The following is a 72,089-nucleotide window of genomic DNA, read 5'->3' as shown; positions in this document are numbered from 1 at the left end:
TTCTCCCACATCGAATTTCTTACGCAGGGCAGGTCCAGCTCCCCTTCCCAGAGCCCTCCTCGAGCTATGTGCAGCTTCGGGGCTTCAGAGTCCCCACCAAGTCCCAGAACCCCTGCGCTGCTGGGGGTCCTCCCTGTCCTGGCCCCCGTACCGGCCAATCATGGGATCTCCCCACGTGGCTGCTCACAGACTGCAGGCGACACGCGCCCCTGCACTCCTTTGAACATGTAGGTCCCGCGTCTTTTAGTCCTTTGTTAAAAATGCTTTTCCTTTTTAATTCTTCTATACTTTTTGTGTTTGAAGTCCTTTTCCTGTTAATGACCTCACCGTAGATGTTTCCCTTAATTGAAGACAGAACAACAAAGCCTCGCACACCGCCAGCCTGCATCTCATGCCCGTGAGTTTCTTATTAAAGTCTCACGCGATGCACAAACAGCTGTTTTCAGGGCGCTTTTTACTTTAGCTCCTGACACAAAGCAAGTATAATGGCAAATCACTATTAAGCACCGCAGCAGGGAGAACTAACTGCTTTCAAAAATAATCACTCCTGATGGGGTTCCAAACAATATATATGTATATTTAGGGGAAAAAAAATCCACCAGGAACATTCCTTTCTGACCAGTTGGTGAGACGGACCCAGCATAATGGCTTTCGCCCTGTGCACGGCTCCACATGACTTTGCCCTCAATCGGCTACTGCACCAGCCCAGGCAAGAAAACAAATGCTCCTTTCAGAAGGCCGGGTCGGAGGGCAGAAGGTGCACTGGTAATTGGAAGCCTCTCCAGGCAGAAGCTTCACTGGGAGCTGGCTGTGGGCTGGCTGGGGGCCGGCTGACGCTGCAGACAAGGACAGGTTTGTCTCACAAGCGACCCTCTCCCCGTGCTCTGCTGGAGAACCCTGCACAGTCAGCTATCCAGGCGCATCTTTGATCTCTCTCTCTCTCACTTCAAAGGGCGTTTTGTTCCTTCCCTCCTAAAGTCTTAGTAATATTTTCTAGGAAAGACCCAGGATGGAGGCACATTTCACTTCGGGGTGAATCAAATCAATCTACCACCTGGACAAGAGCCTTTCCTCCTGAAGCCAAGCCTGCCTTTGTGGAGCACAGGCTCTGGTTCCAGGCCCACAAAACTGTGGCCGCCTGTGAGTTGGGAGCAAGATATTCTTCTAGGTAGTAACGGGAGTAATAAAAGAGTATTGTTGAGTTACCATATTAGACAAAAGTGACATCATAGTGTATAGCACGTCTAGAATAACATTAAAAAATCGGCAAGGCACAGCCAGGCAGGTATGATTTTAAGAAAGGTAAAAACACACTAGGCCAGTCGCGGTGGCTCACGCCTGTAATCCCAGCACTTTGGGAGGTCGAGGCGGGCGGATCACGAAGTCAGGAGATGGAGACCAACCTGGCTAACACGGTGAAACCCCGTCTCTACTAAAAATACAACAAATTAACCAGGCGTGGTGGTGGGCGCCTGTAGTCCCAGCTACTCAGGAGGCTGAGGCAGGAGAATCGCGTGAACCCGGGAGGAGGAGCTTGCAGTGAGCCGAGATCGCGCCACTGCACTCCAGCCTGAGCCAGACTCTGCCTCAAAAAAAAAAAAAACCACCATGAGTAAAGTTGAAGAAAAAATTGAACCGTGGGAGCCATGTTCATTGTGGATGCCAGGAAACTGCCTTTCCTCTCCCTGGAAGAGCTGCAAGAAGGAGGTGAAACTCCAGTTTCATTCTGCGAGCACTGGTGGAGGTGCGTGGAAGGGGCTGAATTGAATGGAGAAAGCCGTGAGGAGGACCAGGTCTCCACAGGAGTCTCCTGTTCCTCTATTAGACACCAGCAGGGCAAGGAGCCTGTCATGCAGAGCCCTTGGTTCCTAGCTTGTGTGTGTGTGCTGGTGGGGCGGGGGGCTGGGGTTAACCATTGCAAAGCATTACAAGAAATGGCACCTTGCAGTGGTGTTGAAAATCACATTTGTGGATTTACACTCCCTTTGTGGACAAGGATAGCAAAATTCCCAGAGGCCAAAATAGGAAACATTTCATTTTAGCTTTTAAATTTACCTTTTTTTTTTTTTTTCTGGAGTAGCTCAGGATATAGAACAATAGAAAACCATGCCTTTGTTTCCTTGTTTTTCTGAAAGTTCACTGATAACAGACACATTTAATCCATTAAAACTCCGGGTCTCAGCCCATTCCTGGCTAAGCAGAGCCACCTGTAATGTTCATTAACTTTGCATAATTATCTTGCTGCTCCCTTGGCCTGTGGGGATGTTCTACTCTTCCTGGCCGCACCCCTGGGCCAGGCTTTGTCATCCTGTAAGAGCCTCTGCAGCCTGCAGCTCTGGGAGGTCCCACCCCTTTCCCTTCCCTCTTGCTTCCCTGCTGGGACCTCCCTTAAATTCAACGCCTTGCACCCAACACATCCTCTCATGTGTCTAAGTGTGCATGTGTCTCCACCGAAAGGCTGTGTCTTCTTTATCTTTCTGTTCTTCACACCTGGCATGGCAGTACCGGAGGCACACGCTATGAACCCAGGTAAATATCCGGGCACTGATGGGGAACTCTGCGTAAAGCCTGCTGTCTACTTGGCTGGAGAGGACATGGACAAGGTATCTCATGCTGGAACCTCATGCAGACTCCAGAATCTGTGGCTCACAATCTGGGAAGCACTGATCAGGATGGGTCTAGGAAAGCATGGGAAGTAAGAAAAAGAGTATTGCTGCATTTTTATATTAGACAAAGGTGATGTCATAGCCTACAGCACGTCTAGAATAACATTAAAATAATCAGCAATGCACAGCCAGGCAGGTATGATTTTAAGAGAGGTAAAATCACCCATGAGGAAAGATTGAGAAAAAGTTAAACCATAGGAGAGGCGGGTCCATCGTGCATGCCAGGAAAGAGCTGCATAAAGGAGGTAAAAATAAAAAAATACAGAGCTTAAACAGAGGCTTCATGGAGGCTGAAGACGCCCCACCCCAGCCTGAAAACACTAGCAAAGAATTTAGAGATTGTATTAGTCTGTACGAAACACCACTTTTGATTTTGTCTCCTGCTTGGAGTTGACTTTTCAAGCAGAAAGGAAACTTTGCAATCACATGGCTCAAATCACTTTACAGTTGGCCCAGGGTTTACCTTGTGTATTAGTCCATTTTCATACTGCTGTGAAGACATACCCAAGACTGGGTAATTTATAAAGAAAAAGAGGTTTAATGGACTCAGTTTCATGTGGCTGGGGAGGCCTCATAATCATGGTGGAAGGCAAAAGGCACATCTTACGTGGCAGCAGACAAGAGAGAATGAGAGCCAAGGGAAACAGGAAACCCCTTATAAAACCATCAGATCTCATGAGACTTATTCATTGTCTTGAGAACAGCATGGGAAAGACCTGCCCCCTGATTCAATTACCTCCCACTTGGTCCCTCCCATGACACGTGGAGATTATAGGGAGCTACAATTCAAGATGAGATTTGGGTGGGGACACAGCCAACCCATATCAGAGGTTCCTCCATCATTTAGGTTAGGAAACTGGCTTTCTAAACCTGCATCTGGGATAGCCGCAGAGCCCTGGAAGCTGCCATACAGCTCAGACAGGAAGCTCATGCACAGAGGGACTCATAGCTCACTCACAGCTGCTGAGGGCTTGCTGTCGGCTGGGAAGGTGCTTGATGTACTATTTTATGTAACTTTTAAACAACCTTATGAGACAAGTGTTATTATTCTACCCATTTTATATATGTGGAAACTGCAACTCAGAGGAGCTGAGTGACTTAAGTTCTAACAGTGGGACCAGAACTCTAACGGGTGTTTATCCTTAAAACTCCATCACCCTCCATAGAGGGAAGCACATGATCCTGTGAGAGCTTCCAACGTCATACCCCGGTGCTCCTAAGATCACTTTGTGGATCTCTCATCCATGCCTTCACACCAGGCAGTAACTTCAAAACACGCCTAAGTCACAGCAGAGAGGCAGCACCATTTTCCCTTTCGTCACCTCTAGCAATCAGTATCCTCAGTGCAGGGGAAGACAGCTGGGGGAGAAGACAGGCCCCATCAGAGCCTGCCTCAGCCGTGGTGTGGGAGGTGGGCCTGGAGCAGTCATTGAGTCCTGCTTCCCAAACATGAGAAGAATAGCTGAGAATTATCTGCATGGGCCCTTAAGAGCTAGCATCTTGGGGCGGGGCATGGTAGCTCACGCCTGTAATCCCAGCACTTTGGGAGGCTGAGGTGGGTGGATCACGAGGTCAGAAGATCGAGACCATCCTGGCTAACATGGTGAAACCCCATCACTACTAAAAAACAAACAAAAAAAATACAAAAAATTAGCTGGATGTGGTGGTGCACACCTGTAGTCCCAGCTACTCAGGAGGCTGAGGCAGGAGAATAGCGTGAATCCGGGAGCTAGAGCTTACAGTGAGCTGAGATCGCACCACTGCACTCCAGCCTGGGTGACAGAGTGAGACTCCATCTCAAAAAAAAAAAAAAGAGCTAGCATCTTACAATCTTTTTTTTGTCTTTCTGAGCAATTGAGAAAAATGGTGGAATTGGCTCTATTTTTAATCTTAATTTTGAAAAAAAAAAAAAAAAACACTAAACAGAGCCCAGAGCTGACTGTGCTAAGTGTTCACAGGAAGGTATCTCCAGGCATTGTGCTGCATGTGTCACGGACATATGCCATGTGTCCTGTGGGGTGCGCCTTCCTGTGAAGGTCCAAGGGCAGAAGAACACAGGGTCCCCCTGGACTTATCACTGACACCTGGGCTAGGAGAACGACCTTGAGGCATTTACAGTTTTGGCCATTTTCCAGAAACATGCCCAAAATCTCCATGGCAGATGCTTTTTCGATTCTTCTTCTCGACAGCTTTCACTAAAGCAACGATCCCCCATTTGTGATTTTTCCATCATTAAATGAAGACATATGGCCGTTCTACCTGCTGCACTTCTGTGTAGGTGCCTCGTGCACTGATAGCTGTGTTCGGATCTTCATCTCTTAGCCCTGCCTGGTTTTTAAAATGTCGTAGCTACATTATTCATGTCTACATTATTTTTCTTACTTGCCTTTTCTAATGTAATCCTACAGATGTGTTCTGCCCTTTTGCAAACAAGATTAGGCACATTCAGTTTTCTATTGATCCTGTGTCAGGCTAAGAAAATTAGAAAACACCCTCTCATTCTAAGAATAATTTTGCATAAACAGGCAAGTATTTCAGGCAAGTCCATCTTTGGACCTGGTCTACGGTGTTTGTTCCAATGCAGAATCTTAGTTTCAATCCATTTTCTTCATTCAGTATGCAAGGAGATGACCCGGAGGTGATTGTGCTGTTTCCTGTGGCTCCTTGCATGGATTCATTTGCCTTCAATTGCTCATGTCAGTGCTCTATTGCATTCACCTCTTCACTGCCCAGTTCTCAAAGTCTGGCAGCCCTCAGGCTTGGGCTGAGATGCGCAGGTACCTGGGACAGCTCAACACTGACCTAGAAGTGGCTTCCTGTCCTCTCCCGTCTTGTATAAAACTCACTGCCCCTAGCTGCCTCCAAACTATTCAAAATCCCTTCCAATACTTTGGTTGGTCTAAAGCCACTTATTAAGAGGAATTGCTTCTTGCATATAAAACTTAGGACTCAGTACACCTGTTGTACGGAAGAACAAGGGCAACCCTGGCATCCGTATGCCCAACCAGCATTGAAGGTTATAAGCAACCCTGCTTCAACAGCCCTGTATTTGTTTCCCATTGCTAATATAACAAAAACTTAATGGGTTCCAGCAACAGGAATTTATCAACCTATAGTTCTGGAAGTCAGAAGCATGAAATGGGTCTCATGGGCTAAAAGGAGGATGCCAGCAAGGTGCATTTCTTTGGAAGGCTCCAGGGGAGAATCTGGTTTTTGCCTTTTCCAGTTTCTAGGCACTGCCTGCCTTCCTTGGCTTATGACTCTGAAGGGGAGAAAAATTATACAGTTTAATTTTCTCAACCCTCATTCATAAGGTCTCAGTTGGGACACCTCTGTAACAAAAGGCAGGTTAACAGGGAAGAAAAGGCACACACGTCTCATAGCATGCAGATATGATAGTTGTACACAAAGTAGGAAATGCAAAGGAGGGCCCAGATGGCTGAAGCCTTTACACCATCCTGAAGTTACAGGAAGAAGCAAGGCTTGGTGCGAGGGGAAACAGGCTGTGGGAGGGCGGGAGGAGGAGAGGTGTGGCCAGCAAGGTTGTATGTGACACAGACAAAACCTCACAGGAAGAAGCAGCTCTTGGGAAGAATAGATGGTGTCCTAGGGTAGAAGTCCCTCTGTCACACCATTAAGAGTGTTAGACCTGTGGTCTCCTTTCCTGTAGTTAATCCTTCCCAGATCTGGGGAATGGGTGCCTCAGAGAAAGCCTGTGTGCATTCGGTGTTTATGTCTCTGATGTAGGCAAAACATTTTCCCTACAGATGCAAATCTCCCCACACAAGACAGCTTGTCAGAGCTGCTTTTGTTTCATGCAGCCCTTCAGAATAGCTGTATCAAAATACGCCCAAGAAGTCTATTTCAGGGTGAAACATTCTGGGTTTCCATTAACTCCATCGTTCCATCTTCAGAGCTAGCAGCAATGCCCAGCCAGTCCCTCTCATGCCGGCTTCTTTATGTTTCTCTCTCTTTCACCTGCCTGCTGCAATTTAAAGGACCACTGTGATTCCTTGGGGCTCACTGGGGAAATCCAAGATAATCTCCCCACCTCACAATCTTTAATTTAAACACAGCTGCAGAGTCCCTTTTGCCATAAAGCAACACATTAATAAGTTCCAGAGATTGGGGCGTGGACATCTTAGTGGGGTGATTATTCAGCCAACCACAGTCTGTCCTCCGATGCCCAAAGATTCAAAATGCATTCACCCCCCCATGCAAAATGCATTCAGCCATCTCAAGGTCCCCAAGTGTCTCCACCCAATACACTGTCTACTCAAGTCCAAAATCTCATCTGAGTCTTATGAGTTCAAAAATCCCAGATCTCATCATCTAAACCAGGTATGGGTGAGATGCTGGGCACAATCCATCCCAGGTCAAAATGTCTCTCATCTGGGAGCTTGTGAGAATTGCATTTCTCACAAAATGCAATAGTAAGACTATCCAAGTTCTTCCCATTCAAAAAATGCAGACAGGAAAGAATAAAAGGAGTTCTCACCCATCCTAAGCAATTTCAGAATCCAACCATGCAAACTCCATTAGGTTTCAAGGCCTGAGAATAATGCACTGTGGCTTGAGTCTCTGCCTCCTGCCGAGCCCTCAGCTCTGCCCTCACAGGCATCCTTCCATTTTTCCAAAGGTTGGCGTGGGTTTGCGGCTGAGTAGTTTCATCCACCTGTTTTCTGCCTGTGGAGTTTGGGGAGTCTGACAGTTCTCCTTCATTTCATCCCCTCTCTGTTTTGCTCATTTCAAGCTGGTAGTGTGTCTGCTGATAGAACATTCTCAAAACCCTTGTGGATCTCCTGCAAAGGCTGCAGTAATTCACATCCATAGACTGTGAGGGTTCTCCACAGGTTTATCCCTGGTGACCCCATCTCTACTCCTGGGCTCTGCTGCAAGGGCTGAGGGAGTTCATGAGTTACATGTTTAATTTACCCAAAGAGCCCTCCGTATGAGTGAACACTTTGACCTTTTGATCTTTCCAAGGCAGTAACGAAAGGCTGTCCAGCCATACCATACCCTTGACTTTCTCCCCAGAACATGCTTTCCTGACAGTGAGTCTCCTAATTTTGGCAGGTGTTGCAATCTGGACAGGCTGAAAATTTTCCAAATCAAGTTCCAATTCCTTTTTGCTTAACAGTTATTCCCTGAGTTTATTGTTTTCCTCTCACATTTTACTAGAATCATTAAGAAGAAGCCAGTCCACACCTTTAACACTATGCTTGGAAGTCTCTCAGTTGACCATCCAAGTTCATCACTCATATGTCCTGCTTTCTGCAAAACAGTAGGACACAATTCCTAAGCTTTCTGCTGCTACGTAAGGACCACCTTCTTTCCTCCCGTTTTCATTAACATGCTTCTCATTTTCTTCTGAGCCGTCACCGGCAGCACCTCAAAGACTCATTTCCACCAACTGCTGGCTTGGGATGACGTAGGTGTCTGATTATGACACAGCCTCCTCCACTGTGCTCCTCACTCCCCTCTGACCCCCATGGGCAGGGCCTTTGATGTCTGGATTTCTTAGAGTCTCTTCAGGGCAATCTTGCCTTTATTGTCATGCTCCTTAAATTCTTCAGCCTTTGCACATTACCTGGTTCCAAAGCCACTCCCAAGATCTTGGTTGTTTGTTACAACAGCTCCCCACTTCCAGGGGCCAAAAGCTGTACAGGTTTCCAAAGAGCTGCTGTGGCGAATCATTAAAAATATGGCTTAATACAAGACAAATTCATCATTTTACCATTCAGAAGGTCAAAAGTCTAAAATGTATTTTACTGGGCTGGAATCAAGTGTTCTCAGGGCCACATTCTTTCTGGGGACCTGCAGGAAAATCAATTTCCTCACTTCTCCGTCTTCTAGAAGCCACCTGCACTCCATGGCCCCTAAGCCTTTCCTCCCTCTTCAAGGTCCATTGCTCCAACCTCTGCTTCCCTCCTCAAGTCTCCTCTCTGACCCTGATGCTCCCACCTCCCTCTTATATAATAGGAAACGTTGTGATTAAATTGGGCAGATAAGATAACCCAGAATGATCTCCACACATCAAGAACCTAAATCACATCTGGGAAGGCCATTGTATTATGTGAGGCAATACATTTGCAGGTTCTGGGATTAGGACATGGGCATCTTAGAGGGGCTATTTTTGCTTTTATTTTTTATTTATTTTCATCTTTTATTTTTTTTATTTCAATAGATTTTTTGGGAACAGGTGGTGTTTAGTTACATGAATAAGTTCATTAGTGGTGATTTGTGAGATTTTGGTGTACCCAATGTGTAGTCTCTTATCCCTCACCACCCCCCACCCTTCCCCCCGAGTCCTCAAAGTCCATTGTATCATTCTTATGCCTTTGCATTCTCATAGCTTAGCTCCCACTTATGAGAACATACAATGTTTGGTTTCCCATTCCTGAGTTACTTCACTTAGAATAATGGTCTCAATTCCATCCAGGTTGCTCCGAATGCCATTATTTCATTCATTTTTATGGCTGAGTAGTATTCCATGGTGTGTTTGTGTGTGTGTGTGTGTGTGAGAGAGAGAGAGAGAGAGAGAGTGAGAGTGTGTGTCTATCACATTTTCTTTATCCACTCATTAAAGGATGGGCATGTGGGCTGGTTCCATATTTTTGCAATTGCGAATTGTGCTGCTATAAACATGTGTGTGCAAGTATCTTTTTTTTAGAATGACTTTTTTTGCTCTGGGTAGATACCCAGTAGTGGGATTGCTGGATCAAATGGTAGTTCTACTTTTAATTCTTTAAGGAATTTCCACACTGTTTTCCATAGCAGCTGTATTAGTTTACATTCCCACCAGCCATATAGAAGTGTTCAACGGGCCTTTCCTCTACTGACCACAATACTGCACTCTGCTCTTCTGATATTTATGTAGACAATAATAAAAGGAAAGTTGGGCAATGAAGACTTTCAGATACTTAAAGTGTGCTAAAGTCCTTGTGCTGTTCCAGACAAGAAAAAAGAGACCAAGTTTGCACTGTTAGAAAAAAAAATCTTGTTATAGAAAAATAACCACTAAACATTTAAAGATAGCCACTAAAAGACGAGAGATACCAAGTCAGTGGAGAAAAAGACAAGACTATGGAACAAAGGAAACGCTATCAAAATAACAAAGGGCAAGAAAAGAGGGGGAAGAAAGGGCATGATCATGAAGGATGTACACAGGAGGACAGTAGAGAAAATTCTAAATCCATCAGAGACCAGGAAACATACACTTTGTAATCTCACGGAAGAAGAGACAGATGTCAGGCAACTTCTCCTGCTGGTTCTAATGGTGCCAGCTGCCACATGGTGGGATGCTCTGTGGAGAGGCCTATGAGACAAGGGTTCAGGGTGGCCAACAGCTGAAGCTCCCAGCAGCCCACGAGGGTGAGTCTTGACAACAAGCTCAGCATGGGTCCTCCCGGGAGGACCTTGCGATGACCACAGCTCTGTGAGGGACGGAGGGTCTGAAGCCCCGGCCACACTGTGCCCAGTTGCCTTACTCCAAGAATTGTTAGATCAAAAATGTTGTCTGAAGCCGCTAAGTTTTAACTTTTTATTCTCAGGAAGGCTGCTCCTGAGAACTGTGAAAACACCTTTCTCAGTCTAACTCCACCTCACTGCTCTGCAGAGCATGAAATTATACACCTTGTAGGACCCAGAAAGGCAGGATGCCTTTCAGCTGCCAGGTCTCCATTAGAGCCCCTAAGCTCTTTGAGGGGGAGGTCTTTATGTCACTCTCCAAAGCCACACACAAATATTTTAGGGTTTTTCCTAAGGAATGATGAATCAAAACCAAAGCATAGTGCGTATAGAGAGCAATATTGAGAGGTGACAGCATGCTGGCAGTCCTCACAGCCCTCGCTCGCTCTTGACGCCTCCTCTGCCTGGGCTCCCACTTTGGCGGCACTTGAGGAGCCCTTCAGCCCGCCGCTGCACTGTGGGAGCCCCTTTCTGGGCTGGCCAAGACGGGAGCCGGCTCCCTCAGCTTGCAGGAAGGTGTGGAGGGAGAGGCACGAGTGATAACTGGGGCTGCGCGCGGCGCTTGCGGGCCAGCTGGAGTTCCGGGTGGGCATGGGCTTGGCAGGCCCACCCCTTGGAGCAGCCGGCCGGCCCTGCCAGCCCCGGGCAACGAGGGGCTTAGCACCCAGGCCAGCGGCTGTGGAGGGTGTACTGGGTCCCCCAGCAGTGCCGACCCACTGGCACTGCGCTCGATTTCTCACCGGACCTTAGCTGCCTTCCCTCGGGGCAGGGCTTGGGACCTGCAGCCCGCCATGCCTGAGCCTCCCACCCCCTCCATGGGCTCCTGTAGGGTCCGAGCCTCCCCGACGAGGAGCACCACCCCCTGCTCCACAGCACCCAGTCCCATCAACCACCCAAGGGCTGAGGAGTGCAAGCACATGGCACGGGACTGGCAGGCAGCTCCACCTGCAGCCCCGGTGCAGGATCCACTGGGTGAAGCCAGCCGGGCTCCTGAGTCTGATGGAGATGTGGAGAACCTTTATGTCTAGCTCAGGGATTGTGTATACACCAATCAGCACCCTGTGTCTAGGTCAGGGTCTGTGAATGCACCAATCGACACTCTGTATCTAGCTACTCTGGTGGGGCCTTGGAAAACCTTTATGTCTAGCTCAAGGATTGTAAATACACCAATCGGCACTCTGTATCTAGCTCAAGGTTTGCAAACACACCAATCAGCACCCCGTGTCTAGCTCAGGGTCTGTGGATGCACCAATCCACACTCTGTGTCTAGCTGCTCTGGTGGGGCCTTGGAGAACCTTTGTGTCCATACTCTGTATCTAACTGATCTGATGGGGACGTGGAGAACTTTTATGTCTAGCTCAGGGATGGTAAACACACCAATCAGTGCCCTGTCAGAACAGACCACTCGGCTCTACCAATCAGCAGGACATGGGTGGGGCCAGATAAGAGAATAAAAGCAGGCTGCCCGAGCCAGCAGTGGCAACCCGCTCGGGTCCCCTTCCACACTGTGGAAGCTTTGTTCTTTCGCTCTTTGCAGTAAATCTTGCTACTGCTCATTCTTTGGGTCCACACTGCTTTTATGAGCTGTAACACTCACCACGAAGGTCTGCAGCTTCACTCCTGAGCCAGCGAGACCACGAACCCACCAGAAGGAAGAAACTCCAAACACATTCGAACATCAGAAGGAACAAACTCCGGACACGCCGCCTTTAGAACTGTAACATTCACCGTGAGAGTCCACGGCTTCATTCTTGAAGTCAGTGAGACCAAGAACCCACCAATTCCGGACACAATATTACACCTGTCCTGTGGAAATCTTTCCACCTCCTCCTTTCTCACTGGTCAAATCAGTATTACCTGAGCCCTAATCAGCAGACCCCAGGGGTAGAGCGCAGAGGATTCTCTAATGCTCTCAGAGGCTAGAAAACCTGAGAAACGGTTTCTGCTCTTAGATCAAGTTCCATCTGTCAAGACCTGAAGGCCAGTAAGGTGAAGTCTTCTGCAAAGTAAACACAGACAAGCATGTACAGAGAACCCCTGATCTTAAAATTACCCTTCTGGAGACTTGACAGTGTCCTAAAAGCAAAAAAGTACATTTCCAGACTTCAAGGAAAATGCTTATCAAACAGAAAATTAAGTGCCTACCTGTTCTAAATGAATGGTTTATTCAAACAAATTATATTGTGTAATTTAGGTGATTTTGAAAGTTAGACCCCACATACATTATATAAGAATATTATATCTCTATTCATATCTGAGGAAAGAGATACAGAAACAGAAGTCTATTCATTAAAGCCAAACTGGAATTCTTTTTTTTTTTTTGGTTCAGATGGAGTCTTGCTCTGTCGCCCAGGCTGGAATGCAGTGGTGCAATCTCTGCTCACTGCAACCTCCACCTCCTGGGTTCAAGTGACTCTCCTGCCTCAGCCTCCTGGGTAACTGGGATTACAGGCACACGCCACCACACTCGGCTACTTTTTGTATTTTTAGTAGAGATGGGATTTCACCATGTTGATCAGGCTGGTCTTAAACTCCTGACCTCAAGCAATCCACCCACCTCAGCCTCCCAAAGTGCTGGGATTATAGGCGTGAGCCACAGTGCCCAGCCCTGGAAATTCATTTTATAATTTAATCCACTATGGTAGCTAAAAGAAAATAAATTTTGTTTGTGTCCAGAGAATCTGAAAAATTGCAAAGGATTTTCATACTTGGGAGGCTATAAATGCAAGAAAAATTTGAGTTTTGTCTATGCTACTGTTTGTTTGTTTGTCTGTTTATTAAGAGAGAGTCTTGCTGTGCCCCCCAGGCTGGAGTGCAGTGGTCCAATCTCGGTTCACTGCAACTTCCGCCTCCCAGGTTCAAGCGATTCTCGTGCCTCAGCCTTCTGAGTAGCTGGGATTATAGGCATGTGCCACTATGCCCGGCTAATTTTTGTATTTTTAGTAGAGATGGGATTTCATTATGTTGGCCAGGCTGGTCTCAAACTCCTGACCTCAGGTGGTCTGACTGTCTCAGCCTCCCAAAGTGCTGGGATTACAGGCATGAGCCACGGGGCGTCCAGTGATACTACTGTATAGAAGGATCTACTTCACCTCTTTGTAAGTCTTTACACCTATGCTAGAATGTACCCCTGCTGGCTTTCCGCCAGCCTCTGACGTAGGGCAAATGTGGGGAAAAGTCACAGCACAAGCTAGACTCCATCACATCCACAACAAGGTAAACTAGAACAGTTAAAGCATGGGGGCATTAAAATAATCTTACAAATCATAGTGGACATTCTCAGCTCTCACATGCATGCCAAGAATATTTTTGGGACCATAAAGTATCAGTAGAGGGAATTTTAAAGATTATGTGGCCTAATCTATTAATTTCACAGATGAGACAACTGAGGCTTAGAAAGATTAAAAAGATGCATCTAAGTTGCATCACGGCCAGGTGAGGACTAGAATTCAGTCCTCACTCGGCCCTGTACATTGTTTCTTTATGTAAGTATACATATAGAAAAAAATAGATTCTAATAACTTTTTGGACTACAGGATTTTTCCAATGGTACAGTCATCCAGATTTAATACATTGATATTTTCATATTTTTAAAACTTCTAAAAATATATGCACACACATAAACACATCTTGATAATTCCTATGCATTGCTATCCAGTGCTTACATATAGAAGGTGCATTCTCTGGAATTCACCCTGGGTCAGAGCCTTCTCACCTCCCAGCACAAGCAAGTAGTTTAAGCCTCAGTCTCCCAGCTTCGGTGCACTGGGCAGGAGATGGAGCTCCCAGGACCACTCAGCCATGTGGTTCCTTCAGCTCTCAGCACAGCCGAGTCCAGGCTGCAGGCTCTCCATCACAAGCCCACTGCAGAGTGACACATGTTCTACACATGCCGTGACTGAATATGTTGTGTTCTGAAAATATTTGGGAGTTAATTTGTGTTTTGTGCCTAGTGCTTCATGGACCTGTGCTCATTGCATCCTTACAGCCATCTACAAGGGTGTCACCATTATTTGTATTTTATTAGGCTTAGAGAGGTGAAGTGACTTGCTCAAAATAACATGGTTAGCAAGTGACTGAACCCAGATCCCACAGGGAGAATGTGGGAAGAAATCAACAAAGCTTATCTAACAGATATCTGCCAAGGGTTGGAAAAAATAAGATTTATTGTTGCTCCACTGAGCAGAACACAGCCCATCAGAGGTTACTACACCTTTAACGTCATGTGCTTTTTACTGACCCATCAAAACACTGGTGGCGGGAGCACTAAATAACTTGCCTATCATACTTAATCTTTCTAGGATTCAAAGAGGAGTGTAGAGTGAAATGACCTATAAGACCCCCGAGCCTAAAATATAATTTAATGGACTCAGCTTTAAAGCGCTCATTTAGAGGATGGCCAACAACCAGCCGCCACTGTGCAAAGCATGATTCCTCCACCATCTGCAGTCCACTCGCACAAATACCCTCAGTGAAACACTTCTTTCTCTCCACCCACTTTTGAGTAGGATGAAATGGCACATTCCATTTTCAAAGTGGGCAGCTTGCACGTATCAGCAGTACCAGGAATTTGGAAAACGATAACATGGAACCCACAGTAACTTGCTGGCTGAATTTACTCACCCAGGTGGCCCAGGTCGATGAGGGCTTGAGAGCCACGGGGATTTTAAATGCCGCTTCAAAGCCAACCAGGAGCAGAACCAGTGCTGATTCGTGTTTATGATAATGACATTTGAAAGGCTAAAAATTACAAGGTTGTTTACAGAGATGGACTTAGAAAATAATTGTATCTAATGTCTCATAAACATAAAAGAAAGTTATTTTGTAGTAGATGATTGAAAAGAAAAAATCTCCTTTAAAAAGGAAATAAATAGACTAGTTTCAGACAGAAACAACTTCAAAGGCAATCAGAAAATTCCGTGGAATTCTAAAGAGGGAATCTCACTCAAAGAATTCTCTAAAACTGCCTAAACTTAAAAGCATTATTTTTCTCGAGACATCTAATTTAGATTGCATACCAAACCCTGTAATAAACCTCCTGCAAAGAAATAATAATAGACCATAGGCATTATATATGTTCACTGTTCACTGCGTGTAAATACAATGATTGACCTTCCATCAACAGACAAGAGGCGTAACTCCATGGCAACAGAGAAATAGAGGTCACAATCATATTTTCCAAGGCAATTTTTGGCCCTCAGGGGGGATTCACTGTTATACTTGGAGGCCGTGTCACCTGAGAGTCAATGGGCAATGATCAAATTTCACCTTGAGCAGGTTCTTTTGTTTGCTTTCTAGTCACAAATAGCCTGGCCCTAAGTGGTGGCTCCCATTCTTGTAAGATGCGTTGATTCGGCGTGTAATCACCAGTTCCCTGTAGTGGGGGTGTGGATGGAGTGTCAGAGGTTCCTGCTGGTCTTTAGGGTGCCTGGCGTCCAGGAATCCTAGACGTAGTATTTGGAGAGATTTTTTAAAGCTTTGTTTCTGTGACCAGCAAAACCTGGGTTTGACACTGAGGTCAGCCTGTTTCAGCCAGTGACTTAACCTGTCTTTTTGCTCCAATAAATTGGGAACAACAGCACTCGATGTCAGAGTTGTTGTGAAGATTAAAGAAGATGATGATTGGACAACTCCCAGCCCAATACCTGAAACTGTACCAGCACCCGGTGAGCATTGCTATTCCTGTGACTGCTACATATTTACCTTATCTCAGCAGTGTGCCTGTGTCACTTTTTTGGTAAGAGTGAGCAGATGATAGAGACCATTTTAAAATATGAAATATAAATATTTAAACAATTTTCCCTTGGCTCATATAGGTTGAAACAGAAATTATTTCATGGGTTGTGAAGTTGAATGAGACTTATTACTAAGTTTTTATGTAACATAGGAATAAAAATTATTGTTATATCACTGGTGCAGATACATAAAATATACAGATGCATAAATGTTAATATGTGTGTGTGTATATATGTATAAATTTAGTCATTTCATAGATCTTGGGTAAATGACATTAACAAGCAAAATACATTGGAGAATTTCATTTGTTCTGAATAATAAATATATTACAGAAACAAAACTGCAGTATCAAAAGACAGCACTTTAGCAAGTATGGAGTTTGTAATAAAAGGCTTTTTTGTAGGCTAACGTCAAGACTTTCACAGTAGTTTAACTGAAGAATCTGCAAAATTTAACAGTTATTCCAATCCCTTCTATGTTAAGGATTACCCTTCAATCAATATCTCATTTTCTCTCTAAAATCTATTGAAAAAGAAAAAAAACACACAACAGAACCAGGATTGTTCCTCTGGCTAATGGTGTCACACGTAAAATGCTCAATCACAGCGTGATTTGAAAAGGCTCAAAGCAGAACTTCTAAATTTGAGCTGCTATTGATTTCCCTGGAAACTGAAGGAAAGAGGCCGATTGCTATTTGACAGTGAAGTTAGAATTTTTATAAAATATTTTCTCTTTTAAAAATCCATAATATATTTCTTTTCTTTTCTTTCTTTTTTTTTTTTTTTTTTTTTTTGAGAGTTTCGCTCTTGTTGCTCAGGCTGGTGTGTATGGTGCGATCTCGGCTCACTGCAACCTCCACCTCCCAGGTTCAAGCAATTCTCCTGCTTCAGCCTCCCATGTAGCTGGGATTACAGGTGCCCACCATCATGCCCGGCTAGTTTTTGTATTTTTAGTAGAGACGGGGTTTCACCATGTTGGCCAGGCTGGTCTTGAACCCCCGACCACAGGTGATCCACCCACCTTGGTCTCCCAGAGTGCTTCAATTACAAGCATGAGTCACCGTGCTCAGCCAAAAATCCATAATATATTTCCACAATTGTCTTCTTTACTGTGAATTCTCCAAGTCAAACAACTATGTATATTAAAACAATGATGTATATCATAAAATTTAGGTGATTGGTCTTTATTAAACAATCCTTCACTCTCTTCTCCTCTGAACATGATGAACCTCCCTAAGGAATAAAGTCAGGACATCTTAAGGGTTTGGGCAAATGAATCATTTCATCTTCAATTTCAAAAATAAGTCTTCATGAAAGCAAAAGGAAATCTGATTTTCCAAGCGATATGACACATCAGGAGAAACACAGGCTTCTAAAGAATATACACACTTAAAAATGGATTATTTACAATTTTTAAGCATAAAACACACATCAGGAGAAACACAGGCTTCTAGAGAATATACACACTTAAAAATGGATTATTCACAATTTTTAAGCATAAAACAAGACACAGTGTGTGCAGACACGTGCACTGCTGATTTCTGTTGCTGGAGGCAGGGCGCTGTTTTCGGGGTTGTCTTCATTGCTAGCTCATCAACACCGCACTTGTGTTGTAGGCTTCAAGGCCGAACCCTGGTTTCTGACATCACTTGGCAGGGTTGCTATGGGAACAGTGGCTTTGTGTGTCCCTGAGGGAACAAAGGGGTTTGCCATTAGCGGACTTCAGAGCGGGCCTGGTGCCCTATTGGTACAGGATTGCAGAACAGCACATTCAACGTTATCGCCAAGGCAAAATTCCATTCATGCTTCACATGTTTTCTTCCAGCAAACATGTCTTTGAGTGCATGTTATTGCCACAGCCTTGGGACAGGGGCCAGGACAACAGGGAGACTTTTCAGGGCTGGGTAGGGATTGCCCGTCAAGAGCAAGGGGCAGGGTTTTGAATCATGTCTTTTGTCTTCTGAATCCCAAATGACAGCTGTTTCCAGGAAATTTCAGTTTCTGTTGTCATTTTTTTTTAAATCTTGGGGTATGTGTAAGACTAATTTTAAAGTCCATGAACAATCAATCAGATAGCAGTCTGACTTTCCCAACTCCTGCCCAAAACCAAAGTTAGCTAAACCCAGGCACCTGGCTAATGGGTACAGACCACCTTCGTGAAAAATTAGTGGCAATTTGAGAAATCTATTTAATAGATTGAACAATGATTTATTATTTAATAATATTTAATAATGATTAAAGTTACAGCTATTACGCCCAGCAAGTTCTCTCATATAACTATATAATTGTTCACAGACAGAATATCTTCATTTAGGACATTCCCTTTATTAATTTGACCTTAAAATATTTTGACTTTATTATGCATAAGTCGTAAGTATATGATTAATTTAGAGAAAAATTAGCACATAAATATGAGTATTATTCAGATCAAGTAATAGAACATTATTACCATTCCAGAACCCTCCTTCATACCCTTGCAATCATAGCCCTTCAAAAGGTAACCAGGCAAGGCACAGTGGCTCATGCCTGTAACCCCAGCACTTTGGGAGGCCGAGGTAGGAGGATTGCTTGAACTCAGGAGTTCAAGACCAGCCTGGGCAAGATGGCAAAACTCAATCTCTACCAAAAAAAAAAAAAAGAAGAATAAATAAATACAAAAATTAGCTGGACGTAGTGGTGTGTGCCTGTAGTCCCAGCTAGTGGGGAGGCTGAGATGGGAGGATCACTTGAGCCAGGGAGGCTGCCGTGAGCTAAGATCGTGCCACTGCACTCCAGCCTGGGCAACAGAGTGAGACCCTGTCTCAAAACAAAACAAAACAGAAGAAAACACAATAGGTAGCCACTATTTTGATGTCTGTCATTATAAACTTATTTTACTGTTTTTTATCGTTATACTGTTTTTTTCATTATATAATAGAATTATATGTATCAAAGAGAGTATACTGACTCAGCAATCTGTCTTATGGGTGTGCATCTGTAGTTATTCTTCATTGCTGTCTACGTTCCGTGGTATGAATATAAACATGATATAGTGTAATACTATTCATGGACATTTGAGCTGTTTCCAGCTTGGGGCTATTTATGGAAGAAGCTACTCTAAACATTTTCACCAATATCTTTTCTCTTGGTACTAGGCACTCTTTTCTCATGGGCACATTCAGAAAAGAGCAATGTTTGTTCACTGGGTAAGCCTAAATTCCTTTTAGTAGATATTACAAATAGTTCCACAAAGTACCTTTCCAGGTAGATTAGGCTCTGGCCAGAGTTAATGAGAGTCCTTCTTTGTCAACACTTCGAATTGTCAGATTTTTTTTTTTTTTTTTTGCTTTTTTTGTGCCATTTTGGCAGGTGTGCTATCTCATTTTCATTCATTCACTGTCATTTTAATTTGTACTCAGATGATCCTTGGTGCCCACCATTCAGAGCACTTATTTGGAGGATGCGTGTGTAGTGACTTTTGAAGTTTTCAGCCCATTTTGCCTTCAATTAATGTTCTTTTCCTATTAGTTTGTAGTAGTTCTTTATATATATTCTATGTGTGAACCTTTGTTGAATATATACACCATAATTATCTTCTACACTGTGGTTTGCCTTTTGATTCTCTTAATGGTATATTCTGTAACACACAGTTCTAATTTAAAGCACTAGTTTTCAGTCTTTTTTCTTCTGTGGTAAGTCCTCTGTGTATATGTATATTGTTTTAGAAATCTTTGATTTCTCCAAGGTCTTCTCGGTATTTTTTCATGACCGCTTTTAGAAAAGATTTTTGTTGATTTTTCTCATTTCAATCCAAAACACCTAGAATGATTTTTGTTTATTGTGTGAGGTAGGGATCAAAGGCTTTTTAAAAATATGGATATAAAATGGAAACAATCCATACTTATAAGAAAGATTTCTTTCCCTCAATGCATAGCAAAGAGTTTTTTTTTTTTCCTCTTCTTTCTTTTCCCACAAATCATGTGAATAGTAAGCGTGGGTTTTCTTCTGTGCTCTATTCTATGACACTGACCTATTTGTCTATTCTCACACCAATCAGCATTATGCCATTTTCATTGCTGCAGCTTTAACAAGGTTTGAGATCTGAGAGTAGAAGACCTCGAACCTTGTTTTATATTCTCAATTTGTCTTCATTATTTTTGACCTTTTTTGTTTTCATATACATTTTAGGATCAGCTTTTCAATTTGTAAAATAGAAGGACTGAGATTATGAGAGGAGTTACACTGAATTTTTAAATCAATTTAGGAGAATAAACTTAATTACAATATTGATTCTTACAAACCTTCAATAATGTATGCTGTTTATTTCCTTAAGACTTCTTGAATATCTCTCAGTAATGTTTACAGTTTTCTGTGTAAGACTCTTGCACACATTACTTTTATTCCTAGAAATTTTATTTTATCTGCTACTGTAAAAGTTTTCACTTTAAATAAAATTTTAAACAGTTCATTAAAGTATATGGAAACACACTTGATTTCTCACATTAGCCTTTCATCGGTAATGCTGTTAAACTCACTGACTTATTCTAATAGTTGATCTGTATATCCGAATACATTTTCTATCTACACAATCATGCTGACAATGCAAAATGACAGTTTTACTTTGTCTTTCCAATTCTCATGACTTTTCCTTTGTTTGTCTTATTGCAGTGAAGAGAACATCCCGTGTACTATCGTGTAGAAGTTGTAGTAGATGCTGGGTCTTTCCAACAACAAACAACGTAAGCTTTTGAAGTTTTATTATTAAGTATGGTAACCTCTGTAGGGTTTTCTTGAGATACCCTTTATTAGATAAACAAAACCTCTTTCTGTAGTTTGCTACCAATTTTATTTTGAATGGGTGTTGAAAATATCAAGTGCTCATTTTGTGTCTACCGAGATGCTCTTGTGAGTTTTAATGGTAATATAATAAATCACATTGTTTGAATTTTAAATCTTAGCACACATTTATAGAATAAACCCAACTTGGTTGTAATGTATAATTCTTTTTATATGCCACAGATTTGATTTGTTAATATTTTGTCTAGGAGTTTTGTATCTCTGCTTATCAGAATAATCTGCCTGTAATTTTCCTAACTTACAATGTCTTTGTGAAGTTTTGTTATTAAGATTGCGCTGGCCTCATGCAGAGAGTCTGAAGCGTTCCTGCCTTTGCCATTTTCTGGTTGAGTTCATGGACTGTTAGTGTCAGCTCTCCCTGCAGTGTTTTCAGTGACTGAATGATTCAGTCCTCTGGACTTGACTTTTCTTATCGAGAATGTTTCAAATTACAAGTTCAATTTCATCCATAAAAATGGAATTATAAAGATTTTGTACTTCTTGTTTTAGTTCTGGAAAATGGTATTTTTCAAGGAATCTCCTCATGCCATCCAAGATTTCAAATTGATTTGCAAAACATGGGTCATGATACTCTGCTTCCTAACCCAAAGAACCTGCAAAAATGTTCTTTTACCTGGTAAAAGGAACTTGGCAGAGATGACTAAATCGAGGATCCAGTCATGCTAATATCTCACAAGTAAGTATCTCTGTTCCAACCCTCTTCCCTGAGCTTGAGACCCTCAACACCCCAGCACAGCGCTGCCAACCAAGTGTCTTACAATCTTGGATGTTCCACAGGGAGGAACCAAACCTTTGAGCCTCTACACATCTCCCTCTCCTTCCTTTCCTGATTCCTCTATCTCAATCAGATCATCATCTACTCAGGTCCTTAACCCACACCTGGCTTCATTTTAGTTATTTAAGATTTACTGGCTTCACATTATTCCTGCAGAAAAAAAGAAAAAAAAAAGTGAATTTCTTACCCAGGTCTGCAAAAACTTCTAAGATCTGACCTGTAGCCACCCACACCTGGAAGCTCCAGCCTTACCTCTCCCCAGTTCGCCCAGTAAGCGCTGGACACGGGGCTGCTGGACACGGGGCTCAGTTGGAACTTCGATGCTCACTCTGCCTGGAAACCTCCTTTCTCTCTCCCCACTTCTGAGGCTCTGCTTAGGTGCTGTTTTACCTGAAACCCTACAGGCTGTTCTCTCTGGAAATGCCTCTCTCTTCTGCCCTTTACCTTCCATCTGAATGGGAGAATGTCTTCTTCCTAACTACTCAGGACAGGTCTCCGTAGTGTTTATTGTGCTCTGTTTGTTTGTTTGTTTTTTGTTTGTTTGTTTTGTTTTGTTTTGTTTGCTTGTTTGTTTTTTTATCTGCATGCCCCACAGGGCTGAGAGCTCCAAGGAGCTGTGAATCACACCCCCGACTCCCCCCGGGGTATGGGAACGGGGTTCAGAATGCTCTTCCCAAAGGCGAGATACAACATGAAGAGTGGTTATTTCTGGGCTATGGGATGAAGAGTATATTTTTTGTTTTCTTTATTAGACGTTACTAAATGAGCCTGCTTGGTGTTAACCACACGTGGCTTTTATAATCGGAAAAACAAAACAAAACTGACAGTAAAAATACATAGAAGAAGCATTTATTATGTAAAATTTATCATTAAAAATTTGTTTTTAAATGATGGTGCTTAGAGGGTATTACCTTTGTCTTCAAATTGGAAAGCCTCAGCTGTCCGGAATAATGATTTGCACAAACACTCCATTTAATTCGAGTTTTACTGTCTGTATTTTGTAACAATAAGATTATTGCTTCTATATCCTACACATGTGCAGAGAGATGAAGGGAGGGTATGTCCTTCTAACTTCTTTTCTCATCTTGGGTCCAACTCAAGGGATTTTATTTCTAATGCTTGGTCTTTACAATTTTTCTTTTTTCTCATTTCTCCTTGATTTTCCAAAAGGGAAACGGGGGAGCTTCTGGGTTTTGTTTTCAGCATTATTCCCAAAAGACTTCAAATTAACTTAAAGGACTCTGGGTTGAGCGCAGTTGCCTTTCTGGCCTAAGGGTATAAACTTTTTCTTAGGCAAATTCCCTGCTGATTTCCCAAAACAGCCGAGAGTAAATGTGGTCCCACATGTTTTCAGTCTAAACAGATGTACGTATGTGGATTTGTAAGTGAGTCACATCTATAGTTATTTTACTCTAGAGTAATTGGGCCAGGCACTGTGGCTCACGCCTGTAATCCCAGCATTTTAGGAGGCCAAGGCGGGAGGATCACCTGAGGTCAGGAGGTTGAGATCAGCCTGGCCAACATGGTGAAATCCCTTCTCTACTAAAAATACAAAAATTAGCCTGGTGTGGTGGCACACACCTATGGTCCCAGCTCCTTTAGGAGGTGGAGGCAGGATAATTGCTTGAACCAGGGTGATGGAGGTTGCAGTGAGCTGAGATCGTGCTACTGCACTCCAGCCTGGGTGACAGAGCGAGACTCTGTCTCAAACAATAAATAAATAATACAAATAAATAAGTAGAGTAATCGGCAGAGTATTAAGGAGGCATTCTCCTGCCAGCCATGCTGAATGCACACACCCTGATGGCAGTGAACAGCGTCCACTGGATGTGAGTTTAGTGCCTTTGCTAGTGTCCTCAAAGGGAAGGCACCTGAGCCTCGGAGAGCTGCTGCCCCGCCCAGGGTCTCAGGCTCATGCCGCCTGGAAGTCTCTGCTTTCCTTTGTCTCGTGACCACCATGGCGCAGGTTCTCTCTGCATCTTTCCCATCCTCCCCACCTTCCCCCAACAGTTGCCTTCAAGCTTCAGTTCCTAAAGTAGAAAAGAAATAAAAATAAAGCGAAACCAGTACGATGACTCACTGGTGAGCCAAGTATAATTTTCCTTTAATACCGCACAGCATATAAGGCTAATTTTGAGACAGCTCACTTTCCCCCATGGAATAGCCAGATAAAGTCACTTTCTTGAGGAAATACAGCTGCTTCTAAAAAGAGGAAGAAATGACTTTCTCCGTGGTGATCGCCCGTTTGGAATGTCCCAAGGCTACATTCAGTGCCCGCTTCGCCACTTCCTCCACCTGGGAGCACCGCAGGAGTTGGAATCCCTAGTGTGGTTCATCCACAGCCTCTTTCTCATGGCCCGAAACGTGCTTTTACTGGAAAACACTCTGACACATCCTGAAGCTAAATGCTTCTTAGAATACACTGTGATGTAACAAAGCAGAACATGATGGAAATCATCCCGTAAAAGCCGAGTGAGGGCAAGCATTCCCCAGCCAGGCAGCGTGAGGCTTGCCTGACGTTCACGCACTTCTAACAAGAAAGGAGGTAGCTCACACTCAACGCTGTTACTTAAGTAAAGTTAATGGACCAGCAGAGAGGAAAAAGCACAAGAACTTAGGAAGACACAGAGCCATGGGCTCCCCACCAAACACCTTTGGTGATTGCAATTCAGAAGACAACACATGGAATCTGCCCTTGACTCCTTGAAAATAGGATGTGACCAAGTTTTCAGTGTTAAGAGGAACCGAGACAGAAACGTTCACGTATTTTGTTATCATCTGTGCTTTGGGACATGAGTTACGTTCTTGAAAATTCTGAGTTTGGGCTACATTATTTTATGAGGCAGAGAATTCACAATAAAGCCTTACATAATTATTTGTTCTGTGATGGAAATCTTCAAAGAAATAATCTCTTCCTGGGTACAAAAGTGGACATTAGGATAGACCAGAAAGATTAGTCCTCTTTATATATAAAAACAGGTTTGGGAGAGGATTGTCAAAGAGGTGGAGAGGCAGCCTCAGAAAGAGAGAGAAAAAGAATAACCTCAGATGAGTCATTCAAGTCTGCTAAACGTCAACTTACCCAAATGAAAATGAAGATAATGATACCTGTTCTTATAAGGTCAGGCAGGTATCATTGTTATGACAGCAAATGAGATGCTTCATCTGAAAGCACTAACCAACCTTGAGACAGTGTTTAATCCCACTGAAGACACCTCTGTTCATGAGCTTTGGTGCAGAAACTAGTTTTCAGAAACAAATCATTTTTAAAAAAGTACTTAAAATTGATTTATATAGAGTTTGTTTGCATTACATTCCTAGAAACAATGTTTGGTTTTGAAAAGAGCATAGATACACTATGTTTGGCTGTAATGTGATAATTGTGTTTCCAAGAAAGCTTATACTGTCAAAGATTATCTTATAAACTATTGATTCAGTGGGAAAAGTTTGGGAATGAAAGTTCGATGGTTTCAGATTTACAACTGAAACGTTATTTTGCAGACAGGCATTTTAGTAAGTAGGTGACTCAGTCATCGCAGACATATAAAGGTAAGCCGAATGCACTGATGCTTCTCACACAGAGTGGCCTTTCCTTCCACTCACCACCAGCACCATCATTTTACAGGCATCTCACGCATTCTAGATAATATTCTCACTCACTGTTACAATGTTGAATGCACAGAGCTACTCAAAGCGTCTGTATTGCCTGGACAATAACCCTGGGTAACAACCAATTACTGGCTTCTCGGGCAAATTCTGTTCCCAGAATAATCTACCTCTTCTTAGCCATTTAAAATAGTATAACCTCTTGCTATAGAATTAATGTCTGTATTGACTTTCATTTCAATTTTTAAAACAAATTAAACTTCCCACAACCCATTTCCAGGTTAGACTGAATAGCAACAATGGTGATGATAATAATAGTAATAAGATGGCTCTTACTTATTGAGTGCTTACTCTAATGCTTCAGTAGCGTTTCAGTGTCACTGGTGAAGGTCATTTGGTGTTGCAGTATTTTACAGTGAACGAATCAGACAACCGCTTCTCCGTGGTTCAGCTGCAGCCTATATTCCCCGGGCTACTAAACTGTAGCCACAAACCAGGGATCCAAATAATAACAAGAACACCCCTAATCTCTGAGTGTTTAACCTAGGTGAAACTTGCTAAATGCTTTGTACATAGATTATCTTATTCAACCTGAACAACAAAAGCTAACAGATAGGTACAGTTATGCTCATTTTATAGGTTAAAAACACTAGGCTTCAGAAAGTTGAGTATCTCCTCTAGAATATTACAGCTAGGAGTGTATCAAATTATGATTTTAACCTAGGTACAGGCAACTTCAAGGTTTGAACTTTAAATCATGGCTTCATTTGAGGGGAACAAAAGAATTATTATAAATAATTTTATGTGTCTCAACAGAGCAGAATATTTAGATTTCTATTAAACATAGACTACCTTACAAAGCGAGGTATAAATTATAAAACAACTTTATTACAGCCACACTCAGTTTGTCCATATCCTAAGCCATCATCTGCTTCCATGGAACATCTGTGAATTGGCAGAACTGGACTAGCTGTCTGAACTCAACACAAGCTACAGACTTAAGTTTATAAAGAACTTGCATATATATTTATATACACACACACACGTGTATATACATACATACACATATATACACATACACATATATTCAGAGGGAAAGTTAGGGCAGCAGGAACACTGTCCAGACAGATTTGGGGTCATGGAAAGAAAACTGTTTTCTGGCCCCTTGATTTTTAATATGTGCCTTTTTTTTAAACTTGTATTTTAGGTTCAAGGGTACATGTGCACACTGCTCATATAGGTAAATTGCATGTCAGAGTGGTTTGGCATATAGATTATTTCATCACCCAGGTAATCAGTACCTAATCAGAAGTTTTCTCTACTCTCCTTCCTCCCACCTCCACTCTCAAGTGGACTCTGCTGTCTGTTGTTTCCTTCCCTGAGTCTCTGTGTACTCAATGTCCAGCTCCCACTTATAATTGAAAGCATGTGGTATTCGGTTTTCTGTTCCTGTGTTAGTTTGCTTAGCATGATGGCCTCCAGCTCCACCCATGTCGCTGCAAAGGACATGATCTTGTTTTGTTTTTTCTTTATGGCTGCATAGTATTCCATGGTGTATATGAAACATTTAACCTTTGCCTGGATTCAAAAAGACTTCTGAATAAACTAAAGCCTTCCCCAACCCCTCGCCAACCATACCGCCTCAATTCAGAATAGAGACATAAAGCTCTTCTTTCTGCAGTGGCCAGGAGAAAATAGTTTATGATCTAAAACCAGTGTCGAAGTTGTCTGTATCTAATAACACTGTGGAGCAAATAGATTCATTTGCTTAATTAGGGGCACCTCTGGTAACTTATTTATCTTCATCACAGGTTCACTGGAAAACTACACTGCTTAAAAGTTGATCATGATGGAGATTATTTTGATATATGTTAATGCCTCCATGAGCAAATGCTATGGGCAGTTTTAAGATGTTCCAGATGAAATCATCACAGCCATACTCCTATAACAGTATTTATGGATCATAAACTATATGATTTATCTACAGTATCACATATCTATATGATATCACAGTACTGATTTATCACAGTACTGATAATCACAGTACTGATTTATCACAGTACTGATAATCACAGTACTAATTTATCACAGTACTGATAATCACAGTACTGATTTATCACAGTACTAATTTATCACAGTACTGATAATCACAGTACTGATTTATCACAGTACTAATTTATCACAGTACTGATAATCACAGTACTGATTTATCACAGTACTGATAATCACAGTACTAATTTATCACAGTACTGATTTATCACAGTACTGATCATCACAGTACTAATTTATCACAGTACTGATAATCACAGTACTGGTTTATCACAGTACTAATTTATCACAGTACTGATAATCACAGTACTGGTTTATCACAGTACTAATTTATCACAGTACTGATAATCACAGTACTGGTTTATCACAGTACTAATTTATCACAGTACTGATAATCACAGTACTGGTTTATCACAGTACTAATTTATCACAGTACTGATTTATCACAGTACTCATTTATCACAGTACTGATAATCACAGTACTGATTTATCACAGTACTCATTTATCACAGCACTCATTTATCACAGTACTGATAATCACAGTACTAATTTATCACAGTACTGATAATCACAGTACTGATAATCACAGTACTGATTTATCACAGTACTAATTTCTTTACATATGCTATCTCATTTGGATCTCACAACACCTTTAAATATATAGGCACTAATACCATTCTCAATTAATTGATGAAGCATTTGAGGCTTGTATAGGTAACTTGCCTTGAACTAAAAAACTACATTCTTAACCAACTGGTTAAACTTCACCATTCAATTTTTACGGCCAATAATGTAGAACTTGGGGCTGAAATGAGCCAATTATTTGCAATTATTTGCATGAGGGTTATAGTGACCAACACCTACCTTCTGTTTCACAGTGGGCAAGTCCATGCAAACCTGTCCCCAAAGTCCAAGGAGGCTGAGAGGCCGAAGAAAGAGGCTGGCAAATCCAGTCTCTTAAAAAGAAACATTTAACAGTGTCTTACAAACAGAAGCCACGTCTGTGTCTTAGGGGGCTAGACAAGAGAATGGATCCCTGCCATTAGCCCCAGACCTGGAGCTCACGTACCAGGGAAAGGGTGGTTCAGAAGAGACGTGCAGGACAAATGAAGTATGATAACATCACAGTTGTTTGACCTACAGGCAGGATTTACGCTAAGTGCCTGCTCTAACACAAGGAACAATCGATAAACTGGAAAGCTTGGAGGACTTCCTGGAACCGGGGTTCATCAAAGCCAACATGGGAGATTAGCTTCCAAGATAGAGTCTCTTGGCCTTAGTGGTGCTGCCTGCAGCATTCTAGCACCCACCTCCACATAAAAGCGAGAGGTGGTTCCCCTTTATATTGGAGTCTTGGAGGGATCCATACAGGGATGTCAGTCACAGCTGGCTGATATGCTTATACAACATTACTGAGACCATAACTTTACAGTTTTTGTTCTTTCAATGTATCTCAAGGCTTGATTCTGAGAAATAATACTGCTGGGGAATTGTACAAATGATACGCATTTCATCCTTCTGTTCTTTACTGCATAAAAGAAACAAACTGTGAACTAGGACTTTATCTGTCTGACCCAGATGGAGGAGCTTGCACTGACTTGTCATTAGTGTTGGGCTCTTGACTTACATGGAGGGATACATTTCGACATGCCGCAGAAAAGTTTCCCAGGACGGGCAATCAGAGGAGGTTTGTCATCTGCTTATCACCCAGTATCTTCCTTATTAATAATACTCAAGAGGAAATTTTGTCTGAATACTTCAGGGCTGGTAGTGGGGATTGGGGGAGGTAAAAACAACAGAAAAGAAAGTTTCATTTAAAATTTTAACCTGTATTTTTCGATGTTTTCTTCCTTTTTATTGATACATAATAATGGTACCTATTTATGGGGAACCTGTGATATTTCGATACATATGTGCAATGTGTAATGGTCAAATAGAGTAATTAGGATATCCATCACTGCAAACATTTGTCATCTTTTGTCATTATTTTTCAATGTTTTCTTCCATTTTACTGATACAAAACAATGGTACATATTTATGGGGAACCTGCGATATTTTGATACACACATACAATGTGTAATGGTAAACTAGGGTAATTAGGATATCCATCACTGCAAACATTTGTCATTTCTTTGTGTTGAGAGCACTTCTGTATTATTCTGTTTTCATGCTGCTGATAAAGACATACCTGAGACTAGGTAATTTATAAAGAGAAAGAGGTTTAATGGATTCACAGTTCCACATGGTTGAGGAGGCCTCACAATCATGGTGGAAGGTGAAAGGCATGTCTTACATGGTGGCAGACAAGAGAGAATTGAAAACCAAGTGAAAAGGGTTTGCCCTGATAAAGCCATCAGATCTCATGAGACCTGTTCACTACCACGAGGATACTATGGGGAAACCACTCCCATGACTCAATTACCTCCCACTGGGTTGCTCCCACAACACATAGGAATTATGGAAGCTACAATTCCAGATGAGATTTGGGTGGGGACACAGCCAAACTGTATCAACTTCAAATCTCTTCTAGCTATTTTGAAACATACAATAAATTATTGCTATGTATAGTCATCCTATTATGTCATCAAACACTAGAACCTATTTCTTCATCTAACTGTAGGTACCCATTAACCAACCTCTTCTTATCTCTCCACCCTTCCCAGCCTTCAGTTACCATCATCTATGCTCTGCCTTCACGAGGTCAACTTCTTTAGAGTCTACATATGAGTGAGAACATGCATGACCTGTCTTTCTGAGCCTGGCTTATTTCACTTAGCATAGGTCCTTCAGTTCCATCCTCATTACTGCAAATGACAAGATTCCCCTTTTTTATGGCTGAATAGTATTCCACTGTGTATATGCACCACATTTTCTTTATCCATTCATCTGTTGATGGACACTTAGGTTGATTCCATATCTTGGCTATTGTGAATAGTGTTATGATAAAATAAATATTTCTCTAAAGGAGACATACACATGGCCAATACGAATATATTTAAAATGTTCAACATCACTAATCATCAAATACAAATCAAAACCACAATGAGATATCATCTCACCCCAGTTAAAACAGCTATTATCAAAAGGACAAAAAAACAACGCTGGCAAAGATGCCAAGAAAAGAAAACTCTTGTACACTGTTGATAGAAATGTAAGCTAGAACAGCCACTGTGAAAAACAGTATGGAGGTTCCTCAAGAAACTAAAAGTAGAACTCTGATCCAGCAATCCCACTTCTGAATATGCACCCCAAGAAAAGGAAATCAGTGTGCCAAAGAGACACCTGCACCCCATGTATATTGCAGCACTGATCACAATCACCAAGATTTGGAATTAACATGTACTTTTGTGAAAAACTGAATTATTTAAATGCTTCATTTTTCCTTTTCTTCTAGCCTCGTGCCAGCAACTTAAATTTATCAGTGATGAAGAATACCTGGCATTGACTTCTGCATGAGTGCCCTTTTAGTTGCTTTGTATTCTTCTACCTTGATTTTTTTTTCTGTTTTTCTACATGAGTGTTGCCTGCAGAGTTCCAACTGACTCAAAGTACATCTTCTGTATTGCTTCAAGTAGTGCTGGTCATGAACACAATTAAGTCTTCGTCAGCTATTGGAACTGATTGACTGCAAAGTTCTGATGCCTCTTCTCTCAGCCCAGGGCAGATGGATGTGCTATGTGGGGGCCCATAAAAAGCAGAATCATGGAGCTGGTGGGGCAAGGAGTCAAACTCCCTCCTAGGGCCTGTAGCCTCCACCAGGGCAGAGAGCAAGTTTCTCTCAGCTTCTGCTCTCAGGTGGTGACCTGGCAGGAGGACAGCTTGGCAGTAGGTGCAGGCATTGGATGGGGACCTCCTGGCTCCTCTCCTAGCTCTGCCAGCACCAGCCATAAGGCACTCAGATCATGCAACTTCCCTGTGTCTCCGTCTCTGCATCTTTAAAATGGGGCGAATAAGAACACTTTTCTCATAGACTTATAAAGAGAATTAATAAGAAAAATGATAAAATAATGCTTGGCTCAGAATGTGCACTCCATGAACATTAGCTGTTACCACTTAAGAAGGGCGTGTAACCTCCAGCTGCACCCATGCCAGTTCCCGTTGTCTCACCCTGGGCCAGCGACACCCATCTTAAGTCACCATTGAGAATACAAGCAAGTCATGCTGAAATCTGCCAGAATAAAGGTCTATCTTCACAGAACAAGCCTGTCTACACTTGAACCCACAGTTTTTCGGTCATATCCAGACTTCAAGGAGGGAAGAGGGCTCCACTGCGGGCTTCCTGTAGCAAGCATGGGGGCCGTGTCTGAGTCCCCTGCGGTGTTCTGTCACCATAGACCGTGACTTTCAAGCAACACAGTCACTTCTCACAGCGCTAGAGGTCAGAAGTCCCAGATGAAGGTGCTGGCAGATCTGGTATCCGGTGAGTGTCTGCTTCCTGGGTCATAGATGGTGGCTTCTCACTGTGTCCTCACGTGGTGGAAGGAGTGAGGGAGCTCTCCAGCATCTCTTTCAAAAGGGCGCGAATCCCATTCATGAGGGGCCCACCTTTATGAGTTCTTCATCTCCTGAAGCCCCCACCTCCTAACACCATCACCTTGGGGGTGAGAATTTCAGCATGTGAATTAGGGGGAGACTCAAACATTGACACCACAAACAGGTAAAGAGCCTGCAGCTGCCAGTGAGGCCACGGCATCTCCCTCCTGACCAATCTCCTCTTCTGCAAATTGCAGCTGCTGGGATAGGACCCAGGAGGGTCCGGAGGATCAGGAGGTCCACCTGGGAGAAGAGCTGATCGGTTAGTAGGAGAGCTGGAAAAGCAACAGACACCTCCTTAGCCCCTTCCCTGGGACCTAGCTCCAGGCTGAGCTGTCAGGCCACAGCAAAGGCATCACTTCAGGACAGCAAAGCCCCTGTCTCCCTCCCTTCCAGCTCCTCAGACTTCACCCTGGTAACACATTTGTTTAAAAAATATATTTTTCCCCCTTGTAAAGAATCTAAGATACATGGGGTCAGCCCAGCAGTTTAGGTGTCACGAAGAAACTGCTCTCGGAGCTAAAGTAAGAAACAGTGCCTGTCTATAGCGCAAATAAAGAGTTGGAACAAGATAAAAGGCAGTGATCCTTCACCCGCCAATCTCCAGGTGGATCTCAGGAATCCTGTGTGATGTGTGACGTCACCTAGGAAAGCCCCGCAGTTGCCATGGAGACGCACCTCCCGGGCCTCGGGAAGCTGCCCCACCTCTCTGCCACCTTCTTCCAGACTGGTCACGGCAGGCTGGCTCCGATCTGGGTCCCAGACAGAGGGGAATTGGTTTGCCTTTTTTCTTTTCTTCTTTACTTTTCTTTGTAAACTGCAGTGACCATGTGTGTGTTTGTGTGTGTTTGTGTGTTTGTGTATGCATAGATATAAAGAAAGAGAGAGAAAAAAAACAGAGTGCCCCACGACGCAAGGTGCCCACCTGGACAAACACACTGTGGGCAGACAATAGACCCTTATGAGGTTCTGGAGTGGCAGCAGCAATGGCCTCCTGCCGTCCTGGCTAGCTGGAGCCTCCTCCTCGCAGGTGGGGTAGGGTTGAAACATAAGAAATACCGAGAAATGTCTCCGCGCAGCCTGATTACAGAGACACCTGTGATCCATAATTTCTGCGCTCCACTGCTGAAAAAAAGAAAAAGGCCCCGAGTGCCTCATCCGCTGTGGTTTCTCTCCCATTTAACTAAGTAAAATTGGAAACTTTTTTAAAAAGAAAGCACAGTCATGTAATTAGTGCAGGCTCTCTTTTCTGGTTTTTTGAAAAGAGGCATTTTCACACACCTTAGTCCATCTTAAACCCTTTCAACATTCTGCTGCTCTTCCTAATTCCAGAGAGACAGAATTTTTATTTCCTTCGATCGCAGGGATACCTACAATGGAGTTTACGTCTCAATTAACAGTTTGACCAAGGGTTTACAAGTGGTTGAATGGAGTAAAAATGAAGAATTCGAAGAAACGCAAAGAGAGAAAGTGGATCATCCATAGACACCTGCTCTATGCAAATAATGGACTCCTTCCCTTTATCTTAAGGGGTCTTACACTACCTGTTTCTACGTCCTTTGCTGGTTCCCGTGACAGAAATACACACGTTTCAGACAAGATTAAAATACAAAATCCCAACCATAGCCTCATCTTTGCACGCACACTCTCTCATTTCCTGTTGGTACCAGCCTTTTCTATTTCGGTCCTGGGTATGGCTCACTAACCTACAGCAGCTTCCTCATTTGCACTTGACGTCTTCCCAAACAGCATTTAAGGGACGGAGCACAGCCCAGAAGGCAGAAGCGAAGGACAACTGCCAACCCCCAAGGGGGAGCAGGGATCTGGGAAGGAAGACACTCATGGTAAAGGTAAAACCAAAGAAATCACACGCCTAGGAAATAACAGATTCTTCTGCATAAAATAGACTTGTGAGAAACTAATTGCTACAGATTTTATCTCGCCCAAAATAAACCGCAGGGAATATCATGAGCATACTGTAACGCATAAAATCCTGACACTTGTGCTAAAATACTCAAAATACACCCTGGAAGGTTGGAGCTTGTCTTCAGTGTTGGGTTCTGTAAATTATTTCAAACAGCTCGCCATATTTGTGGTATCACATTGAACCGGGTGTGAGAGGCAGGGAAGAAACAAAGTAGACACGGCTGTTCCTTGGAGATGTCTATCCCAGAAGGCGGTTTCCGAACAGCCCAGGAGAGAGGAAAGCTCCATTTCAGAGATGCAGACATGTCGGCCAGGACCACGGAGGGAGGTGGCCAAAGGACCCCCTTCTCAGAGGCTTGGAATCTCTGCCCCACGGCCTCTGGGAGAGTGGAGGCTGCTCTCGGGCAATTATCCCAAATGATTGTTTATCACTCCGAGTTCCAGAAGGCCTGGAAAGATTACATTCCAGAGACTCGATCACTGAAAATGCCCGGGTGGAAGCTGTAATTATGGCTTTCTCAGAGCCTACAGCATCTCCCCTGGGATTATTTGCATAAAGTCATTTCCGGTGGCAATTCCCGAACACAACGGTGCCCTCACTGTCATCCTACAGGCCATGAAGAGGGCTGCCTAGGCGAGTGTTTCAGCATAAACTTGTGCTCAGCAACCTCTGTGCGGCTGCCTGTTTATAAAAATAAACATGCGGTGGAGTTTCTCTGTCCGCCGTCAATTCCTGCAGTTAATTATAGGATATCCTGGAGTCGTCAAGCGTTCCCATGGAGCATAGAGGGAGGTGACTTTACAACCAGCAGGCTTCCATCAGAAGGTGACAGCAGTGACAGTGGAGGTGACAGTGGAGCTCAAACTGGACTGGCGCTCCCCTTACTAGAAACCAGAGGGAGAGGAAACCAGAGCCAGGGCGGGGTGAATTTCAAACAGCCCGGGGCTGCAGCCAGAACGGGAACCCCAGCTCCACCTCATCAGGGCCAAATGAAATAACGAGCTGCTATGAGTGGGCAACACACTGTCAGGATAAAGTACATGAAACCACAGAACCTTCAGCAATAGGGTGTGAAGAAAAAAAACAGAAAAATAAGGCCACAGGGGCCAGAAGGAATGCATTGCTCAGTGGCCCCAACAGAGAAAGTGGAACCACGTGAGATATTTCCATAAAACTCAGTCTGCACTCTCAACCCCATCGTGGAAGTCACAGGGACTACACTTGAAGAGGCTCTGTACATCGGACAGGAGCCTGCAGAGAAAAGGGCAGGCAGCTGGGCAAGAACTGGAGGCAGGGGCTTGGTGGGGACAACGTCTGCCTTCTACTCACAGCCGTGTGGGTCGGGAGGAGAGCCCTGTGGTGAGATCCCGATAGGCAGAGGCCGCGCTTCCTGGTGCCTTCCTGAGGAGGTTTCTCTCACTCAGGAAGGTGCCTTCCTTCAGGAGCTTTCTCTCACTTTTCTTCTCTGAACAATGCCGTGCCTGTCGTGCTGCAGCTCCCTGTTCCAAACCACACGCACATGTATACATGCGTATACACACGTATGTGGACACATGCAGACGTACACGTACAGGCAGGCACACACGGGCATACATGCCTATACACACATGTATGTGTACACAGAAATGTACACAGGTACACACATGCACACACATGTTCACACACAGACATGCACATGTGTACACATATGTGAATACACATGCAAGCACGTACACACATGCTCATATAGGTGTGTACATACATGCACACACTGTACATGTGTACATGCATACAGGCATGTGCACACATACATGCACGTGTTAACACACATATAGACATGTACATTCTTGCACACAAACCTACATACACATAAAGACATGTGTACATGCATGTACACATATGCAAACATAGGCACAGTACATGTACCATACAGGCATCCACAGACACATGTGTACACATACCACAGGGCATGTAGACATACACACACAGAACATTCAAATTGACTTTTTTTAGAGAGCGGGTCTTGCTCTGTCACCCAGGCTGGAGCACAGTGACATGATCATGGCTCACTGCTCCTCGATCTTCCCAGTTCAAGCGGTCCTCCACCTCAGCCTCCTGAGTAGCTGGGACCACAGGCAGGCACCACCACACCTGCCTAATTTTTTCAAATATAATAGAGATGAGGTCTTAACCTAGGTCTCATTGTGATGCCTGGGCTGGTCTGGAACTCCTGTGCTCCAGTGATCCTCTTGCCTTGGCCTCCCAAAGTGCTGGGAGTATAGGTGTGAGCCACCATGCCCAGCTGACTTATTCTTCATTTTAACTTTACTTACACTACTAATTATTTGCTTAAACGTCAGTCTGCCTCCTAATTTCCAGTCTTATAGGCAAGGATGATGACCTAACACCCATCGTAAAAGACCCATGAAAACTTTGAGCTGCTAGATTCACCTTGACTTTTATCTTCAGCCACTTTGCCATGGGAGCCTCTTAGATGATCCTAGAGGATCTCAAACAAATGCTTCCCAAGAATGCACTCCAATAAAGTACAGAATGCCACTGTCTCCCAGGCAAGGACTGACACCGATGTGTGTCCAGCCACGCACAGGAAAGTAACAATGCAATCTTACACACTTTCATTTGTCATAGTGCATGATTTCTGTAAAAGGAAATACCTAAAACACTCAGACTTAGCCTCCAAGGGAGCATCACCTAGGAAAGGTTTTCTCCCCTCTCCTGACTGTGGCACAGAACGAAGAATCTCCAATGTGCACGGGGACACTTTAATGAGATTTCCGTGACATCACTCTTTCTTCCCGTGCCTGATGATTCACGGCAGGCTTTTCAGGTTTCTTTGGTGCAATGGTCCAATTGCAAACTTTATGCAAAAACGGTGGCAGGTTACAACAGGTTGCAGAAGCACATGGGCAAGACATGGGCAGATTCCTTTCAGATGGATGTTTTGTGGCGACTAAGAAGCAGCTCCCAAGAGTGAAACGTTCTCCGCACATCTCAGGACCACTGGTGGCACTTCGGCCTCCGTCACAGCAGCATCACCGCCCACGCTACCTGCCCATGCAAACTGCAGGGCAAGTGGCCGCATCTGCTGGCTCTCCTATTCCGTGCATCACTGCCCTCCTCTACACACAGGGAGATGGCAGATCACTTTTCCTCTTTCCCATCTTTGTGAGACGAGAAAGTTTTCCTTGATGTTGTCTCCTGTCAAATTCTAAGGAATGGGCTGATGCATGCCTTCCAAGGAAGACAGATCAAGTATCAAGGCAGCTCACCCCAGACCACCACTGAATTTCCAGCATTTCTACCCTAAACCTACTCTTTTGGGGATCTAACAAGCACTCCAAATGAATTTTCACATTTTTCTCCAATTCCATTGTTACAAATATTTTCATCTATTCATTTTATTTTTTATGCATCGAGCAGTGTTATAAACAAAATTTTGCCCTCCCCCATAAATTCATATGCTGAAGCCCTGACCCCCACAACCTCAGAATGTGACTGAACTTTCAGACAGGACATTTTAAAAGGTGGCTAAGTTAAAATGGTTATTTTAGGATGAACCCTAATCCAATGTGACTGGTGTCCTTAGAAGAAGAGGACATTTGGATACGCAGAGACACACAGAGGAATGACCCCGTGAGGACACAATGAAAGATCACATCTACAAGTCATGAGAGAGGCCTTGGGAGAAACCGACCCTGCCCACACCTTGATTTTGACTTCCAGCCTCCAGAGCTGTGAGAAAATAGATTTCTGGGTTTCAGCTGCCCGGTGTGCAGTATTTGTTATGGCAGTCTGACTAGAATAATACAAGCTCTCAAGGTGTCCCCGGCATTGTTACAGGTGAAGGAGACATGGTGAATGAACACCAGGCAATGCCCTCTTGTCTTATGTTCTAGTGGAAAATCCACAAACAATTTGCTGAAGATCGTAGCTGAACAAGTGAGTGAGTGTATAAATGAATTAATAAATAAACTCTTTTTCCAGAGTTCACAAAAATTTAAACTTGAAGTGAGAGTATTTAGATGGTTTGTTTTCTAATTAAATGTATGCCAAAGAATAAGAAATAATGAAAGTATTTTGTTCCTGTCTTCTACATGTTTCTTTTTCAATCCACAATATTCATGACTGAGATCTTGAAAATGATCAGGACTGCCCATCATCAATGACCTGTAGAAAGGCAATGACCTTGTAGATCTTATCAGAGGCAGTTCTTATCAGAGGCAGATCTTATCAGAATTCCCCATGTCTGCTGGTGATACTGTGGACTAGAACAGAGGTTCTTAACCCTGATTCCACATAGAAAGCACCCAGGGAGCTGTGAAATACTGATGCCTGGGTCCTGCCCCCAGAGAGTCTGAAGTGATGGATCTGGAGTGTGGCCAAGGCATCAGAGATGCTTAAACCTCCCCCACCCCACCCCAGCTAATTCTAAGACTCAGTCAAGACCAAGAGCTTCTGCTTTGGAACATGCCGAGTGAGGTTCCAGCATTCCCAGCCCACTCCACCTTCCCAGTAGGACTCAAACTGCTTGCTTTGCCCATCATCTTGAATCCCTGAGCTTTGCTGAGGGTCAGGCTGCTGGATGTGGATAGCAATCCGATGCAATCCAACAAGCCTTTTCTAAGAGCCTGTGGCGATGGACAGTTCACGCAGGAATATTTATTCATAAGGTATCCCCCCAAACTCAAGGTATTTACAGTTTTTTGGGGGTGGAGGAGGTTCAGGGGCAAATCCAAGGGGTTGAAGCAGACAGGGAGAGAAAACATACCCATAAAGCATGAGACAGTTTGGATTATGTCTTCCAAGGCAGAACTGAAGTCGCAGGGAACCTACTGTGAGTCAGCAGGTTCACCTGAAGCCATCCATTTTTACCACAGTGCTGTGCTCTTACTGTTATTATCCCCACCTCATAGACTAGTAAATGAAGGTCATGTCACTTTCCCAGAGTCACATTGCCAATGAGGGCAGAGCTGCCCTTGATCTTGGGTCTGAGTCGCCTCTAAGCCTCACTCTTTCAATCATAAGACTTGGTCAATTATAGAAAGTTCTGGAAGACTTCAAAGAACATCAAACACAAAGGATACATACAGGCAAGCACACGTGCCTGTCTCTGTGGCCCATTCTTTCTAACGATTCACCCACAAGCCTCAGCGCAGAGCTGAGCCCCAGCAGGCTGGAGGCAGTGGTCATCTCCTGCCTTCTGGGATATGGCTTGATCCTAAGGGCCCTGTTAAAGTGATCAAGAACCTCCCCAACCCGACTCTCCAGGTTCTGCTCAGGGTGACTTTATCTCTTGTTCTACAAGCACCTTTGGGTGCTGCACTCAATCCTGTTTTACTTGTCTCTCAAATCTAGTTCTTCACATGGAGACCTGTGATGGACTCGTTCAAGATCTTGCCCCCATGGCCTGGGGACTGCGCTAATTCCTCAACTCCCCCTCCAGCCCCTCTCAGTCAGACAATAGCCTCATCCACAACACCCACAAATGTGAGTGTGATGTCCCCTCAGCTGGTCTTTTGGTGGTGTTTCATTATACTTTCCATAAAGCCCAAGTACTCAACAGCTCACATCCGTCCCCACAATGACATAAATCTTCACCTTCCCTCCAGGGTCTTAGTTCTATAGGTTCTCATTCCTCTTCACTCTGGGAAACTGGCTCAGCTTTAGCTTTGACTAGATATCATCACTCTTTCTTATCTCTGGACCTTCACACTTTCGGGAGGATACTAGGTCTTTGGGTCCAACACTTTATTGACTCAAGTAATTCCTAAAAGCCCATTTCTCAGGAGAGCCTTCTTGGATGTGTGAAAAAGACACAGTGCCTTCCACAGAGACACACTCATGTGATCCCCAGCTGGCTCTCCTGTGGGGGAACTTGTCACCACAGGCTGCGGACGCTCTGTGATGGATTCCGCATACACACTCTTGTTTCTGTGTTCACTTGTCCACATGAGCTGTACATCAGCATGGCCTTGCCTGAGATTTTAACGCTTAAAGCACGCATTCATCCCCTTGTTCCTCACCAAGATTCACATTCTTGGTGCAAAGCTGGATTATCAGGGGGAGGCCTGGCAGGCCGCAGAACTGCACTCTTACCTTTCAGAGAGAGACACTGATGTAAAGGCTATTTACAGATTTTGGGGGAGAGCTAAGGGTCTCAGCAGGGGTGCTGGGGCTGCTTGAGCCCAGCAATAGTAGGAAGGCTGGAGAGAGCAAGGAAGGAAATGGAGCTGCCCGCACTCAGTGGGACACGGAGCCACAGAGAAGCAGCCAACCAGTGGTGGCCACTAACACCCTGGATGGACACAGGGGCTGCCCGTGCGCTAATGCTCCAAGACCAAAGAGAAAATACCACATCCTCCCTCTTCTCCGTCATCCTGTGTCCGGCCAGCGACTTTCATTGGCCAACCCCACGGGAAGGCAGCCAGCCAGGGAGCTGGTTAGTACAATCCTTTAGGGTCAGCCTCCCAAGACAAGATCAGGACGTCAATCATGGAGAATGGGTGAGAGGCAGGGGACAGAGTAGGAAAAATCCAACACCTGTTGATTCTCAGTATAACCAGCTGGCAGAAGGTGGGCCATGGGGAAAGGAATCATCAGATGTTGAGTTTGCTCAGCGGTAACCTTGACTAAAGAAAAGTTCGTTTTGGAATATCAGCTCGATGGAGACTGGTTGCTGTCGTGTTACTCAAGGATGAACCCCCATCAGTTCCAGCAATGCCTGGCACAGCTTATGGGCTTCATTAGTGAATTAATTAATTAAACATTTAACATGTCTTTGAGTAAAAAAAAAAAAAGTGTTGGGTGTTTTGTGAGGGCTTCTGATAGAACTGATAGAACAGTAGTTTGTCCATGTTTTCCCACTTCCATGGGGGCGGAAGTCACCCTGGATGAGTGGGATTTATAAAGGCCATGCCTCCAAATGAATGAGAAACATGAAGCTACAAGGCCGCCTCTGAGACTGGGAGTGAAACGCTCTTCTCCGGGTCTGTATCTTCTCTCACTTCTACATCCTCTTTCCCAGAAGTATAAATTATGATGCTCATTGAACCCTCCTGGCCTCCTCCAAATTTAGAATTTTAGAATCATTTGATTTTAAGAAATGTTTTTCAAGGTGAGCAAATTCACATCATCAATACATGTTGGCTTTAACCTTCAGATCCGGTCACAGCGTTTCTGATTAAACCCTCTACCTCCCTCCTACGCCAAGCCTTTGAAATATTATTTTACAAAATAGTTGCTGTTGGACATAAATAGAATTTCTCTCCTGCTCTATTCTGTGTGGCTTACTCATATATCTTCTGCGTCCATTACCACCACTTCCTCATTCTACCTGATGAAATCTATGCTACGGGAAGACAGGCATTTTTGACTCCTTTGTTTAATAATGTATCTCAAAGAACTAGAACAGCAGCTGACTCGGATAAGTGAGCAATAAAAATGTGTTACCCAAGTGAAAGGTTTCAGTGTTTGCACCATTGAGACATTGCCCTAGATGCAGTGGGTGTTACTGTGAGAAATCATAGCCTCAACCTTTGAAATACTTGTAGTCTAGCATAGCAGGGAAGAGCAGGGACTTTATTCTGAATTATCCTCTAGCTCCTACAAGAAAAAAGAGGTGAGGAGAAACATCAGAAGAGGAGAGAAAATAAATTACAAAGAGTTACTTTATTTTCCTGTAGGTACTGGGCATTTGCACTCTCTTCCTATGAAATATATATGTAGAATTGTTATTTTGTAATATTTTCACGTTCATTTATAAAAGTAAAGATTTCCATTATATTTATATAATCACTGTTACATATATTGTGCGGATGTTTTTTCTGATTCATCGTGGATCACATACTTTGTTTTCCATATCAATTGCTGCAAATGTTTATTAATGAACTCGTAAATAATCATATCTGTCAACATGGTTTTAGAATGAGAGAAAATATAAACAGAGAAATGTGCCCCTGGGTGGGGGGAAAAAGAAAAGGAGAAAGAAAAGAAGGCTGTGTAGGTGTATGTGCGATGCTTCCAAAACCCCATGAACTAAGCTGCTCACCAGCCGCCCTGCAGTGCCTGTCCTGGGGCCCTGCGGTCACCAGAGGGTCCGTGTGGGGTAAACCCTACTGTGAACCTGGGCTCACTCTCTCTGCGGCTCCTGTCAGCCCTATTCTACCCATGTCTCTGCTTCTGCTATTGCTGCTTTGCATGCCTGAATCCTCTTCTCTCCCATCTCCTGTTTGCCTGGCAAACTCCCACTCATTCCTCAATGCCCACTCACCCATCCTTTTTTCTGTGAGAGCTTCCCAGCTCACTGATCTTTTAAGACCTTTCTACTACTATGACTGATAAGAACAATAGCTTACGCTTTCCGAGGACTTGCTATGTGCCAGTAAGTGGAATGAATGAATGTCTTTATGCATTTCTCTAAACTAAGTCCTCGGAGTACAGAAACCACAGCACAGAGAAGTGAAGTGCCCAATTCAGCCCAAGTACACTTTGTCATTTCTCCCATGTATCTTTTTACCCATTAACTTTTGAGGGAAAGAACCGCATTGCTCATTTCCTTGCATCTTCAGATCCCTGTACAAGCTGAACGCTTACCGGATGTGTAATAAATATTCCTTGAAGAGCTGGGTAATTACTCTCTTGAACTCCTGGGTATCTCATCCCAACTACTCCCCCATCTGCAAGGTACCTGTTAAATTATTTTATGCCAAGGTGAAAATAGTAAAGGTTTTGGCATTTGAAAAGAGGGTTGAATACAAAATGTAATGCTTAGCCTGAGATAAGTGGTAGAATTTTAGGTCAGCGTCACCCTGGAGGCCACTTTCTGGAATCCTTCAATTTACACAGCTGAGTGGATTCCTTAAAGGTGTTGCGGTTTGGAGGCTTGAGAGTGGAGCGGGGCCCTCCTGCTGGCGGGAGCTGCTTCCTTCTGCCTTGGCGCCCATAGCATCCGAGGCTGTGTTCATCAAAGCAGACAACACACAGCTTCCAGTACAGCTGCTGCAGGAATGGAAAGCTAAACGATTCCAAGCGTGGAAGGGGAATGAATGCTGAGAAATATGGCAACCATGTGGGAGAGTCTTTTGGTCCTCACCGCAGACACCACGGGTGATACACAAAGGAATCTGACTTGTAATAGAGCAGGAAAGACAACAGCAGCAGCAACAACAACAAAAACAGCAATAATAAAAGTCAACACATACAATAGTCACTTTTGCAAGGTGTCACTCTCAGTTCTTAACAGGTGTCAATTCACCGAGCCTTCCAACAGCGTTGTGTGGTAGATACTCATTCTCATTTTATGGAGGAAGAAATCGAGAAAAAGAAAGACTATGTAACTTTCTGAATGTCATACAGCTAGTAGCAAAAGATAAAAAGTGTAAAAAGGACCCTCCCACCATCATACCCCAAACACACGAATAAAATACTAGAAATAAAAGGAATAACTTAAGCACATAAGATTGAAGTTTACACATAATATAGAAATGGAATACAGAATGATGTGTTTTTAGATATTGGCATTTATCAGAGTTAGTGGCTTTGGAAGTGTAAATAGAATAGGGGCAATAACCTCATCTTGAGTTAAAATTTTAATATCTTATTCACGGTGGATGTTTTTGCATTAGTTTTGACTCTAAAATTGCATTAAAGTATTATTTGTCTTGATTACTGACTTGTTTGGCAACCCTTTAAGTGATGTTTAAGGCAAATGTGCCCAGGATGGACACAGCGGATGGACGTGAAAGCCTCCAGAGCCCAGAGTAAGAGGAACAGCATTCCCGTGTGGGCGGCAGGTTCACAGAAGACAGAACAGATGCCTGAAGGGGAAAGGGCAGAACCCTCCAGAAAGGGCTGGAGTCACAGGAAAAGACTGCTTGGATTCCTGCCTCAACTGCTTACAATTCCAATTTTTTTTTTCTCTACAGCTGGGGGTGGAGGAAATAAAAATGCTAAATGAAGCTGAAAAATTCTCTTGGATCAGAAATTAAACATAAAACAATTAGTCCAAGAGGAAGAATTTAAAATAGTAGTTTTGTAAAATTGAGTTTTAGTGTTAAGAATATTCTAATTGGCCACCGGCACTAAATAAAAATTATTTTTTTCTTACAAGTTGGTTCTCAGATTAGATGAGAAGAACTTTCAGTTTTACAAACTGAAGTTTGTGGAAGAGGCGTCTCTCTGTATTTCAGGTGTGGTGTGCACACTCACACTCATGTACACACCTCAAACAGTACCTTCAGAATACTTACCTAAATGGCTACTACCCAAGTGTTGAAAACTAAATAGCTCAGGAACCCAAACTTTGCTTCTCCTAAAATTTTGACTTAAAATTATAATTGCTTTGTTGTCAATGCTCATTGTATTTAATAATAGAGGTAACTCATGCTTCCTAAACAGAATTTGTAAAAAGCAGAAAAGGTGGGTGATGTTTTCTGGTTTTTATTTGGTCTATTCAGTGGTTGGTTAATAAAGACTGTTGTTATAGCAGCAGTTCGTTTTCTTACTTGATAAAGAAAGGACTAAATGAATATTTCTAAGTTGCCAGAGAGTGCTAAAAACACTTCAGTCTAAATTAAAATAGTTATACTATACAGTCTATATAGGTTAAAAATACTGGGACTTCTATTTCTCACGTATACAGTAAAATTTTATTTATATCAGACAGTCTCCAGTTATCGCTAAATCTTCCTGATTCTACAAAACAAGAGTCAACCTACTCCAGGGTGGTACAAAATATTTACCTTCAGAAGGTAACACACAGCAAGGCAGGGAACCCATGTGCCGGGGACAGGGGACAGCCCTCAGTGAAGTGTGTGCTGGGGACAGGGGACAGGGCTCAGTGAAGAAAGAGGGTTGCTGGGAAGAAGCTGGGGAGGGGCGGACTGTGGGGGACCCTCACCCCCAGGGCCCACCTGCAGGTCTGGGCACCTTCAATAGCTTGGAGGGAAATAAATAAATTCTCTGCTTTTCTTTTTTTTTCTTGAGATGGAGTCTCGCTCTGTCACCCAGGCTGGAGTGCAGCAGCCTGATCTCAGCTCACTGCAACCTCCGCCTCCCGAGCTCAAGCGATCCTCTTACCTCAGCCTCTTAAGTATGTGGGACTACAGGCACTTGCCACCACACCTGGCTTATTTATTTATTTATTTATTTATTATTTATTTATTATTTATTTTTTTTTTTTTTTATTTTAGAGATGGGATTTTGCCATGTTGGCCAGGCTGGTCTTGAACTCCAGACCTCAACTGATCCACCCGCCTCGGCCTCCCAAAGTGCTGGAATTACAGGCATAAGTCACCTCACCTGGCCATTGCTTTTTTTTTTTTTTCCAAAGGAGACATATAAAATGTACATATTCAGGTATTTGGAGATTTTTCCTTCTGGTTAGGACATAAAACATCATAGAGACATACACAGCCTAACAGTGAGGAATAGTCAGATCATCTCTAATACCATAGGCTCCTACAGCCTGTGGGAACGCTGAGGACCCAGTAGAACCTAAATGAGCCACAGTCTAGAAGGTAAGGAGCCTGCCCCAAAGGAGGAGACGCAAGCTGCGTCCCACGCCTGGTGGGGTGAGTAGGAGGTGAGGAGGTGAGAAGCCCCAGCAGGATTTCTTACAAGCCCTGGTGGCCAGTGGCCACCTTGATGGACCGGAATCCCAGGGGATGCCAGCATATCCACCAGCCAGGGTTTCACCACAAGCCGGGGTGTCATCCGCAGAGGGATGAGCATACTTCATGCACACGGTGGCCTGGGGACCCTCAAGACACCGTGCCGTGCAAAAAAAAGTCGATGCAAAGAATACCAAGAGTGGCTGCTTTGAGGGTGACTGCGAAGGGGCCCAGAGAACCTTGTGCTGTGGTTTGCAGGGATGCCCACGCCCAGGGTGGCCACACGGTGTTGTGTGTAGCGAACGCCTTAGCAAGAACAAAGCATTTGGGCATCCTGCCCGAAGGAAGTTGATCATGTATGAGTGCACACATATATTTCAAGTTATTTAAAAATAATTAATTAACCTGCTTTTGAAATAGTACTATTTTATAACTTCTGCATTCTTTTTTTGCTCTTACTAGAGTGAAAGAAGATAGAAGCTTTAATTTATAGGAATTCCTCTGTTTTTCTTTGTAAAACTTGCATAACAGCTAAGGTTTTGATGGTGAATCTGTATTTTCCAGGTGTACTATTAAGATTTCACATTCTATTGAGATCTCTATTTTACCATCTGGCACAAGTTTCTAAATTCACTGTTTTCTTGACCTTTTCATTTCTACGTTTGCCTCAGCAGCCTACATTTAAACTCAGCGTCAGCCTCCTCCCATAGACATGAGCCTGGTGAAGAGGAGAGCTAAGGACTGTCAAATAAGTTATCCATTAAGAAATCCCGATGTGTTTGTATTCAAACTTGAGTTTCATAACTTTGAGTCACTAAGAAATGCAGTGATTTAATGAGAAGCAAGCCAGTTAAGGAAGTAAGCTGTTGAAGAGGGTTGAGTAAACATCTTCAGCAATGTGGCAGAGAATCAGAACATGGAGATTCCTAAGCCCTAAGACTCTGAATTTGAATTTCACGTGGGAAGGGCTTTGCCAGAGAGATTTTTAAAATTCAGGATGTCGTTTCAATTAAATTACAACTCTGAATTAGACATAAATCAACCCGGTCGGTTTTGGTTTCATTTTTAGCACAAAGAGCCTATCATCTCCTGCATTTCGTTCAAAGCTAATTAAATATGGATTTATGGCTCCTGGTACCTCGAATACGGGAGGACTTCCCGAACCTGCCGGCCCTGTGGGAAGGGAACTCTTTTGTGCATAGTAACTGAATGTCAGACGTTTGCCACCACACTCTGCTTCAAGGAGCTAGATGTATTTTCTAGATGTGTAAACAAGTCTCATAAAACTCTCATTGTTTTCCATGCCTAGTAACAGTGTGAATTCACCACAGACTGAAACTCTCTGTTTGCCGCCAACAGGATTCCAGCACAATGGGTTCTGCTCTCACCCGCCAGGCCTTCCTTTCTTGACATTCTTGTTCTACCAAGCGTAAGCACAGTGAGCACACATGCCATTTCCTTATTCAGACCATCCTTCCCCCCCTCTGTCCCCAGCAAAAATGTGCTGTTGAGGATTTTCAGTGACGGTGGTGGGTTAGTAAATCTACTTGGGCCAAAGATACGGATGGCCTCGAAAACCCAAACACCGATTTAGTCTCGTCGTCACTGCTGTGTCCTCTCTGGAGTGACCCGCTGCCCTTAGCTCAGGATTTCACGCTTGCAGGTTGGAGAGAAGAAACGCCCCAAACAAAGATGCCCAGTGGCTTCTGTCCAGTCAAAGATAAGCCACATCGTTATGCAGAAATGTGTTCTCCTGGGAGGGGTAGGTCCAAGGATATGAGAAAAATCTATTTTTCAATAACAAATGGATATTAAATGCAGTAAACTAGTGTAGCAAAAAATGTTGCTGTGTCTTTTGGGAGGGACATGGCAGCTTTGATACCCACAGAAGGATGGTCTCTGCAGACGCAGACGGGGTCGGCTCCTGCCCTCCTCACACCTCAATACAGTTTTGAGAGACGGCAGGGTGCCTGGCTGCTAAAATACTTTTGGATTTTTAAAAAAAAGTGATCAAGAAAGTAACCAAAAAAGTTTTGATTAAGCAAAGAGAGACTTTGTTGAAAATCCATTTGAAGAGGGGGAAGTCGCAGCATGGGACGTCCGATGTAGCATGAATAACAGAGAGAATAGAGGAGGAAGTGCTGGGAGAAATCTGGACCTTTCCCAAGAAATGGCTTCTATAGAGGGGGCCCTGCTTCTCTCTGTCAGAGGCCTCTCAGGACTGCATCAGTGTGTTTTGAACTCGGTCCTAAGAAACAAGATTGTCAAAAAGGCATGTGTCAATTATTCTGTGGTTTTTGACTACACACACATACACACACACACACACACACACACACACTCCGAAAATATTTTATGGTGTTTCTTAGTAAAAAATAAATAAATATTTCCCTTTTTCTTTTTTTTTTTTGGAGACAGAGCCTGTTACCCAGGCTAGAGTGAGGTGGTGTGATCTTGGCTCACTGCAACCTCCGCCTCCCAGGTTCAAATGATTCTCCTGCCTCAGATTCCCGAGTAGCTTGGATTACAGGTGCTCACCAACCTGCCCAGCTAATTTTTGTATTTTTAGTAGAGATGGGGTTTCACCATTTTGGCCAGGCTGGTCTCGAACTCCTGACCTCAGGTGATCCACCCACCTCGGCCTCCCAAAGTGCTGGGATTACAGGAGGGAGCCACCACACCTAGCCGAAAATTCCCTTTTGAAACTCAGTGCATAGCTCATACCAGGAAAAAAAAAAAAAGTAATACTAGGTTCCACTCCCTGCTGCTATTGAGATACTGAAGTCTTGTTCTGGGGCTGAGGATGGAAGCCTGTCTCTCTCGCCCTTTGCTCCAGTAGGCATGAGCTCATGCAGGGAAAACTCCCCACATGTGGTTGGGACCTTGTCCCGGGTATGGGGATGGCTGCTGTTGCTTTCCAGCACCACCTGGCAATAGTCACCCGGTTCTCTCTCCCCGGATAAAGCTCAGTGACGGGTAGCACACCTGGCCTCCATCCATTTCTCAGGAAGATGATATGGTTAAGTCCGTGAGATACTTTCCTATGGACGCTGGAGTTTTAGTGCTCTTGATTTTGAAGCTAAAAGCAGTCATCCTTAGAAGGGATTGTTCTCGTGTCTTTGTTGACATAACAGCAAATAGGAAAACACAGGTACCTATTAACGCGGGGCCAGCGACACACAGCCCGCTGCCCGTATACCAGAGTCCCACATCAGCGGATTCAACCAACTGCAGATGGAAAAAACTATACAAAATAACACGGCCCGGCACAGTGACTCACGTCTGTAATCCCAGCACTTTGGGATGCAAAGGCAGGTGGATCACTTGAGGTCAGGAGTTTGACACCAGCCTGGTCAACACAGTAAAACGCTGTCTCTACTGAAAGTACAAAAATTAGCCCGGCATGGTTGTGCATGCCTGTAGTCTCAGCTACTTGGGAGGCTGAGGCACAAGAATGGCTTGAACACAGGAGGCGGAAGCTGTAGTGTGCTGAGATGGCACCACTGCACTCCAGCCTGGGTGACAGGGTGAGACTCCATCTCAAAAAAAAAAAAGACAACAATAACGATAATACGAACAAAAAATACAGTACAACAACTATTTCAATGGCATTTATATTGTATTAGGCATAAGGAATCTAGAGATTATTTAAAGCAAACAGGAGGATGTGCATTGGTTATATGCAAACACTACACCATTTTGTGGATTTTGGTAGTCATTGATGTTGTGGGGAGGGTGTGCTGGAGCCAATTCCCCAGGGATACCGAGGATGACTGTATTCAAGCTGAAACTCAGCCCACAGTTGGGAAAACATCCAGTTTTCAAGGTGGTACCTTCAGCTGTTTCACAGGAAAGATCAACTTGGCCTTTTTCTTTGGGAGCCAGACACAAAGCAGTGTCTTCCTTCAGGTTCACTGCTATAGAAAACCTGCAAGTCTTTTTCCTCAATAATTGAGGTGTTGGTGTTCCTTCTCTTTCTCTGCCCACATTTTGCTGTGACTCAAATTCCTCAAATAAGAGTGAGATAGCACAGACTGGGAAAAATCCAACTCAGGAGAGTTCAAGGCCTGGCAGCGTCAATGGCGGGCATGTCCAAGCCTCTCCCTTTTGGAGCTGATTCTGTTCAAGACAGGGAGCAGCTGATGCTTTGGGGAACTAAAGTGGGGACCCCCCCACACACCATCTCTACTCCCACCCGCTCTCGGACCCGAGTGGGAACAGCTGTTTCAGCAAGACTGAAATATTAGACTTAGCTGCGGTTTAGTCCTGTCCTAGACTCTGCAGAACTTTTTTTGGCTCTTTGCAAGGGCGTAATGAGTCATGCATTTCACAAGCATTTTCTAAAACGGGGAAACGCCTCCCTATTTGAAATAAGATTCTCCTACGAAAAGAAACTGTGTCAAAAACACCAAAGGACTAATCCACGCACTGTGTAACTTTCATTCCTCCTGCTTGAGTCTCTGCTAAAGACCGGTTTTAACTGTTAGAAGCCTGAAACCCAATCCTGTTATAAATCAAGAAGCCACATTCCCTTTGGGCTTATGTCGGAGCAAACAAATCAGTGCCTCCTCTAATACTAAAGATTAGGTCACAGGCCAGAGGAAACCTAACCTGCTTTGTGGGTTTAGAGCTGAAAGAGGTGTACAAAAGAAAGAGAGAGAGAGAGAAGAAAGAAAGAAAGAGAAAGAGAGAGAGACAGAGAGAGAGAAAGAAAGAAAGAAAGAAAGAAAGAAAGGGAGAGAAAGAAAGAAAGAAACAGAGGGAGGAAGGAAAGAAAGAGAGAGAGAGGGAGGGAGGGAGGAAGGAAAGAAGGAAGGAAAGAAAGAAAGAAAAGAGAAAGAAAGAAAAAGAGAGAGAAAGAAAGAAAAGAAAGAAAGAAAAGAAGGAAGGAAGGAAGGAAGGAAAGAAAGAAAGGAAGGAAGAGAGAGAGAAAGAAAGAAGGAAAGAAAGGAAGGAAGGGAGGGAGGGAGAGAGAGAGAAAGAAAGAAAGGGAGGGAGGAAGGAAAGAGAGAGAGAGGGAGGGAGGGAGGAAGGAAAGAAGGAAGGAAAGAAAAAAGAAAGAAATAAAAGAAGGAGAAAGAAAGAGAGAGGGAGAAAGAAAAATTCTTGGCCTAACCCTTGACCAAATGTGAAATGCATGTCATAGGTGGATGGAATGTCGTTCTGCTCCTTGAAATCATCATTTTTAGCGACAGATTCATAACACAGTCACTTTTCCATGATGGCATCTCCATGTTATTTTGACCCTTAATAACCATCCAAGGCACCAAAAGCAACCATCAGGTTCTATCACAAGCACTTTCCTGATACCTTAAAAATTTTCAGAGTCTGGGGCTCGTAATTTCTCTTTATGTCCCTGTAAACCCCAAATCAATCTCGACTTCCCTGCCCTTTCATCCAACTGAGGCTGAGAACTTTCTCCCCGAAGAAAGAAAAGCCAGGCATTCAGAGTCACATGTGCTGTGGACTGTTTCTGGTTAGATGACTCAGCCCATTTTTGTGGATTTCCCAAGATGCTTTCCGAAATTCTGTTGAAAAATATCTTGTGTGATCTGGTAACAAATTAAACAAAAGGCAAACCACCAAGTGCTTGCCTGTTTGAAAAGGCCAACCACAAAATACTCTGATTCACGGTGACCTATCGTGGGGGAGAAGAAGCTCTGGATCATCAGTTAAATTCTAACTTCCACAAACCCCGGCTCCCTGGATTCCTTTCTGAGGCTTTAATGAAAGATAGAGGGGGTTGGCTGCATTTCAAATAACTCTAAGGCTCATGACACCAAGATACTTTTTAAGGTTTCGGAAAACTTGCCCTCCTCAGCTGACCATGCCAAGATGCACTGGTGGCTTTGGTTTGCATTATTGTGCCCTCTTCAGTTTTAAAAGTTTTGAGAGACAGAGGATGCTTGTTTGTTTTCATTTTGTTTTAATTCCAGGAGCTAAGTAATCACTTAATATATATTTTCTTTGACAATTAACAAAATTGATTCATACTTTTTGTGGAAGTCTATTTTCTTTCCAGCGGCACACGCCCACATTTCTTTGGTGACTTACTCACAGAGCAGAACAATAAGCACCGAATCTGTTTTTCACCAACCAGGATTCCTCGCCAGGCTTTTCCCAGCATACTCATGCAGATGGAATTTCTGGCTCACGCTTCATCCTTTTGCTGTTGTTGTGTTTGTTGAGGTTGTTGTTGGGTGTTTTCCTCCGAACTGAAAAAGGGATATATCTGTGCCCTCCCTGATCTCTTGGGAAGCTGACAAAACAAAGAAGCGTACATGCCCAGCACACACAGCCCTGCCCAACCCTGCGGTGTAGTTTGTCCTGCCCGAATACACGAACCACAAAGTGCGCTCATTCACAAACACACAACTTCCTTTCCTGAACGACAGCGCCTCTCGCTACCACTGGAAAGGGTATTCCCCGGCTGTCTGGGAGATGTCCTGCCTGCTGCATGGGTGTGGAATTTGCAGTTTTGCAGAGCAGCCACCAAGACGATGTAATTTGCTTGCTCTTGGTAAAGTTGTTTTGTTGTTGTTGCTGTTGATACTATTTCTCTTTCTGGAACTGAAATGTTGGCCTTTGGAGAATTCCTATGCTATAAGGAGTACACAGACTTGGGAAAACTTAGCACACCAAGAGAAGGAGTGGCACTATGTGTTTTGCCAAAAACCATCAGAAATTTCCTGTTTTCCACGTCTGGGATGTAACTTTAACTTTTAGGGTCAGAGTTGCTCTCTCCCTGGGAAGCTGCAACTTTTTATTCCTGACTTCTTCAAGGGCTTGTGAAAGATCTCCAATGTGCTTCTAAAAAATATACAAATGCCTTTTTAAGAAAACCCTCTGTGAGCTGCACTCATTGGATTTGAAGCCAGATGCATTCAATTTGCCTTTAAGTCTTCCCCGGCTCATCCTCAACGTAAACAAAGAAAACTCAAGCGAGTGTACAAAGAATTTTATTTTGCCCTTGAAGATAGTAAAACAACTTCAGACATTGAATAGTCTGTGAACAATCAAAAAGTTACACTAACATCTAATATTTAAAATGGCTTCAGTCAGTAAGAACCTAAATGTCATAATTTTCATTCTATATAGACTTTATTAATGACTGTTAGAGTATATAATGTGTGTATATTTATATACATGCACTGAATGTTAGAATATATGTGTGTGTGTGTATATATATATACACACTGAATGTTAGAATATATAATATACACACACATTATATATTCTAACATTCATTGATAAAGTCTGTATCTATTAATGGCATTATATATATTAAAGACATAATATATAACGATACTTTTATTGCCAAAAGGGAAAACTGCAAAAAAATAGATATTTTTACATTTCTAAGAACAAAGTCTAGGTCAGGCACGGTGGCTCACGCCTGTAATCCCAGCACTTTGGGAGGCTGAGAAGGGCAGATCATGAGGTCAGGAGATCAAGACCATCCTGGCTAACATGGTGAAACCCCATCTCTACTAAAAATACAAAAAATTAGCTAAGCGTGGTGGTAGGCGCCTGTAGTCCCAGCTACTTGGAAGGCTGAGGCAGGAGAATGGCATAAACCCAGGAGGCGGAGCTCGCAGTGAGCTGAGATCGGGCCACTGCATTCCAGCCTGGACAACAGAGCAAGACTCCGTCTCAAAAAAAAAAAAAAAAAAAAAAAAAACAAAGTCTAATGGTTCCTAAAACATTAAAAAGATATTGTTAGTTGTTTCTGAACAGAGAAGTACAAATACAAGCAGTCAATGAGATAAGATTAGATTCTGTAGAAACTTCCTGAGAAGCCAGTCTCCAATCTATAATCTCCTTATTCCTTCCTTCAAATCTTAAACCCACGGAATACAGATTTTAGCTGAAATATAGCCATATACATAACATCACTTACTCTAAAAATTTCCTCCATGAAACTTAAAGTTGAAAATAGAAACACTGCCCACGTTCCCCGAAAAATCACCCTATAATTATTCCGGAAAATGCTCAGACGCGTCCTACGTTGTGTAAAGCAGAGGGAGCCCTGACCACTCGGTGTCCTAGCTGTGCCATGTGCATGAAAACAGGAGGGAGGCACTCGCTCTGTGACTCTGTGACGCTGCCATGGCTGGGGCCTGAGCCGCCCGTTCCTATCCCGTCACCCCCGTCTCCCGTGCAGGCTTCCGAGAGTAAGCTGTGAGCAGTGGTTCCAGGCATCCCTGTTTATATTCACTCATGTTCCTGCAGGTGAGCTTTCATTCCTGAAGTTTGTGTAATGCTGAAGTTACAGTTTTACAAGCAACATTGAAAACGGCTTCCTGCTGTAACTTTCAGGAAGAGGAAGAGCTGTGTTAAACCAAACTCTGGAGGCCAGTGACTGCATGTTTGCTTCCACAGGAGCCTGGTCTGAGCTGCAGATTGTCAGAGTCATGTTGCCTTATGTCCTCACAGCCAGGAAAATGTTTGTCCAGAGGAGATCACTTTAAAAAATGTTCATCAGGTTGACAGTTATAAGACCATAATATAAGGACTTCACCCTGCTGATGAGGGAGACTCAAAGAATGAGAAAAGTACAGCTTTGGTAACTTTTGAATGAGTTCCATACTTGTCATAAACACAGACCAACCCAAGTAAACTCCGAAGTTCAACTGTGGCATGTTCTTCAGGCTGCGCCAGAAAAGGCAGCGCAGTTAGGCTAATCCCAGGCTAGCGCAGAGAAGTTGGGAAGAGTGTTCATCTCGCTCAGTCAGAATTCAGACACAGGAAGGGGAGTGGGTGGTTACCAGGCTTAATATCTTCAGTAAGGCTTTTTCTCCAGCAAGACGCAGAAATCCTTTTATAACCTGTTGTTTTCTTCCTCTAACCACTTACGTTTCCATGTGTCACCCTTTCCTTCTTGATAACATTTTGATAATCATTTGTCCTAACAAAGCCCAGAGAGGCGTTGAAAGAAGCACATGAGATTATGGTTAGGAAAGCACTTTTGAAAATGCTATGTAAACACAATGCTGTCACCATCTACTTGCAAAATTGTGGACAGAAACAACTGCCTTACACACACCTGTGAAATACCAGACTGATTTAATCTGAAAGGAAGGCTTCATTCCAAAGCTACTGATCACTTCTGATCATTAAACATATGCAGATACGCACAGTTAAAAAGTAGTTTTTAGAAAAAGGTAAAATTATCATTCTCATACACATATAAAAAAATAGATGTTTAAGAATATATTTAACTCGCACTTTGGGAGGCCGAGGTGGGCGGATCACGAAGTCAGGAGATCAAGACCACGGTGAAACCCCGTCTCTACTAAAAATACAAAAAAATTAGCCGGGCGTGGTGGCGGGTACCTGTAGTCCCAGCTACTTGGAGAGGCTGAGGCAAGAGAATGGCGTGAACCCCGGAGGCAGAGCTTGCAGTGAGCCGAGATTGCGCCACTGCACTCCAGCCTGGGCGACAGAGCGAGACTCCGTCTCAAAAAAAAAAAAGAATATATTTAACTTGTAGGATGTGAGGGAATTAAACAGATGTTATAACCGATTCAAAGAACAAATCAAAATGACACATAAAATATATGCAGCAAAGGAACATTGAGATCAACTGCAAATAAGCATGAAATTGGAGGGAGAGGAGGTCAATGAAACCACTATCAGCAAGTACAGAATTTGCACATCTGTCCTATAGTTTTTGTAAGTTGCCTATAATTTACAAAGAATTGCATAGGAATGCAAAATTAATGCACACGGTTGAATTCTGATAACCCTGAAGGGTGTGCTCTAGATCATGCAGTTTTCTAGTGAAACACAAGACTCCTACACACCCAAGTATACAGACTCTTTACATTCATAATTGGTCATGTTTTATGGGAAGACAGCCACGCTTATGTCTCAGTGGCTGCTCAACCTACACAGCACCATTGAGCAGTTACCGTGGAGACCACCCAGCCTCCAGAGCATTTACTTTTTGGCTTCTTACAGATAGTTTGCCGACCCCTATTTGTATCAATATATGGCATTGCAAACCATATTTAGTTAGTTATGCATTTATTTCCTAATTAATGAGTGCCCAGTGGGTGCACTGGCATCTCCCCCTTAGTGGAATTCTTCTTAGCCATGGACATTTGTAAGCTAAGACTTAGGATCATCATTAAACATAAAACGCTACACAAATCAAGTGGCTACCAACTTTTTAAATTATTATTTTGAGTTTTGTTAAATGTCTTATTTTTAATAAACTAGCAAACAAAGATAGTGCTGTCTGAACAATGAAGATGCCCATCCAACTGTCGAATCTAGACCCTGAATACTGAAATGCTCTCTCCCTGACCCGACCTTGGTCAACCTCCTCTAAGCTGTCTTTCAAGGTCTGTCCTTGGGCCTATTTCTTAAGAACAAGAATCTTGCTCAAGTCAGTTCAATGAGAGTCCCCTACCCTTGATTCCAATCACTCTTCGTAGCTGATCACATCCCTCACTCCTCAGCATCCCTCAGTTGACATCTGCCCACCTTGACCTGCCTTCAACAAGACTCCTGTCCAGTCCATTTATCCAAAATTTTTTTTTCCCCGATGTTCCCTCTTAGTAATTTTCCATTCACTGACCCCCTGCCCTGCTCCAAGGCTGTAAATTCTCACTTTTCATTATTGTATTTCAAGTTGAGCCCAATATGTCTTTCCTAGTCATTGCAGTAGTCCCGTTAAATAAGATCTTCCATGCCATCTTCAAACAAGGGTCAGCATAACTTTTTCTTTAACAATAGGCATATCTAGGCAAGTCATCAATCTTAGGATGGCAGAAATTATATATCCCCAAGCATATGGAAGGTATTTGAGTAACTTAGCATTTCTGTTCCCTTTACCCTCGTTTTTATTTTAATTTACTTTACATTCTGCTATAAAAAAAAAAAACAAGGATTCTGAAATCTCTAATAAAACACATTACCTAGATTATAAAGGTCTAAATGAAGATGCTGGGCGCCTGGGAGACTGGGCCTCATACCTCCAGGATCACTCCTAACCAGTGCATCTTATATATATAAGTTACGGCAGGTAGGTTCCTACAATGAGCAGACCCAAAAATGCATGGTAGCTTAAACACAACAAAGTAATATAACAGAATTATGTAAGTGAATAAATTACTGAATGATCAACATCTACACAAAGACCCTATGATCTTCCCCATTTACCTTCTAAGTTCACCCTATAATCATCTAAAGAATATGGAGAAGAGACTCATGGAAAGTCCTGCTGGATCCAGTTTGGAAGTAACTCACTTCCCTTCTGCTTTCATTCATTACCAAAACTCACTGCTGTGAATGCTTCTGACAGCAAGGCAGGCTGGAAAATGTGGTCTCTACCTGCAGCAATTTCCTAATATGGGAAGCAAAATACAGGCAAGTCCTCCTGGCCTCCAGACTCAATATTAACTTATTGATTAAAGCTTGAGATTTCTGCAACAACAACACAAACTCTCTTATTCTATAAACTAGCCATGCTGATTTAAAATACAAACATGCCTAAAGACAGAGATAATGATAGGAAAGTCATCCTCATTATGGTGCAAGTAGCTTATTGTAGCTACACATTGTGATGTGGTATGGTGTTGGGAGACCATTGTTCATGAGTCTCTTGGGTTTCTTACTGTAACTACAAGTTGTGATGTGGTATGATGATGGGAGACCATTGTTCTTGGGTCTCTTGTGTTTCTCATTGTAGCTACAGGTTGCGATGTGATATGGTATTGAGAGACCATTGTTCGTGGGTCTCTTGGGTTTCCTATTGTACCTACAGGTTGTGATGTGGTACAGTGTTTCTTGGGTTTCCTATTGTACCTACAATTTGCGATGTGGTACAGTGTTGGGAGACCATTGTTCGTGGGTCTCTTGGGTTTCCTATTGTACCTACAGGTTGTGATGTGGTACAGTGTTTGGAGACTATTGTTGGTGGGTCTCTTGGGTTTCCTATTGTACCTACAGGTTGTGGTGTGGTACAGTGTTGGGAGACCATTGTTCATGGGTCTCTTGGGTTTCTGCCTCTCTTGTGAGCAGAGGCACAGGTTACCTTTGCTTTGGACAATCTTCTCAAGGAAGTTTGTAGAGTGAACAACTTGGGGGACAGTGATCATGTCTCCTTCAGAGAAAAGGACCAATCCACTTGCAGCCTGGGAATATGGATCCTGCCTCCTCCTAGAGGATCATGCTGTAAAAGATCTGGGACCCATCATCTTTGGGTTCCACCCTTGTGATATAGCCCAATGTGTATGCAGGTATCACTTGGCTCTTTGTGCTGCCTTGTGGGAGCTGAGTTTTGGGAACCAGCATAATAGAAATGATATCTAGACAACTGTAATTGCTGTGATAATAAATTGTCCTTTACCTGCAACCTGGGAACCTCACACCCTCTACCAGAAATCATGAAATGGCATCAGGCTAACAAGTTAGTGTACAAGTGGGGCAAAGTCTCAGCTCCTTCACAGACCTTGACAAGAATTAATTGTCATATAATTAAAAAAAAAAAACAGAGGAGCTATGTGCTTTCATCTTCACCTAGAGCCAGAATTGTCATGCACCATTTGTAGAATAAAGGTACCGACGCCTCAAGTTTTGTTTAAGACCCTAGATCCATAAGCTTATAGAAGCAAAAGATGTTGCGAGCATGTTTCTTGCTATATATGCTTGCTTTGGAGGTGGCCAATTGTAGAATACTCATTCAGACACATTCTATTTTTTCATCTTTATATTCCTCTATTATACTGTTTATGTGTATTAGCTATACATATTATTCCAGATGATTCTTTAGAAGTTAATGACACTGTCCTAACCATGATACATCTTAATAGGCACATTTAAGAATATATAAAAATACGTAAGTCCCCCTCACTCCAGAAAGAAGCAAATAACAAACCAAAATACATCATCACACACCATGAATGTTCAGCCTTCTCTGAGGTGTGGGAACAAGATTTTCAACCAGGTTCTCCATCCTGATTGTATCAGATGTTGATGAGATTACATCACAACAAGGATCTTGCTATGAATTTTTGAGGTGAAAATATATAACCTCAGAGTTGAAAAAAATCAAAAAGCTAATGTTGCCAGTTTGGGTACAACAAAGAGTATCTCAACAAGGTGACTTTAGGAAAACTCATGGGCTTCTAGTGATGAGATCAGTTGGTTTAGAGTAATAAAAGTAAATAATGGTTTCTGCATGTCTTGAGGATTCAGTTAGTTAAATGGAATCCCCGCTGGGCTGGCTTCCCTAAGAATCTACTTGGTACATGTAAAGACGAGAAAGGTCATTTTTCCATAAGCAATTTCATTGTTTTGACTTTAATCTGAAGCAAATTATCCTTCTGCAATAAAAGTGAAGTGGTGTAATCATGCAGGGTACTTTCAAAGTCAGAAATATAATATTATGCCAGAATATTAAAATCACATTCAACTCATGTCTCTGGGTATATTTGATTATAATAGGGTCCTTTCCAGTTTATGTAATCACTGGATACAACAACAGTGAACTGATTATCAGCTAAGTAAGCAGAGCCGGGGCCTGAGTGTTCGTGAATCTGAAGCTGTTACCTGTGAATAACCAAGACCTCACCATATACCTCCCTTTCAGTGAACATTATTGTCTCCAGAAATAATGAGTATGCACTGCAACAGATTTCTATCAATGTCTAATAGAATGGGAAATTAGAACCAGAAGAGAGTTTCAAAGTTTTCTAAGTCTCCTGCCTAATTTTTATTAAACCTAATGCAGTATCTACACTTGATCAGATAGTCTATCACCACGAAGTAGAAGATTCTTAACACCTCTGTGACATAAATACTACAATCACCCCATGTGATGAAGGAAAACTGGGAAACCAAAGGATTTTTGAACGTCAGAAATGAGGTACACATCCAAGTGTTTCTGACTCCTGGGTCAAACTGGGATCGGGGCAGGGACGAGGAGGAGACAGCTCTAGGAAAGTGAGAATGCATCATCTGATAAGATGCCAGAAGAAATGACAAGAGCATAGGAAAATCTTTTCCCATTTTTCATGTGTCAGGAATTTAAACACGTCGCCATTTGATTTCTCTGTAATAGACAGATCCCTCCTATTCGTCCATTAAAAATTACCATGTGTGGGCCGGGCACAGTGACTCACGCCTGTAATCCCAGCACCTTGGGAGGCTGAGGTGGGAGGATCATTGAGCCCAGGAGTTTGAGACCAGTCTAGGCAACATAGTGAGATCCCCATGTCTACCAAAAAAAAAAAAAAAGAAAAGAAAAGATGATCATGTGCTAAGAGAAGGAGCTATTTGGTCTCTGGGGATGTTTCTGGTCTACATATGGGCCGCAAGGTCCTCATTCAGGGCATTCTTTGAGAATTTCTATAGAGAGAAGAGTAACAAACAAGTTGGCATGGACCTAAACTTTTTTTTTTTTTAAACAGAGTCTTGCTCTGTTGCCCAGGCTGGAGTGCAGTGACACAATCTAAGCTCCCTACAACCTCTGCCTCCCAGGTTCAAGGGATTCTCATGCCTCAGCCTCTGTCTGAGTAGCTGGGACTACGGGCACGTGTCACCACATCCAGCTAATTTTTTTCTTATTTTTAGTGGAGATGGGTTTTCAGCATGTTGGCCAGGCTAATCTTGAATTTCTGGCCTCAAGTGATCTGCCTGCCTCTGCTTCTTAAAGTACTGGGATTACAAGCATGAAATCTTTTTTTTTTTTAAGATGGAGTTTCACTCTGTTGCCCGGGCTGGAGTTTAGTGGCACGATCTCAGCTCACTGCAAGCTCTGCCTCCCGGGTTCACGCCATTCTCCTGCCTCAGCCTCCCGAGTAGCTGGGACTACAGGCGCTCGCCACCATGCTCAGCTAATTTTTTTGTATTTTTAGTAGAGACGGGGTTTCACCATGTTAGCCAGGATGGTCTTGATCTCCTGACCTCGTGATCCACCCGCGTCAGCCTCCCAAAGTGCTGGGATTACAGGTGTGAGCCACTGCGCCCAGCACAAGCGTGAATTCTTGACACAAATTAGATGGGAATGGTAGAGGTGGTTCTGTCTGGAAGTTAGGTCAAGGGAGGACAGTTTCCTCAGCATGCAGGCCAGCTGGAAGCTAAATGTCCACAGGAGTGCAGGATGGAGCAGAAAAAGCCACAGGAAGGGCTGTCACCCCCCAGGTGGGTGCAGGTAACCCCATCCAGATGGGTGCCGGTTCAGCCAGAAAAGAGCATGAGCATCCCAGTTTGTGAGCGCATGGTATCGAAGTGTGAATGCGTGCATATCTCAGCGTGTGAGAGCGTGAGTACCCCAGCGGGAATGCATGCATATCTCAGTATGTGAGAGTGTGAGTACCCCAGCGGGAATGCGTGCGTATCTCTGTGTGTGAGAGTGTGAGTACCCCAGCGGGAATGCATAAGTATCCCAGTGTGTGAGAGTGTGAGTACCCCAGCGGGAATGCGTGCGTATCTCATCGTGTGAGAGCGTGAGTACCCCAGTGGGAATGCGTGCGTATCCCAGTGTGTGAGAGTGTGAGTACCCCAGCGGGAATGTGTGCGTATCTCAGTGTGTGAGAGTGTGAGTACCCCAGCGGGAATGCATAAGTATCCCAGTGTGTGAGAGTGTGACTACCCCAGCATGAAAGCATAAGTATTCCAGTGTGTGAGAGTGTGAGTACCCCAGCGGGAATGCATGAGTGTCCCAGTGTGTGAGAGTGTGAGAACCCCAGCGGGAATGCATGAGTGTCCCAGTGTGTGAGAGTGTGAGTACCCCAGCGGGAATGCATGAGTGTCCCAGTGTGTGAGAGTGTGAGTACCCCAGCAGGAATGCATGAGTGTCCCAGTGTGTGAGAGTGTGAGTACCCCAGTGGGAATGCATGTGTCCCCGTGTGTGAGAGTGTGAGTACCCCAGTGGGAATGCATGAGTGTCCCAGTGTGTGAGAACCCCAGCGGGAATGCATGAGTGTCCCCGTGTGTAAGAGTGTGAGTACCCCAGCGGGAATGCATGAGTGTCCCAGTGTGTGAGTGTGAGTACCCCAGCGGGAATGCATGAGTGTCCCAGTGTGTGAGAGTGTGAGTACCCCAGTGGGAATGCATGAGTGTCCCAGTGTGTGAGAACCCCAGCGGGAATGCATGAGTGTCCCAGTGTGTGAGAGTGTGAGTACCCCAGCGGGAATGCATGAGTGTCCCAGTGTGTGAGAGTGTGAGTACCCCAGCGGGAATGCATGAGTGTCCCCGTGTGTGAGAGTGTGAGTACCCCAGTGGGAATGCATGAGTGTCCCAGTGTGTGAGAACCCCAGCGGGAATGCATGAGTGTCCCCGTGTGTAAGAGTGTGAGTACCCCAGCGGGAATGCATGAGTGTCCCAGTGTGTGAGTGTGAGTACCCCAGCGGGAATGCATGAGTGTCCCAGTGTGTGAGAGTGTGAGTACCCCAGTGGGAATGCATGAGTGTCCCAGTGTGTGAGAACCCCAGCGGGAATGCATGAGTGTCCCAGTGTGTGAGAGTGTGAGTACCCCAGCGGGAATGCATGAGTGTCCCCGTGTGTGAGAGTGTGAGTACCCCAGTGGGAATGCATGAGTGTCCCAGTGTGTGAGAACCCCAGCGGGAATGCATGAGTGTCCCAGTGTGTGAGAGTGTGAGTACCCCAGCAGGAATGCATGAGTGTCCCAGTGTGTGAGAGTGTGAGTACCCCAGCGGGAATGCATGAGTGTCCCCGTGTGTGAGAGTGTGAGTACCCCAGTGGGAATGCATGAGTGTCCCAGTGTGTGAGAACCCCAGCGGGAATGCATGAGTGTCCCAGTGTGTGAGAGTGTGAGTACCCCAGCGGGAATGCATGAGTGTCCCAGTGTGTGAGAGTGTGAGTACCCCAGCGGGAATGCATGAGTGTCCCAGTGTGTGAGAGTGTGAGTACCCCAGTGGGAATGCATGAGTGTCCCAGTGTGTGAGAACCCCAGCAGGAATGCATGAGTGTCCCAGTGTGTGAGAGTGTGAGTACCCCAGCGGGAATGCATGAGTGTCCCAGTGTGTGAGAGTGTGAGTACCCCAGTGGGAATGCATGAGTGTCCCAGTGTGTGAGAACCCCAGCGGGAATGCATGAGTGTCCCAGTGTGTGAGAGTGTGAGTACCCCAGCGGGAATGCGCGAGTATCTCAGTGTGTGAGAGTGTGAGTATCGAAGGGTGAATGTGTGAGTATCTCAGTGTGTGAGAGTGCGAGTATTGAAGTGGGAATGAGTGCGTATCTCAGTGTGTAAGAGTGCGAGTACCCCAGTGGGAATGCATGAGTACTCCAGTGCATGAGCACATAAGTATCCCAGCATTAATGTGTGAGTACCCCGGTGTGTGATCCCAGTGTTTGAATGCATGAGTACCCCAGTGTGAATGCATGAGTATCCCAGTGTGTGAAGGCTGGAGACATAGTGAAGTTATGTGATTCACTCTCACAAATCAAGAACCAACAACGTGGAAGGCTGGTGGGTTTGGCCCAGTAATGCACAGCATGGTTAGTGACAAAAAGAAGGAAGACTAAGTGCACAGCTGGCCAGCCCATTCAAAACAAAAGTGTGTAGAACCATGTGTGCATGTGTATATGTTTACCTGTGTGTGCGTGTGTGTGTGTGTGTGTGTGGATTCTGAACCTGCCGAAACACTTAAAGCAGACAGGATACGATGCAAGTTTCTTCAACCAAAGCTGAAAAGTACATTTCTCATCTAGAGTGGGAATGAGAAGATAATTTGAAAAACATGAGTATTTTGTTAAATTAATCCAGGTAGAAGGAGGTCATCAGCTGTAATTTAATAAAACTAATTGGAAATTAACTACCAATAAATAATGTGTACCCTGAGGCTTTGAAATTTACCATAAAGCAACGTGGTGCACAGCACAGCTGCTCTGCATAGCTTGAGCGGGCCCCACAGGCAGGAAGGGGTGAGGGGAGGGAAGAGCAGGAAGTGCGGCTGGAAGGCTACATCACGTCAGGGAAAAGCCTTGTGTTTGCTGGTGCAGGAAAATTTGCCTATGGGAAAATGCATACTTTCTGTCTAGAGTCACGGAGTCTCCATGTGAGGTTGGGGCGGTGAGGATCGGGCTCAAAGGTAACACAAATGCCTGTGTAGGCAATTGCCAAGGGGCACGGTGAGCAGGGACTTGTGCCTTTCCCTGTTAGGGCTTTCAAATCTCAGAGTAAGTGGTGACCTGGGGAATGTGGGTGTGTGGAACCCTCCCCACCCCACCAGACCGTGTCTCCCAGTAACAGGATGGATGCCATCCATTCAACCTTGCACCATCTCCAGGTGCAAAGACCCACGTATGACTGAAAGATGTCCCAACATGAGGCCTGCCTTAGCCACCAGCAGCTACTTAGAAGACGCTGTGCAATCAGGAAATGATTCTCAGGCTTCACAGGGTCTTTGTTAATGTTGCCTTCTTGCTTTCCTAAAATCTATTTTTTTAATTTAAAAAAGTCCAGTTCAGATGTAAATGGCTTAATTTATCCTAAGACTATTTTGGAAACATACTCCTTCAGACTTGCAGCTAGATCTAATTTATCCCTGGACAACGGCCTTTCTGAGTTCCCTGAATCATAAACTCCATTCTCAAACCAATCATTGAAAAAGATACAGTATATATGCTCTGCCCAAGAAATGTGATTTTTTCCTGCAAGGAGACAGAAAAGAGGAAAAGTACTTGAATTTGTTCAGCTTTTACTTTGTTATTTTTATTTTAAATGAGTGGAGTGTTTTAAAAGCTTCATCTACAAAATTAGGGGGTAAAAATCACAGCTACAAAAAGCTAAAAGCATCCACCCAATGGCATCAAATATTTATGGGTGTAAACTTTGAATGAAAGATCTCAAGTCACTTTGAAAGTGTTTTAAGTGAATAATTAAATTTTAAAGCAACCACTGTGCCGGGCGCGTTTGCTCATGCCTGTAATCTAGCACTTTGGGAGGCCGAGGCGGGCGGATCGCCTGAGCTCAGGAGTTTGAGACCAGCCTGGGCAACATGGCTAAACCCCATCTCTACTAAAAAAGTAGCTGGGTGTGGTAGCTCGCACCTGTAATCCCAGATACTCGGGAGGCTGAGGCACGAGAATCGCTTGAACCTGGGAGGCGGAGGTTGCAGTGAGCCGAGGTAGTGCCACTGCACTCCAGCCTGGGTAACAGAGTGAGACTCTGTCTCAAAAAAATAAAAATAAAATAAAATAAAACAACCGCTGGAAGGCCTGGTGCTGTGAGTGACACTGTTGCTGCAAGGACCACACTTGGGCCTGTTTCTGCTGCTTGGTCATGAGACAGAACAGAATCCATTGGGGACATTATGGAGGACAACGTGGCTAAACTGAAGGAAGAATTTTCTCTTTTTTTTCTCTTTCTTTTTTTTTGGAGACGGAGTTTCTCTCTTGTAGCCCAGGCTGGACTGCAATGGCGCGATCTCGGCTCACCGCAACCTCTGCCTCCCGGGTTCAAGCGATTCTCCTTCCACAGCCTCCCAAGTAGCTGGGATTATGGGTACCTGCCACCATGCCCTACTAATTTTTGTATTTCTAATAAAGACAGGGTTTCACTATGTTGGTCAGGCTAATCTTGAACTCCTGACCTCATGACCTGCCCACCTCGGCCTCCCAAGGTGCTGATATTACAGGCATGAGCCACCAAGCCCAGCTGAATTTTCTATTAACCTTGACTGAGCAACAATAAATAGGCCAGCAGTAATAGAGAACATCAGATTAGCTGAATGGACAGCTGTCAGCAGCAGAAAGAAGTTTTTTAATTCAGGAGGAAGTTAAATTACATTCACTTAAAGGTTACATTCGGTTCTGATATTTTGATGCATGTTTTACAAAATATTGTATTCTATGGTAAGAGGTATTGCTGTCTACACTTTCCTTGGGAGGAATTACATCATGGTCCACTGTCCCCAAGAAAAACCCTTGAGGAGATACAGGCTTCAGCGTTCTTCTTTTCTTTTTCAATCTTCAAAATATGGTATATTCACCATATTTTTCCACAGGACCCAAAGCAGGGCTAGAGCAGTCATCTGTTTGTAAAATACATTAATATTTCTCTACTAATTGTATACATATTCAGAATAAAGGATTTAGAAAGGTTATCATCAATATTATATAAATCTGCTCACTTTTTGCTGCCATATATATTTTGGTGTCAGTTCTACAAATATGACTTTGTTTTCAGACTTTTTCTGATTTTAGAATTTGCACATGAGAAATCATATCTTAGATTTTAGAATCAGCCATTACCAAGGTTTAACTCTGGCCCCATCTGCTAAAAGATGTGTCCTTGAGCAAACGATTTCATCAGTTTCTCTTTAGGATGTTAAGATGGGGGTTAGAAAAGGCTGAGCGGCATGTCCCTGTGTGATAGTACATTCCAAACCTGTGACTAGAAATAAAAAGCATTGTATTTTCACTGAGGTCAGAAAAAACATCAGCGCTCACTAGAAGATGCGTGCCCTCCTTCCTAGAGTAAAAGCTCTTTGAAGTAGCGTTTGTCTGTTTTTGTGTTTGCAGCCAGTACTCTATACTCTATTTTTCTAAAATTAAATTGAATTACAGTGAGGAAAGAGAAATTCGGTGAAGAGATGAAAAGACTCTTGAGTCATCCTGAAGGCTTCTCTGGAAGGAAGCCCTAGAATTCACTTTTGCAGTGCTTTCAGAAGAGGATGGAATCAGCCCCTTCCAGCCTCAGTCGTCCTGCCCAGCAGAAGGCCTCGGAGATAATAGCCCTGAGGCCCCTTCTTTTCCTGCATTCTTAAGAATTCACAGTTCTTTTTGGAGAGGAAGATGGCAAATTAATAATAATAATGATAGTAATGTAACAATAATAATAAAACAAAGACCTACCTTATAGAATTGAGTTGTCAATTAAACAATACCAATATATATTTCAGGTAGTTAGTGTTTGCTAAGATGATTCACTTTGCACCAGATTTGAGAATATCCTGTTGTACTTGTTTGCAAATTCTTTTCTGAAACAGGATGTTTTCATTGTCTTACGATTGCTGCTATAGAAAAGAAAGGCCCTGATTTGAAACAGGCTGGTATCCCCTACTGGAAGAAAGCAGTAGTCCCTGTGTCAAAGCCTTTCCTCAAAACGAAAGTCATGTTGCTTTCAGGATGAATTCCGGGAGCTGAAGGCCTGCTGTAGCTCCCTGTAAACCAGACTTCCTGGCTAGATTAAGCACTCAACAATGCTGAACAGACCCCAAATGTTATCGCAAGCAAAATCCTATTTTTATCTGCCCTCCTGACTCTTGGAATGTTAAATTCAACTGCAACTTGGAAAGTTCCATCCCTTTGATTTCCCGTCGAAGTGGGCTTATTTTTGAAGTAAAAGCTGCTTACTTTGGGATTTGACGTCTTTAAAAGTAATTTTTTTAAGTCAAGTACATTAAGCATCCTCTCTGATTCGTGAACAGGCAGTTTTTCTTTCCCTTGGGATACTGTATTTATGTGAAGGCATGAGAGGCAGGGAAGAACGATGTGGAATGTGTGAGTTTGTAAGGAGATGTTCACATTCCCAAAATAAGTGGGATCTGCTGCTTTAAGGGTAGTAGGCAGTGTGGGTAGGTGCCTGGTGCAACTGACCTCCTTGCTAGAAAATCACGGATCATTAGCACTGACGGTGACTCTGTTATATTTACAACCCATTGTAAAACAGCAGTGAAAACAAAGCAGTGTGGGTGAAACACAGAATCTATCATCTATCACGCTTTGCCTAGTGAAGCCTCTGTAAGTGCTGGCATCTTTGCTGCGATCCCAGACAAGCCCTCTTCTCTTTGGGCATAGGATAGTTCTGACCTAGAAATGACCACCTAGAAACAGGCAGAACCAGAACATGGTATTTAGAGGAAAGAGGAGGAGGGAGGAGGAACTGGCTTAGCAATGACCCACAAGTATTCAAAGGGTGTCCTACACAGTGCTGTGTGGCACCCTTGGCTGGACTGCAGGTGCCTTCAAGCTGAAGGCTTTATCAAGATGGACTGACAGGTTCTCCAGGCCCAGTGGAGCTTTACAGGGAGGTGCAGGGAGGAAGAGAAGTTCTGAGATCCTGCTGCAACCTGCCCACAGCTCTTCATTCCTGCTGATCACGGGTAGTTAGGGTATGTGACCATGCCCTCCATTCAACCTTGTAAGGTTAAGCCCTTTCTCTACAATGTGACTCAACTGATAAGTGACCCTCTATGGAAATGAGTTCACTTTGCAGCAGTGATTACTGAAATGACCTCTTGCTCCTCCACGGTGGCTTTCATCTGAGAAGCTTCAAGCACCTTCTAAACAATAATTAGCCACACCACTATGTGGTCTTTGCAATTGAATAAATTAAGCACAATCAACCTTGAACTACCTGAATCTTAATGACTTACATGGGGCCACATAATGGCTAGTGGCACACCACGAAGAACTCAGAACATCCATTCTAGTCCCTATTCTAGCCTGTGTTAAACGGTGTTATTTTAATTCTGTTTTTGAAACTATATTCTATTAACATACTTAGAAAAAGATGATTCATTGAGTTTTGTCCATCTCAAATGAGGAAAGAGAGAAACAAGGATAAGCTAAAGGAGAACATAAAGGAGGGAGAAAAGAGAAACAGGACTTATCCTTGGTGAGGTTTGGAAAGTACCGTGATTCTGCACACTTCATCTCATGATATATTTATGTTCCTAGGAATCAAGTGCTCAAAGCACCCTCATTCTAGGCCCTGCTCTGAGTTCACACTCTAGGTGGGCCTGTTCTTCCCAAGGTGACTTCACGTGGCACTGCTGTCTCCCTTCTCCAATCCTGCAGTCCTGCCATCTTTTTAGCCTGTGTTGCTAATATTAGATGGCATACTAGGACCGAAGTTAAAGTAATTCACCCTAAGTTTGGGATTAACTTTGAATTTTTGATAAAGCCTAGCTTTGATAGAAGGTTAGTAAGTGTAAGCTGAAAAAAAGGAAGAAAGGAAGGGAGGGAGGGAGAAAAGGAAGAAAGAAGGGAGAGAAGAAAGGAAAAGAAGAAAGAAGTGTAGGTGAATAGAAGTATAGAGACAGAATGTTTAAGAAGCCCAGTTGGGTAAAGTTGGGAATTATCCCTGAGAGGCAAGGATAGTTCAACATAGATGAATCAATAAATGCAATATACCACATGAAGAGAATGAAAGATAAAAATGAGACAATCATTTCAATAGATTCAGAAAAGGCATTTGGTAACATTCAACATCGTCTCATGATGAAAACTGTCAACACATTAGGTATTGAAGGAACCTCAACATCATACAAGCCATACCTGGCAAGCACACAGCTAACATCATACTCGAAGGTAAAAAGCTGAAAGCTTTTCCTCTAAGATCAGGAGCAAGATGGGGATTCCCACTTTCTCCACTTCTATTCAACGTAGCGCCAGAGTCCTAGACAGAGCAATTAGGTGAGAAAAAAAAGTAAACGGCATTCACATTAGAGAAGAAGAAGTAAAATTGTCTTGCTTGTAGGTATCATGATCTTATATATAGAAAACCCAGAAGACTCCACCAAAAATCTGTTAGAACTGATGAATGAATTTAGCAAAGTTGCAAGAAGAAAATCAACATACAAAAATCAGTAGCATTCTCTACATTAAAAATTAACCACCCAAAAAGAAATTAAGAGAGCAATCCTGTTGTAATAGCATCATAAAGAATAAAATACTTAGGTATAAACTTAACTGAGGTGGTAAAAGCTCTATATACTGAAAGCTAAACAACAATGATGAGAAAAATTAGATACAAATAAACGGAAAAGTATTTCATGTTCATGGATTAGAAAAATTAATATTGTTTAATGTCCACACCACTCAAAAGGATCTACAGATTCAACACAATTCCTATCAAAATTTCAGAAGCATTTTTTCAAAGAAATAGAAAAAGGAATCCTCAAATTCATAAGCAATCACAAAGAATTCTAATAGCCAAAGTGGTGATGAGCAAAAAAAACAAAGATAGAGGCACTCTACCTCTTGATTTCAAATTTCATTATGTGCTATGATAATGAAGACAGTATGGTACTGGCATAAAAAAACAGACCCACAAACCAACGAAATAGCATAGAGAGCCCAGAAATAAATGTACACATATATAAGTCAATTAATTTTTGACAGGGTGCCAAGAATACACAATGGGGAAATGATAGACTCTTCAATAAATGGTGCAGGGAGAACTGAATATCCACATATGGAAGAGTGAAATTGGATCCTTATACCATATAGAAAAATAAACTCAAAATGGACTTAAGATTTAATTATAAGACCTGAAACTGTAAGACTCCCAGAAGAAAACATCAGGGAAAAGTTTGTTGGCACTGATTGGTCTTGGCAGTGTTTTCCTGGATATGACACCAAAAGCACAGACAACAAATGTCAAAATAAACAAGCAGAAAGATACCTAACTATAAAGTTCTGCACAGTAGAAGAAACAATCTACAAAATAGAAAGGCAACCTAGAGAATGAAAAAAAAGTGTGCAAGCCATATATCCAATAAGGGATTAGCATCCAAAATAGACAAATAATTTATACAAATAGCAAAGAAAATCAAATAACCTGATTATAAAAGGGATAAAAGACCTAAATAGGTATTTCTCCAAGGAAGACACACAAAAGATAAACAGGTATCTGAAAAAGGGCTCAACATCACTAATTATCAGTAAATCAAAAGCACAATGAGATATCACCTCACACCTGTGAGAATGGCTATTATTCGGAAAAAAAAAAAAAAAGATAACAAGTGTTAGTTACTGAAGATGTAGAGAAAAAGAAACCTGTGTACATTGCTGGTGGAAATACTGGTACAGCCATTGTAGAAAACAGTACCTTTTTTTTCTCTAAAAAAGCAAACACAGAAATATCAAATTGTCCAGCAATCGCACTTCAGGGTATATATCCAAAGGAAATAAAATTAGTATCTCTAAGAGATCTCTGAAGCCCCTGTGTTTGTTGCAGAGTTATTCACTATAGCCGCAACATGGAAACAGCCTCAATGCTCATTGGTGGATGAATGGATAAAGAAAATGGGGCATATATGTACAAGAGAATATTATTCAGCCTTTAAGAAGAAGGAAATGCTGTCATTTGCAGCAACATGGATGAACCCAGAGGACGTTATGCTAAGTGAAATAATCCAGGCACAGAAAAATACCACATGACTTCATTTATATATGGAACCTAAAATAGTTAAATTCATGGAAGCAGAAAGGAGAGTGGTGATTACCAAGGGCTGGGAGAAGGGAGGAACGGGGCATTGATGGTCAAAGGGGACAAAGTTTCAGTTATGCCAGGTGGATGCGGTATGAGCTCCACTCTACAGCAAAGCACCCATAGCTAACGAGACTGTATTGTGTACTTAAAATCGCTAAGACAGTGGATCTTATGTGAACGCTTCATACAACAACAAATAACAACAACTTAACAATACTAATAATGGGGTGGAAGAAAACTCTTGGAGGTGAGGGATGTGTATCCACCCTGATGATTGTGCTGGTTTCACCGGTGGATATTTTTCCTCAAACTCATCGAGTGCAGACGCTAAACTCAGACAGGTTTAATTTTATGATTGCATGCCAGTCATACCCCCAATCAAGCCATTTTTAAAAAGAAAGAAATTAGGAAGGTAAAAAAAATCAAAATTAAACATTACAGAAGCCCAGTGTGTTGGCTCTACCAACCTACAGAGCCTTTCTCTAAGTTTCAGTTTCTTCACTAGTAAAACAAAGATTATAGACATATCTTTATGTCAATATTGTTTGAAAGCTTTCATGGGATAGTACACAATTCTTAGCCCTGCTGATTGGCACACAATAATTTGTAACTGTTGCTTCTATTCGTTATGAAGAAGAATAATAAATGAAGTAATTATCGTTGTCTTAGAATGTATATTTTCCAGAAGAATCATTTTTTAACAGTACAGTCCTGCAACAGTGAAAAGGCAATATATGTCTCAAGATGGACTTTTAGTAAAGGTACAGAAGCAAGTAAATGGGAAAATAATTTTGATTGATTAAAGAAGACTTTTCTTTCGCATCCTTCAACTCCAGGTAGATATAATGAGGGCATCCTTGAGAAGAAAAATGGCATTAAACCAGTCAAATGTGCTGTACTTAACAGCTCCAGCCAAAGATTTGAGGAGCTGACACTTTACATTATTGACGAAAATGTAATTCTGTGATTGTGGGTAGATATTGTATAACTTTCTATCTTCCTGGATCTCAGAACCCAGAAAATGCTTCAGGAGTTGCTTCATGTATATTAATTGGTAAAGATGAAAATTACCTAGAGTTCTAAATGTCCTCAGTGTTGTAACTTCTGGTCTCTTACTACAAGGCTTTCATGGAATAAAAAGACTTCATTTTCTGTTTTCTTTACTTTTTTCCCCAGTTTATCATTCATCTGTTTTGGTTTTTTTTTTTGTTTTTTGGCTGTTTTTTTTTTTTTGAGACAGAGTCTTGCTCTGTCACCCAGGCTGGAGTGCAGTGGAGCCATCTCAGCTCACTGCAACCTCCACCTCCCAGGTTCAAGCGATTCTCCTGCCTCAGCCTCCCGAGTAGCTGGGACTACAGGCATGTGCCACCACGCCCAACTAAGTTTTTGTATTTTTAGTAGAGATGGGGTTTCACCGTGTTAGCTAGGCTAGTCTTGAACTCCTGACCTCAGGTGATCCACCCACCTCAGCCTCCCAAAGTGCTGGGATTACAGGTGTGAGCCACCGCGCCCAGTTCATCTGTGTTTAAATACAACAAATCCTGTTGCCTCAATGGTGTGTACTCTTCCTGAAGAGTTGTCCACACAGGGCTAATGCATCCTGGAGTTCAGAACATGCCACCTTAAAACATGCCATGTTGGCATGTTGATTATTTTGAGTTAGAAGAAATTGAGAACCAGCTGAC

At 43.2% G+C, this 72,089-nt stretch overlaps 1 long non-coding RNA gene across 1 annotated transcript; it reads left to right on the top strand.

Moving 5' to 3' along the window:
* Positions 1 to 15,190: 15,190 nt before the first annotated feature.
* On the top strand, positions 15,191 to 31,533 carry LOC129491822 (uncharacterized). The gene is made up of 4 exons (XR_008660634.2): positions 15,191 to 15,413; positions 15,716 to 15,873; positions 20,519 to 20,589; positions 30,532 to 31,533. It is a non-coding gene; the product is annotated as an uncharacterized lncRNA (long non-coding RNA).
* Positions 31,534 to 72,089: the final 40,556 nt, after the last annotated feature.

Source organism: Symphalangus syndactylus, chromosome 10, assembly GCF_028878055.3.
Source record: "Symphalangus syndactylus isolate Jambi chromosome 10, NHGRI_mSymSyn1-v2.1_pri, whole genome shotgun sequence".
Taxonomy (NCBI): domain Eukaryota; kingdom Metazoa; phylum Chordata; class Mammalia; order Primates; family Hylobatidae; genus Symphalangus; species Symphalangus syndactylus.
This window is presented reverse-complemented; position numbering and strand designations above follow the sequence as displayed.